Source organism: Amblyomma maculatum, chromosome 3 (assembly GCF_055883805.1).
Source record: "Amblyomma maculatum isolate TAMU_Amacu chromosome 3, ASM5588380v1, whole genome shotgun sequence".
In the NCBI taxonomy this organism is placed as follows: domain Eukaryota; kingdom Metazoa; phylum Arthropoda; class Arachnida; order Ixodida; family Ixodidae; genus Amblyomma; species Amblyomma maculatum.
In genome coordinates, this window is record NC_139346.1 from 134,799,835 (window position 1) to 134,871,923 (window position 72,089).

At 47.0% G+C, this 72,089-nt stretch overlaps 1 protein-coding gene and 1 long non-coding RNA gene across 3 annotated transcripts; one reads left to right on the top strand and one right to left on the bottom strand.

Annotated features, from left to right (window-relative positions):
- The first annotated feature begins 16,703 nt into the window (after positions 1–16,703).
- On the top strand, positions 16,704–57,312 carry LOC146196122 (neprilysin-1-like). The gene is made up of 18 exons (XM_084596327.1): positions 16,704–16,877; positions 18,435–18,524; positions 19,633–19,847; positions 21,385–21,552; positions 22,639–22,722; positions 27,598–27,725; positions 28,419–28,650; positions 28,968–29,066; positions 32,491–32,568; positions 33,716–33,819; positions 35,361–35,419; positions 50,115–50,166; positions 50,748–50,815; positions 53,041–53,177; positions 54,035–54,100; positions 54,623–54,721; positions 55,103–55,179; positions 56,849–57,312. The coding sequence occupies exons 1-18, from the start codon at positions 16,712–16,714 to the stop codon at positions 56,958–56,960; spliced, it is 2,034 nt and encodes a 677-aa protein (XP_084452453.1). The 5' UTR covers positions 16,704–16,711; the 3' UTR covers positions 56,961–57,312.
- LOC146196123 (uncharacterized) lies at positions 37,646–46,200 on the bottom strand. 2 transcript variants are annotated; one of them, XR_014706081.1, is made up of 5 exons: positions 46,081–46,200; positions 44,083–44,216; positions 39,548–39,705; positions 38,494–38,634; positions 37,646–37,761 (listed from the first exon to the last, which is right to left on the bottom strand). It is a non-coding gene; the product is annotated as an uncharacterized LOC146196123 (long non-coding RNA). The 2 variants fall into 2 exon arrangements; XR_014706080.1 differs by having other exon boundaries at positions 44,083–44,219; positions 46,081–46,195.
- Positions 57,313–72,089: the final 14,777 nt, after the last annotated feature.

Sequence of the window (72,089 nt, forward strand, 5' to 3'; positions counted from 1 at the left end):
GACGCCGCAGCAAACAGCGTAGCGTACTGCAGGCGCGTCTCTCTTTTTTGCGGCAGGGTTTGAGCACAAGTGTTGAGCGGAACGTCGAAAAAGGTCCCACCTTAGCTGCATCATTAAAGTAGGCAAACTCGCGATGCCTACATCACCTTTTGACGCGAACTTGTCAAAGCAGTGTTGCCCGCTAGCCCAGCGGACGACAGTGCTCTGGCCGTACGCTGCTCCCTAGTTGTCGCTAGGCTTTGTTTCGCATCGATGACACATGAAACGGCGCTATGAAATTCCTTCGTGCTATAGTAAATGATCTACGCGTCCAACTCAATAACTCTCAATCCCACTCTCTAATAATAAAAGCGGAATAGGATTAATTTCGGCTGCACTTTTTAGCGAAGGTGCCGTGCAAGTGGACAGGAGCAGCGCACTGCAACAGCGGCAGCTGACTGTGAGCAGAAACTAGCTTGTATCCAGGGCTTAAATTCTTGGGGTGTCCGAGACCCCGCAGTAATATTTCAGAGGGGTCTGAGACTGTCCGAGCTTGAAAGTATAAGGACTGTATGAATACAAAGCAGGCAACCATTTTTGTTCTTGTCAGTGGTGTAATCGGAATATTTATTTATTTATTTGAAAATCCTGCAGGCCGTTTCTTGGCCCAAGCAGGCGATTTCTCCTCTATATCGTTTCGACACTTTTGCAGTGAGTATATTGATAAAAGCGAGTAACACGTTTTCGAAAACCAGAGATGAAGAAAAATAATGATTTCCCCATTTGCATAACATGGTTTGAAAAGCAGGCAACCAGCCGTTTTCTTTCTTTCCTTCTTTATTTTCCTTTCCACCAATGGTCGAATCACTACAGACCCCCCTTCGATGCAGCCAGACTTGAGCACTGCTTTTGTCGCAGCTGCCGCTTCTAGAAGCGACCCGGTATGGCTCAGCGATCCTCAAGGATTCAGTTTTGACATTCGGCTTATTATTAAAGATAACAAAAAATTAGCGCCCTTTTCTGAAGTTCTTCCTATCGTCGACGTGCGACTCGGAGCTGCAGCCGGCCCGGAGCGGCGGTCGACCGTGGTGCAGCAAGTGCTGCCACTGCGCGGTGGTGGCGAAATATAGGAGTGGCCGATCGCCCGGATCTGGCCCGGCTTGATCGGCGGCGAACTGCCGCTTGCGGCCGGCGACACGACGCTGGGCTAGCTGGGCGGCTGTTCACAAGGTTTGCCGCGGCGAAATCTCTCCATGTGGGCGGGCACCTCAACGGCAGTTTGGGAAACTTTTGAATTTGATATTTGCTTTCTTTCCTTAATTTTTCAGGCTTCTTTCCGTATAACTCCTGCTCGTCTCAATAATTAAAGACCAGACTGCAGGAATTTGGCAAACTACTATACTTCGTCTAACAAGATATCTGCAGCACCGCGAAAGGCAGAGGAACCCTTATAATTGTGTTCCTAAGTGCCTCTCGTCCCTGCGCTCCTACTGTCACCCCCGTCGATTTCGGGGGCGAGAGGCGCATAGGAGCGCAATTGACTATTGTAGTGCGCGTGATCCTGATTGGACCGGGGTGCCTCCACCCTTCGCAGTGCTGTAAACATCTTGTGAGGCGAAAGGGTTGCTGAGTGTGTCTGTCTTTTACAGAGAAAACCTTTAATGGCTCATGCTCGCGGCCACGATCGTGTCCTTCCGCCCGTAACGCGTTTGATGGCGTCGTCAGTGGTGTATTATGTGGTACCTTGAAATTAATGATGACATAATCAGTATATGTAGTATGTCGTAACATAAAATAAATGATGATGCCATCAGTGATGTAGTATGTCGAGCCTTGAAATTAATGATAACGTCATCAGTGGTGTACTATGTCAAAACTTGAAATTCATGACGTCAACAGTGCCGTAGTATGTCGTACTTCGAAATAAACGGTGTCATCAGCTGTGCACGTCGTACCTTAAAATTAATGACGTTATCAGGGGTGCAGTGTGCCGTGCCTTTAAAGTTTTGACGTCATCAGTGATGTAGTATATCGTGCCTTAAAATTAATGATGGCGTCATCAGTGGTTTAGTATGTCGTACCTTGAAATTAATGACGTAATCAGTGGTGTACAATGTCGTAGCTTTAATTAAATGATGACGACATAGCCGAAACTGACGTCATGATGACATCACGACTGGTCGTGACGTCACAAGGCGATTCATGAATATACGAAGCTGACCACGAGTGCAGTAAAACGTGTTCACCAGACTGGATCTGGTAAGCGGAGACTCATTAAACGGACTTAAATGGACTCATTAAACTTAAATGGACATAGACAGACTCATTAAAACGGAATCATGGCAAACGGAGACTCACGGGAACCCATAAACGGATACGCTCGGTAGTTAAAGAAACTTTAAAAGCTGACATAAGCTCGCTTGTATTAATAAAATAAAGCAATATAAAGGCAAACATGTTGCCTTCACTAAAACTCGACTTAGAAAAACAAACAATAATACATGATGTACCGCTACCAGCACCGTACTTAACAGCAGGCTCCAGCAACGCCAAAGCACCTTTTAAAACGTGGGTGAATAACATTCACTTCAAAACTCTGATCACAAACTCATTCTTTGTCTGGTCGTCCATAGTGGGAATTGGGTCGCAGGAGAAAGTGTTACAGCTTTAAAATGCAATTTTCCCAGCAATAAATCAATCCCTTTTGTACACACGTAAAAAAAAAAAATATTTTATTTTAGTTCGAAGCAACAACTGGATGAGTAGTTCTCAGTGTCCCTTCGAAATTGCTAAACGACGTAGATGCTCCGGAACTGTTCAAGCTGGTGTGAGTACTCGAGTCACCGAAACGTATTTCTTTACTGGCTGTTATGTGCTCTTGAATCAGAATTACGTATTGAGGTTTTTGTGGTTTGTGGTTTGTGATGTTTAACGTCCCAAAGCGACTCAGGCTATGAGAGATGTTGTAGTGGAGGACTCCAGAAATTTGGACCACCTGGGGTTCTTTCACGTGCACTGACATCGTACAGCACACGGGCGCCTTGCTTTTCGCCTTCACCGAAAAGCGGCCGCCGAGGCCGGCATTCGATCCCGCATCCTTGGAAACAGTAGTCGAGCGCCGTAACCACTGCGCCACCCCGGCGGGGTGTATTGAGGTTTTTAGTTCTTTTCTTGAGCCCTCATTTGTGCTGTTTTCTGCAGGCTAAACTGAGACGAAAATAAATTATTCTGTGATGCTTTAAAAAAGGACACAATTGAAAAAGAAATGGAGGTTGTGATCCAACTAGTGTGAATTTCGCTAGAGTTACTCTTAGAAATTCTAGGGAGCACAATGTATCACGAAAGTGCGATGAGGTGATAGCGTCTGTTACGAGGTGGTCCGAAGCTCTCCACTACCGGTACCTCTTTCTCTCTTTTTTTTTTCACTCCCACCTTCCTCTTCTTTACGCTTAGTCACGCGGAGAATTGTGACAGATAGTGCGCCTTTTCTTTCCTGTAAACTAATTTGAAACGCCGCTGATGCCTGCTGTACTGCGTCTGCTTCTATATGCTGTGTGGTGCGGCGTTCGACGAAGCTCCTCGGCCTGCTTCTGCACAGCCCCGAATACCTCCGGCATTTGAAAATTCATGTGGTTCGTGAATTATTTCATCTTTGACTCAAATTTCATGAGGTTCTCTACCTTCTTTTCTAGTGCTTCGATGGGATCTACGTTATTAATTTTGCGTTTAACCAGGGGCTGTAGGGACGCCTCAGTGGCTTTAGCTTGCGCTGGAACAAAAGCGAAATTCATCATTAAGCGACGGTAAGACTGCCATTTAAAATTTTGGAAAAGCCAGGATGTCGCCGGAGGCGGCAAAGATCCTTAGGCAACAACCACTGAACAGGAAAATTCAGATAATCTGGATACCCGCGCACGCTGCCGTCCCTGGAAACGAGGCGGCCCAGGAGCTAGCTCGAGCACTCTACTTCCGGGCAGACATGGGACCCCCACGACGACTAGGGTAACGAGGAGCGGTTGCTAAATTATGGGGAAATAAGCAACCAAGGACCTTAAAGATTACAGACCAATCAGCTTACTGTCTGTTACGTATAAGGTATTTGCTAAGATAATCGCTAATAGAATCAGGACAACCTTAGACTGCAATCAAGCGAAGGATCAAGCAAGATTTCGGAAACGGTACTCTACTATCGATCATATCCATACCATCAACCAGGTGATAGAAAAATGTTCGGAGTATAACCAGCCCTTATAATAGCATTCCTTAAATATGAAAAAGCATTTGACTCAGTAGAAACCTCGGCGGTGATGTAGGTATTGCGAAATCTGGAGGTAGACGAGCCGTACGTGAAAGTGCTGGAAGATATTTATTGCCAAGCCCAATACTTGCGTCTCATCAAGACCTCCACCGGTCGCCATATCCTGGAACTGGACCCTCTTTCATATACCTCGCCCCCTCCACCGAGACCTTCTCATCAAGCCCCTCCCTCGCAACATGCACCCCCAGTATAACGAGCAACGCCGCCGAGCCCGAGCTAAGTTCAGTTCAGTTCAGTTTAGTCGTTCAGTCGTGTCCGAGTCTTCGTGACCCTATAGACCATGACACGCCCCCGAGCTAAGGCGCTCCACAAATACTACGGCTCCGAAACTGACGCCGTATGGGTGGACGCCTCATGCACGAATGAGGGAGCGGTACTGGCCATATCACCAATTCCTTCCTGCAACCTCTTGCTACTGTCCTCCCCTCGGCCACCTTCTCAGAGGCAGCCGAGGCTGAGGCAGATAAAACTTTATTCACAATAAGTGGGAGGAATAGGGGAAGTCAGCTAGCGTGCCGCAGGCCGTGGAGACTTTTGGCAACGCCGGCCCGTTCGACGGCCTTGAACTGAATGTCAGGGTCATCGCTGGACCTTAACTTGTCCCAAGCTTCTTTAGAGGGATCAGGCAAGAGTTCTGAGGGAGGCTTATGGGCTTTGCACGCCCAGATCATATGCTCGAAGTTGTCTTTCTCCCCGCAAAACGGCAGAAGGGATTCATATCCTCATTTATGCATTTTGATAAGCATTTTGGATTGGGGAGGGTCCCCGTCTGTAGCTGTCTCCATATTACTTGTTGTTGTCTGGTCAGTGTTTTATGGGGTGGTGGGAGTGTTCTTCTCATTGCTTTGTAATGTGCAGTGAGTTCGTGGTATGATACGGCTGGCTCACCGAAGAGGCAGCCGAGGAAGCAGCCATCGCCTACGTGCTTGCACACACGGAAGCACGCTACATAATTTCTGACTCTAAGACTGCGATACTAAATTTGCGCGTGGTACAGTTCACGTTTCTGCGTGCAGCATACTGAGCTCGTCCGCCGCCGACCCGCCCCGCTATGTGGAGCTGATATAGGTGCCTGCGCACTCCGGGAATCCCGGTAACGAGGCCGCCAATGCGTTAGCCCGAGGTTCTTTAAACCGGGAGCCGGAATTCACGCGTGATCGCACGCACTCCTTCAGTGAGCTAACTCAGGCCTATCGAGCCGAGCGACTTCTCTATCCCCCCCCTCACCCATCTCCAGATAACTATACCACCAGACGCACTGGCGACGACTCAAGACGCGCACCCTCCCGTCCCCTTATAGTATGTCTCGCTACCACCACACCCTCACCGATCCCTCCTGCACCCTTTGCAACAATCCCATCGCCACCCTCGCCCCCATCCTGTTCCAATGCCCTGCAGATCCTCCCCCGCGGGGTCTGAGCACCTTACCATCTGGAAGGATTGGGAGACCCTCCTGCACTCTGAGGACCCGGTTCGGCAGAAGATCGCCACAGACTGGGCTGCTCACGTCATGAGCCATAGGAATTGAAACGTTTGAGTGTAGTGGGGCATGCATGCCCTAAACTCCTCTTTTTATTAATTAAGTTATTACTACTACTATATATATATTGTAAAACAGGTATTGGGCTCTGATATGTTCAGCGCCTATTGCTGAAGAGAACGACGACAAGAATGTTCAACGCGCGTGACGGGCAGGAAAGAAAACGACAACGAAGCTCGCTTCGACGCTCATACGTGTGCTGACACGTCTCACGACTGATCGCAGAACGTTCTATTGACTGTTGACGACGTATCGCCCTGCTCAAGGTCTTCTACAACAAGTGGTGGAGGTGCCAGCAATCCCCTCAACCTGGAGCTTCGCAGCCGAGCTTTGCCTACCACTTCCGCGATGCCTGAGACCGCCAGCCAACCGCCAACCCCATCGCCTGTCATCTGTCCCGGTGCAGCGCGTCAGCGCGACCCAGCCATCTTCAGCGGCACCGATGACACAGATGTAGAAGACTGGTTGGCGTCGTATGAACGCGTAAGTGCGTACAAGTGGGACGACACCGTGAAGCTCACAAACGTCATTTTCTATTTGAGCGACGTTGCCAATCTATGGCTTCACAACCATGAGAGTGACATTTCTACCTGGACGGCTCTCAAGACAAGCCTGACCGAAGTTTTTGGCCGTCCCGCCATACGTAAGCTTCGCGCCAAGCAACGCTTGCAAAGTCGGGCACAACAAACCGGCGAAAACTTCACCAGTTTCATAGAAGATGTCGTAGACCTCTGCAAGCGCGTAAACCCTACCATGAGCGAAGCCGAGAAGATCGGACACATTATGCAAGGCATTGACGATGACGCCTTCCATATGCTCGTCGCCAAAAACCCCCAAACTGTGTCCGACGTTATCAACTTCTGCCAAAGCTTCGATGAGCTGCGCAAGAGGCGGCTTTCCACACGACGTGCTGGCCTTCAGCAGGCCACTCTTTCCAGCTTGGCTCTCTCCGGGGACGGTGCCCAGGACCAGCAGTCGATAATTCAGCAAATTCAACAGTTTGTTCGTGAGGAAGTCGCACGCCAGCTTTTCTTGTCCACCTTCACTTGCCCGCCAGCACCTGCGCCTGCGCCGCCGCTCACTCCCACTCTTCAGCGTGTCATACAAGAGCAGGTCGCTGAGGTTCTGCCTTCACCTCCTCAGCAGCCGTTGGTGGCGGCTCCTCTCACGTACGCTGATGTTTTGGTGCGGCCACCACCCCCTGTGTACAGCCGGCCTCCCCTCCTATACGAGCCTCAGGGACGCCAGCAAAATGAGCAACCTACAATCCCCCTTATCGTCCGGTTCTCCGCCGTCGACCACAGCCACACCCTTCCAACCCCTGGCGCACACAAGACAACCGACCTATCTGCTACGCCTGTGGAGTCGCCGGCCATGTGGCTCGTTTGTGCCGCAATCGTGGCCCTCGTCCCTACGACTATACACGTGAGCCGATGTACAATCTTCCTCCGTCCCCCTCGCCTGTGTTCCCTGAGCCTCCTCCGCAGTCCTCTTCAAGTTACGATCGCCGCTCCCCCGCTCGCCTTCTACTGGCCGTCGTTCCCGATCTCCGATGCTCCGCCGCCAATCAGCCGTTAACACGGAAAACTAACAGCCGAAGTTCCGGAGGCAAGAACGCCGCTTCCTGCAATTTCTCTTCGCACAGCCAGCGCTCAGGACATTCGACCATTAGCCGCCTGCACCGCCCGCCTCGTCATCGACGACGTTCAATACACAATAGAATTCCTCGTCCTCGCCCGCTCATCACACGACGTTATCCTTGGTTGAGACTTCCTCTCCAATCATAACGCCATAATAGACTGCGCCCGTGCTCAACTTGAGTTATCACCCCTCAGTGACACTTTTTTCGACACACTCGCTGCTGCTGCCGCTACCGTGCACGTCGCAGAGGACACCGACGTTCCGCCTTTCTCCTTAGTGCTTGTGCCTCTTTATTGTGCTGCTCTTTCCGACGCCACTGTTATCTACACACCTTCGTTACGATGCGCTGACCAAAAATCTGTGTTGTTGCCCCATACTGTGCTGACAATTTTTCGCAACTCAAGTGCTATTTTTGTTTGTAACCCGTGCCCCTGCCCTACCACTTTACTTCGTGGCCAGTCACTGGGTAGTGTTGCTTTGCTCGATTCCACGCCCACCTATCCCTTACCTAGCCCACCTAGGGCGCTGATGTGAAGGCCGGCGATATCATCGTCGGCCTTCATATCAGCGCCATAACACCTATTCCTGTCGCCACTCCTCATCCCTCAAAGTTTTCCACCGGTCCATCGACGCTGGCTTGACGCCCTTACAACGAGCCCAGCATGTCGCCATCCTACAACGTTTCGCGGCTTCGTTCGACTCCCAGCAACATTCGTTGGGACGCACAACTACCGTTGCTCACCGTATTGATACCGGCACCCATTCTCCTTTGCGCCAGCGTCCGTACCGTGTTTCAGCCGCCGAGCGCCGCATTATTGACGAACAGGTGACCGACATGCTCCAGCGCAACGTGATCCAACCGTCGCACAGCCCTTGGGCGTCTCCGTCGTCCTGGTCAAGAAAAAAGACTGTTCCATCCGATTCTGTATAGATTACCGCCGACTGAACAAGATCACACGCAAGGACGTTTATCCTCTCCCTCGTATCGACGACGCCCTTGACTGCCTGCAGGGAGCTGAGGTCTTTTAGTCAATAGACCTGCGTTCCGGCTACTGGCAGGTGCCGAATGCAGAGGCCGATCGCCCAAAAACCGCTTTCGTCACACCCGATGGGCTCTATGAGTTTAATGTCATGCCATTAGGACTGTGCAATGTCCCTGCCACATTCGAACGCATGATGGCCGACAACCTACTCAGAGGGCTCAAATGGCACACTTGCCTTTGTTACCTTGACGACGTTGCCATCCTTTCCCCAGAATTTCCGTCTCACCTCCAGCGCCTTGAGACAGTTCTGCAATGCCTGACCGACGCTGGCCTCCAATTAAATTTAAAGAATTGCCGTTTCGGAGCACGGCAGCTAACCATACTCGGACATGTCGTCTCCAAGGATGGCGTTCTTCCCGATCCGGCAAAATTACGCACTGTGGCAGAATTTCCCAAGCCAACTAATGTGAAAGAACTCCGCAGCTTCGTCGGCCTCTGCTCGTACTTCCGCCGCTTCGTTCGCAATTTCGCCACAATCATCAACCCTCTCACCAAGCTTCTGTCCAGCCACGATCTTTCAGCCTGGTCTCCGCACTGTGATGATGCCTTCGCGACACTCCGCCACCTTCTGACGACTCCGCCAATCCTGCGTCATTTCGACCATTTTCCCCCATGGAAATCCACATTGATGCCAGCGGCGTCGGCCTAGGCGCAGTACTCGCTCAGCGGAAGTCTGGCTTTGATGAGTACGTTGTCGTTTACGCAAGTCGGACCCTAACAAAAGCTGAAGCAAACTATTCCGTCACCGAGAAAGAGTGTCTCGCTATTCTCTGGGCAATAGCAAAATTTCGCCCCTACTTGTATGGCCGTTCTTTTGATGTCGTCACCGATCATCACTCCCTCTGCTGGCTGTCTTCTTTGAAAGATCCTTCTGGTCGACTGGCCCGCGGGCTCTGAGGCTCCAAGTATACGACATTAACGTCACCTATCGCTCTGGCCGTAAACATGCCGATGCTGATGCTCTCTCACGTTCTCCCTTGCCGTCTGAAGACACTCCTGCTATATCCGCTCTACATCCCACCGACATGCCCACCGATATGACTTCCGAGCAACGCAAAGACGCATGGATCGCTTCACTCCTGGATTTTTTATCTGGCCGCGCTTCACGACCTCCTTGTCGCGCTCTCCGTCGCCAGTCTCACCATTTCGCCATCAGAGATGAGCTCCTCTACCGTAGGAATTACCTTCCGGATGGTAGAAAGTGGCTGCTTGTAATTCCGACCCATCTACGCTCCGTGATTTGCTCCCATTACCACGACGATCCCCAGTATGCCCACGCCGGCTTATTGAAAACCTTCACATCGCCTGCGACAGCGGTACTACTGGCGTGGGATGTACCGTTATGTTCGTCGGTTCGTCCGGTCCTGCCAAGAGTGTAAGCGCCGAAAACACCCACCTCGTCAACCCGCCGCTCCTCTGCAGCCGCTGACCTGCCCAGCTCAGCCCTTTGAGCGTGTTGGAATAGACCTATACGGCCCGCTTCCTAGCACATCAACAGGCAATCGCTGGATCATCGTTGCAATCGATCATCTCACACGCTACGCCGAAACGGCGCCTTTGACATCTGCTACAGCCCAAGACATTGTCTTCTTCATCTTCCATCACATAATTCTTCGCCACGGGGCTCCCAAAGAATTGCTGAGTGACAGAGGTCCCACTTTCCTTTCTGAAGTTGTCGAAGATGTTCTTAGAGAATGCAAAATTGTTCACCGCGCCAGCTCCGCGTACCATCCGCGAACAAATGGAATGGTTGAGCGTTTTAACCTCACCATGGGCGACATGCTAGCAATGTATGTCGCTTCCGACCACTCCAACTGGGACCGCGTTCTTCCATTCGTCACATTCGCTTATAACTCTGCCATATAAGCAACCACCGGTTTCTCGCCATGCTTCCTCCTGCACGGTCGTGAGCCCTCTTGTACCATGGACACTATTCTCCCTTAACGACCGGATTCTTCCGAATTCACGACTGTTTCACAAGCTGCAACTTATGCCGAAGAATGCCGCCAGCTTGCCCGGTCCCTCACTTCTCACGCCCAGCAACAGCAGAAAACCACCCGAGATCAATCTGCACTTCTTCCTACTTACCGTACAGACTCTTTGGTCTGGCTATGGGTGTCTTCCTCCAGTCCCGGCCTTTCATCCAAACTTCTGAGCAAGTATCAGGGCCCCTACCGTATTGTCAAGCAAACATCCCCCGTCAACTACCTCATCGAACCCCTTACGCCATCCGCTGACCACCATCGCCGAAATCGTGAAATAGTACACAGTAACCGCCTGAAACCTTACTACGATCCGGCCATCGTCACATCGCCATGAGCCGCCAGGATGGCGTCTTTTCGCCCGGGGGAAGTTGTAAAACAGGTATTGGGCTCTGATATAATCTACGCCTATTGCTGAAGAGAACGACGACAAGCATATTCAACGCGGTTGACGGGCAGGAAAGAAAACGACAACAAAGCTCGCTTCGACGCTCGTACGTGTGCTGACACGTCTCACGACTGATCGCAGAACGTTCTATTGACTGTTGACGACGTACCGCCCTGCTCAAGGTCTTCTACAACAATATATATATATATATATATATATATATATATATATATATATATATAATGGCTACACAGCAACCATAGTTCTGCATAAAGAAAGTAACAAAATTCCCATAAAGAAAGGTGTTAGGCAAGGAGACATGATCTCCCCAGTACTATTCACAGCTTGCTTAGACGAAGTATTCAGAGACTTGGAATGGGAGCAGTTAGGGATAAGGGTAGATGGAGTATACGCTAATAATCTGCGATTTGCTGATGACATTGCCTTGCTAAGTAACTCAAAAGATGAACTGCAAAGAATGATTGGTCACCTAGAGAGGAAAAGTGGGAAGGTAGGGTTGAAAATCAATATGCAGAAGACTAACGTAATGTTCAACAGCCTCAGGAAGGAACAGCAGTTTACGAGGTGGTCGAAATTTCCGGAGTCCTCCTCTACGGCGTCTCCCATAGCCTGAGTCGCTTTGGGACGTTAAACCCCACAAGCCAAACCAACCAACGTTTGGTAGCGAAGCACTGGTAGTAGCAGGCGAATACGTCTGCTAAGGACGGGTAGTAATCTCAGATTCGGACCATGAAAAAGAAATAACAATAAGAATAAGATTGAGATGGAGCGCATTTGGCAAGTACTTACAGATTATGACTAGCAGCTTACCGGCATCGCTCAAGAGGAAAGTATACAACAGTTGTATCTTACCTGTACTCATCTATGGGGCTGAAACGTGGAGGCTAACCAAGATGGTTCTACTTAAGTTGAGGACAACGCAGAGGGCTATATGGAACGAAAAATGGTAGGGGTAACCATTGTTTGGGGTAACATTAAGAGATAGGAAGCGTGCAGAGTGGGTAAGAGAAATAATTATAGTTACTGACATTCTAGTGAAAATCAAGAAGAAATGGGCAGGGCAGGACATGCGCGAAGAGAGGATAACTGATGGTCGCTTAGGGTAACAAACTGGAATCCAAGGGAAGGAAAGCGTAGCGTAGCAGGGGGCGGCAGAAAGTTAGATGGGCGGAGGTTAAGAAGTTCGCAGGGTCCAGCGGATGCAGCTAGCACATAACCGTGTTAATTGGAAAATATGGGAGAGACCTTCGCCCTGCAGTGGGTATAATCAGGCTTATGATGATGATGAATCAACCATTATCGATTGGCACGTAGGAGGTAACCCATCTGACCCAAAACTGAATAACAAAGAAGCTGCTGCATGGAGGCGCTTGCAAACTAATACATTCATGAATCCAGTCTTGGAGTACCATGTGTACCCCGAGACGAGAGACCATGATAGACGTATTGATTGTGGGGCGAGAGGGACCCTTGAATACATGATATGGGAATGCCCGCACTCTCCCAGGGTGAGACAAAATATAGTTAGAAGAGAGAACTGGGAGACCCTGCTGCAAAGCTTGGACCCTGAGCTCCAAAGGAACATTGTCCACCTGGCGGAGAAGGCTGCCATGGGCCAAAGCCTGCCAGCCAGCCTTTAACGCGGCAACTCCCGTATCCCAAGCCTACGTGCCTGTGGCAGGGGTGATCGGCTTCTTCTGGTGGAAAATAGTTTTTCAGTCAATCAAAATCGAGGAAGCTACAAATGAAAGGCGCCGCAATGGGCGCCTGGATGAAACAGCCAGCCGGGGTCAGCTTCGTATATGCGTGAATCGCCTGGTGACGTCATCGGCAGTATTGATGGCATGGCCAGATATGACGTCATGATGATGTTACGGCCGATGACGTCACAATATGATTACGCCATAGTTACAGTCGTCTCTCATTACTCATGCCTTATTAGGCATTACTCAGACTAACCTGTACCCGTTAGTGACTAGTTAGCAATTAGTACTGGTTAGTGACTAGTCAAGATACGACGTATAGCGCTACTGATGACCTCATCGTAATTTCTGCACCACTGATGACGTCATCAAACTAAAGCGTTATGGGCGGACGGACGGACATGATCTTGGCCGCGAGCTTGAGCCATTAAAGGCTTTAGCCTATAAATCATAATGAATTACTGACACTACGGACTGCGATCGCAGACGCTCGCGTCCAGTACCTGAGCCTTCAGAAGCAGAACTCCTGGAGCAGCAGCAGCCGGAAAGACGACGCCACCGCGGAGCCCACCAAAGGTGAGCGCGGCCTATGTGCCAAGGCAAAAACCAGCTACAGGGAAATGGGGGCAAGGTGGGGCATAATAGGAACCCGCGGATCCCACACAAGCAGCTCACGGAGCCCAGTTTGAAAACGCTTGTGGACGTAATTTATTTATTTTCAAAAAACAAACGATGCCCGTCGGCAGAAGTTAGTGACTGGCATTCGGCGCAAAAACTGCAAGTGCAGCGTGCATACTCACGCATACTCTTAGTATTCGGTATCTTTTGCATCGAAAATACGAGCTTTTTTTCTAAAGTGACACACGCCTACCGGGCTTGATAGTTTAGACATATCGTTTCTAAACTATTGCGGCCTGAACGCCACGCATGGCATGCGGGACAAGAATAGAGACGCACAAACTGACGCCTGTACTCGCATCTGCACTAGTCTGCCAAGAAGGCAAAGGTACTTACAGCTATGTATTTCCAGCCTGAGCCACGGAGCTCTGCGTTTTCGTCACAGGGCGGGTGTCTCGCCTGGGGGACTCGGCGTCGCCGCCCCGACTCGAGGGAATCGGACTGCCGGCTGCAGCCACTCCGGACGCGGGTCACCGTTCAGCGCTGCGGCGCTCCCAGCGCCTCCGCCAGCAGCCGGCCCCGACGGAGCCGTCGTTCGGCGACGGCCATGGAGGACAAGCGCCCGCCGGCCTTCACGCCATGCAGTGCGCCGACGAGTCTTGCGAGAGCGAGAGTAAGCTGCACCCAGCTCTCTGCAATTGAGCAAACTTTGGCGAGAGTATACTGTTCAGTAGATACGGGCCATTATTATGCGTGTTCGGTGTTGGTGGTAGTGGCTTATTATAAAATAATCAAAAAGAAGGAAAAGTGTTGCCTGCCGCGGCAACTGGTATCTCAAATCTGAAACACCTGAGCGGCGGCAGGCGGGAAAGAAAAGGTAAAAGGGAGAGGATAGCCAGGTGAAGTACAGAGGGGAGCGATAGGAATAAAGGACAGTGGGAGCTTTGTACCTTATTTACAAAATACAAAAAGGACAATGAGTACGCGTCACTCACGCGCAAGTGTCCGAGCACTGTCCAAATATACCTGCGCGCGAGCGGCCACTGTAATCGTTTATAATATAGTAGACATGAGTGTATAAACATAGCCGCGCGCAAGTAATGTCCTATCGCAAACAGATCGCTCTCGCGACGCAATGCAAAAGCTGCCGGTAGCACAAGGTAGAACAAGGTAGCACGCGTGGAGCGTTCGGGTCACGCATGTACTATCTGGCGAAGAGCAAGCGGGACTTCAAGCCCGCCTGCTCGATGAACGCACAGAGGCTCACCATGCATTGTCTTGTCACGGGTTCGCGCACTACCTCGCGGCCATATAGGAGCGTCTCGGTGCTGTCCGGGATGACTCCAAGCGCCTTAACGCCGCGGGCATCTCGCGACGTGGCTCTGCTGATGCGGTACAGCGAAGCAGCATGTGCTCCAATGTTTCCACTGCACTGCAATCATCACACACGTCGTTTGACGAAAGTCCTGAGTGCTACCTCTATTTTCACTGCGAAGGCAGCCTCTGACGAAAAATACCAGCGGCGTCGTCGACAAGACAGTGAAAGCGCTAAGCAAAATACTACTGCCATTCGATTACATGAACGCCTCTCAATTTAATAATAATAATAATAATAATAATAATAATAATAATAATAATAATAATAATAATAATAATAATAATAATAATAATTGGTTCACAGGAAGGGAAAGGCGCAGTATCTGTCACACGTTCTCTGTGGACACCTAAACCGCGCCGTAAGGGAAGGGATGAGGGTGGGAGTGAAAGTGGAAAGAGAGAAAGGGGAGCCGTAGTGGAGGGCTACGGAGTAATTTCGACCACCTGGGGATATTTAACGTGCTCAGTTTTTTTATGGTGATCTTTTCGTTACATAATCATAAAAATAAAGCATAATACCCTAACAGTAAATTACCTCTGTTTACTTGAACAAATGATGCCTGTCTCCATCTCAGGCTTTGGGGATGCGCTCCATTTTGAGAATTCGGTGAATATCTTAGCCAATCGCTGATTTTGCCAACAATATCCTCTGAAACTGTGTCGAATTTCATCATTGAGGTGCCTATATTTCTGCTCTGCTTTTGAAGCGCGATGCTCTTGGTTTCTTTGGTCCTTTTTATCTTCACAACTATTATTTTGCTTCTAACACAACGTGCTGTATTCCTTACGGATGCTAAAAATGGCAAAAGAAGAGCATTGTTTGCACAAAATAGGGGAAACAAAAGCGCATCGCGTGTGTGTCCTGCAGTTCAAGGCACGAGAGGATGGGACCTCGCCTCAGCACTATAGCTCGCTGCCGGCCAGCGGCCGAGTTTGGGTATCGCTCTCTGCCCAGGAATCGGAGGAGCAATTGGGAATGGCAGGGGGGGGGGGGGGGGGGGGGTGATTAGTGTGCCATTTTAAGACTATATGGAGGAGAACAAAGACGTCACTCCGACAGTCATTAAAATGTGCCTGTCTGGCTTGGCTTGTGGGGTTTAACGTCCCAAAGCGACTCAGGCTATGAGAAACGCCGCAGTGGAAGACTCCGGAAATTTCGACCACCTGGGGTTCTTTAACGTGCACTGACATTGCACAGCACACGGGCGTCTTGCTTTTCGCCTCCATCGAAAAGCGGCTGCCGAGGCCTGGACTCGATCCCGCATCTTTCGGCAGATCGAAAAGCGGCTGCCGAGGCCTGGACTCGATCCCGCATCTTTCGGCAGTGGTCAAACGCCGTAACCACTGCGCCATCTCGGCGGGGTTGAAATGTGTCAGTTTTGATAGAACTGAAATAGCAAACCTGGGATGCGGTTAGCGCCCGCAGTCGTAGCTGCTAGAACTATAATGATGGTCTAAAAGAAAATTATAATCTGGTGAACTTGTGTGGAACAGCCAGTTGTTTGAAATGCTATAAGCAGTATATATATGCAGCGTTTTCTCTTTGCAAAGATAATAAATTGGAAAATGCATTGATTTACGCCCCTTGAACTGTACCCAGATAACCTTTCAAGTTAACAGGATGCACACTCGACGAGCACTGATGAGCGCAGCAGGTGAATACGCTGAAATGAAATGCAGCCGCCTCAACATCGAAATAGAATGACAGTAGTGCAGTCCGATATTAGATGTGTGCTTTAAATAGTAATACAGATGCAATAGTTGCTCAATGTATGGGCTTGATTTTCGTCCTATAATACACTGTCATCGCGTCATAGCTAGGTTATTTTGAGATGCCTGGTCTTAGAAATGCTTCCAACTCGCTTCTTTCTGGAATGCAATAACCCAAAAGGATCGTGACGGGCCTTGTCTTTGACTTCTGTTACTCCATATATTAGCGACATTTAGACAGGCCTTTGTATCGCAGAATCCTTAAAAAGTAACAGGAGTGTGCGTTTCCCATATGTCTTGCCATCTATCTGAAGAAAAAGCAAAATGCCCTGTCATGCCTTTCCATTGCTATGTTCATGCTCTCGCTCTCTGCGCCTATGCAGCGTCGTACATGAAGCACCTGTTCAGCTCGGCGCGGGACCCGTGCAGCGACTTCTACGAGTTCGTGTGCAGCAGTTGGCAGGCACAGAACGCGCTGCCGCCCAACCGACGGCGCTGGGCGGTGCAGGACCTGCTCGTGCAGAAGGTCGAGGGCGCTGTCTACTGGTTCCTCGAAGGTGCGGTCGCCACGGGGGCACAGCGTATCGCTTTGCGGTCTCGCCCCTCAAGTCATAGGAGGGAGATGGATTTGATGTGGCATGTGTAGCGTACATCGAAGATCAGGTCGCATAAACGCTTTTGCCAAGACTAGCCTCCTGGTCTTTGCTACATGTTCGATTCCGGGCAGCATGTATAATGTAGGCCTTCCTGTCAAAACTGGAAGCCCTTCAATTCGCTTTGCAGACTTGGCTTCCTTTTAGCAGCCTTGTACATGCATGTCATGTGCATGAGTATCTTACCGAATGAGATATCCCAATCATTCCAATCTTCCTCATCGCCGGAGGAGAGGGAGGGTGATGAAATATTTGGTCAAACTGGCAAATGCTGTGTATGACCCGGGGCACTATATGACTGGAAGCTCATCGCGATATTTTTACTGACCACAGACTCACCAGCACTCCACCTTATGAGAAACCAATCTGCAAACTTATTTGCAGCGATGCTCAAGGGCGTAGATTTCATTATTTATTCTCATTGCACCTCACACTGCCGCCCGTATACAGCCACACATGATATTGATGGTGCCCCTTCTCTCTTGCATTTGTCGGCGTCAGACCTCTACCTGATAGCGGTTTCCTGCTCCTATAACCCACCCCAACAAGTACAAGAATGTGGATCGCAGATAGTGCGTTTTCCGCTTCCCGCGCTAAGAAGCCGTTAGCATGAGCCATGACGCAATTCATTAAAGCTATGCGGTGCTTCTTCTGTAGGAGGTGTACATCGTGATCATTTCAAGTGACGTTTTTAGACAAATAACCCCCCCCCCCACACCGATGTAGTTACCCATTTATACAATTAACGTAAATAACACCCACTCAAAACGAAATTTTGGATAATGCGATAAATGCACACCTTTAACTGACATGAATAGGAGCTTTCGCCAACTTCAGTAAAATCGTATTCCTAATACTGTCGCATCGCGGACCGGAAGTAATAAACCAAGAGGATTCGCGCCACTTAGCACCATTTTCAAACGTGTCCACACATTTTCAGGCCGAATTTTGACCGACAGACCCATGTGAGCATTATTATCCTCCTCGTCATATTCTCATTTTTCTTCACAAGAACAATGTCCACATTGACAACACGAGGACATGGCGCCGACGTCGATGGAAGAAAATTTCTTATTTCGTTTTGATTTTGGAAAAAACATTTCTGCGTAAAAGGATGGTGCGCAGCAAATTACTGCAGTTATTTTACTCAAAATTAATCGCACCAAACAGCTTCGTGGGAAAGAGAAGCAGCAAGGAAACTCGGGTTCTCGCCGCTCCTCTAAAATACGCGTTACCGGGTCCCGCACAACCAGTTCGTTCAGTCTGAGCACTGCGTTTCTTTCTTTGTTTAAACTTAAGTCAGAATGAAAAAACTCCGCTTAAGTTAATGAGGCCACACTTTTTGTTTTCTTTCCCTCACTTTTTTTTGCGAGGCTGGAGGTTACCAGATGGTAACCTGCTCTGCTCGCTGTGCAACAGTGACATCTGGTAACTGAAATGGGCTTATTGTTTCTGCTGCAGATTTCGCCCGAATATACAAGGACCTAATGGCGAATAAAAGCCTGCCCACGACAAAAATATTCGCTCTATTGAAGGCCTGCGAGGACACGGGTAAGGCTCTTCCGTTCTCGCTGTTTACCGTTCAACATTGACCGGTGACGATCGGGTTGAAGGCCCCTTTCGTCTTATAATACAGCGTCGGCGTTAACGGCGTTGGCTTTGTGAGCGAAAAATCCCGCGCAGGTCTCTGGAACGTGGCTCTTGGCAGATGACGTGGCTGCGCACTGACCGGTCGTCGGTTTGACGTCACCAGATTACGTGACATGACTGATATGGCAACTTGGGCTTTGCCTTTTAAGACGGAAAGATGACGTCAGAGTTAATACCACCAGGACCACTCAATCTCGAGTCATATACGCTTCTCTTACAGACCACGCACGCACTTTCGTGCAGCTTGGCTAAAGGGGCTTTATGACTGTGGAGGTGGTCCCTCATATATTTGCGGTAGCCTATTACTGTATCTCAGTATGTGTGGGTTAATAAATACACAGATTACAAGATAAGCGAATAATTTAAGAGGAAAGTGCACTTAAGTGAACGACGATCTGAAAGTGCAGCCAGAAGACGAAATCCATTAGCGTTGTCGTGTTATACTCTTTACTCTTAACCTTCGCGGTAGTGCCTCCATGGCGTGTCATAAAGAAGACCGAATCAATAAGGGAGGAATTCTTAAGCGGTGGGAATTACCACGTTCGTGCAATTCTCGCCGGTAAACACACACACACACACACACACACACACACACACACACACACACACACACACACACACACACACACACACACACACACACACACACACACACACACACACACACACGCACACGCACACGCACACGCACACGCACACGCACGCACACGCACACAAAAAGCGTGATTTCTGACGATTTACACTTCGATATAGCCCAGAATATGCTTTTCGGCTGGGATAATGGGAATTTGTAAAGTCGGCTTCTCAAAGCTAGAGAGCACTATCCGCGTGTCGAAAACGAATCATGTGATTGACGGTTGTCATAAAAGAAAGAGAATATAGCAATGAGCTATAGCGCCCATCAGCCTCCGCGTCTGTCTGTTGGAGTATTAACGACTGAGCTATTTTTAAGAGCCTGATCAACCACATTTTTGAGCCTTTAATAGACATTGTCGCCCCTTGGGCGCAGATTCCATCGACATGAAGGGCTTCGGCCCGTTACGCAACGTATTCCGTCACCTCTACCTGGACCTGTGGCCGTTGGCTGCCGGCAGTGAGCCGCCAGAGTCTGGACCAGAGCCGGACCTGGAGGAGATCACTGGCATGCTGGTTAGAGACCTGGCCATACACCCGTTCGCCTATGTCAGCGCGAGCTCCGACGCTACGGGCGCAATCACTCTGCAGGCGAGTGATTTTGTCACTCACTCACTCACTCAACCGTATCTTACCAACAGAAGGTAGTGGACACCAGGAGAAAATTCTCCGCTGCGCCTTATAATTTCCTGGACCCTACATAATGATGTAGCAGCTTAAATTTATTCAAACTAAAAAAAAAGGACGAAGTTTCGTAGCCCAGTAAAACACACTGACGGTTGTTGAGATTTCCTTAGTTTAGTCTGCAGACATATTTTCGTTCGCCGAAGTTAAATTATTACGAAATGCTAATAAGCTAACTTCTTAATTGCCGGCTTGAAGGATATATTGTCGATTCAGAAATAGGCAACGCCACTTTCATGTGCATGCTTAATTATTTTACGAGTTTTATCTTAAAACAAATGATAAAAAAACGTGGCTGACGGTATTTTGGAAGAAATAGGCGTTGTAGTAATAGGCGTTGTCAAAAAACGGCACAACCTTTAAGATGGCATCGGCGTGTAGCATCAATACACAAACCCAATATAAGGCCAGATTTCCGTCGTTTGCATCAGAATTTTGTCTCAACCGTCCTCCTTTAAGCGAATGCGTTGATTTCATGCCAGTTCGCTTCCCACTAAGCATGCATCTGCCACTTAAGCTGGAGTCTTCTTTTCGATAGGGATTTGAAATATATGCATCTCTAATTGTGAACCTAAATAGCACACCACGTAGCCTAATAGCGGGCGTTGTCGGAGGAGTACTGGAGAGAGTGGCACCAGAGAAGCAGAAACAGTACAAAGGGAATTGTGCAACCGATCACGTGGTGGCGTGTGCCACAATAAAGTTAACCGCAGGAGGATGCGTGGGGAGCGGCCTTCACGGTAGCGCATGACGGGCGGAAGTGCCCATGTCGCGAACGCCACCTAGCGGAAGCTGTCCAGGCAACACCCTCTAGCAGTCTTCAAGGTGGTGTTGGTCGAGGTCGATTCCTGCTCCTGTTTAGGCAGTAAATAATCTGCCTCGATGGTTTGAAATGGTGGAAACAGCTCCTGGCAGCAATGCGCTGGCTTCATCGCTCGTTTTCCTTGAACGCATTCAGGTGACGAGTGTTAGAAAGTGCTACAGTTTTTCTTGCGGTGTCGTGGCTCTTTTACCTTTTGTAATGGCCCGTGATATGAGAAACGAGAGAGAGGGAATAATGTTCTGAGACGTAATTATTCTGGAAAGCATAGAGTGTGTGCATCGGGATGTTGGAGCAAGATTATTGCTTCTTTCACTACTTAGTTTTTGTAAGCACGGAAAGTGGCGACTGATTTGAGAGTAACGGCATTAATTGTCGGAAGTAACTTTAATGTAACTTTACGGGAATAGTAATAGGTAATGTAATCTAATTACTTTCACGTGATTTTTGGAAAGTATTTAGTAATGCAGCTCAATTTCTCTTTAATTCCAATATTGTGATGCATTGCCGCGTATATATTGTGCAGCGTGCCGATCCTGCACGCTGCACAATCCTGCTGTGCATATTTCTGAAATTTTCAAACTTTAGTCACTTCCCTCTCGCCTCCTCTTTATTTTTGTGCAGATCGATGAGCCTGAGCTGTCTTTGACACGCCATCGATACTTCGACGTGTCTTTCGACCTGGCCGGTTATCGGCAGCTGGTCACAGACGCACTCAACTTCGTTAACGAGAGGAACGACTCGGTATCGCTGGCCGCGGAAATTGTTGACCTGGAGCAGCAGTTGGCCGAGGTGAGGGCTGATGCTGCACAGTGTACGAAGAGTATAGGTGGATAAGCGCCTTTTATGTTAGTGTAAAACAAGGCAGTTCGCTGGTATGAACAAATGCAGAATTCATGCTACCGATTTAGGAGTTACCTCAAGCCTGCGCAAAATTCCAACAATGGCTACCAGAAATCTCAGTATGCATCCACGGTGACACGTTGGCATAAAAAATAACAAGAATAACGAGCACGCAACGCTAGGCGTCTTGAACGCTTTCTGAAATGAAATAGCACTATGTACTATTTCATTTCAGAAAGCGTTCAAGACGCCTAGCGTTGCGTGCTGGTTATTCTTGTTATTTTTTATGCCAACGTGTCATCGTGGATGCATACCATGTAGTGTATAACTGCTATTTTCCAGGATTTTAAATAAGGCACACCAGAAGAGCTCTGATATTTTCGCGCTAGTACACTCAGTCATTCTGCCATCTATAAAGCGAACTACGTTTTAGTAGCTACCAAGCCGAAATTGGTAAATATCGCTTAGAGGTCGCTAAAAGTCACGAGAGTGCATAATTCATAGTAGAATGACGTTTATCATAGACACTCCGGATCAGCTACATAAAACAGGCAGCCGGTCAGTATTCAGGAGGCACAACGCATTATACGAACCATTAAAGGCCACATAAGCAAAACCAAGCACAAATGGAACATAAAGGCTCGAACCTTTGCCGAGGAAGCGGGGGGCATTTGTGATAAGAAAATTTACGCAAGCCTAGACGATCCGTGCTTGCACAGGAACCCCCACCAACACAACCACTGACCGGCACGCTGCTGATATGAACGCGTTTGAGGTGTCCACATCTTAATAGAGCCTGTTATGCACTATAGGTAGTTGGATTACTTACGCACTCAGTCAACTGATCAACATTTTTCTTTGACAGAGGCCGATGAAGATCGGCCGCTTCTTAACTAGCATTGAACGAAACAGATTCAGACGTTTGTGTGATGTCTGGAGTGAGAAAGCTATAGGGTGCTTACCCTCTGAAGTGTGCGAAAAGCAGATCATTTGCCGTGGATATGTGCCAAGCGCATATGCTCTTCCGAAATGCAGGGCATGGACGGTACTTCGGGTTGGCTGCCGGAATCGGCGCAGTTCGAAGTGGTCCCCCTGGACGAACTGCAAACTGCCGAAAACGTGAGTTCCTTCTAAGCGAGGTGGCGGAGACATATGAGGCTGCTGGCTTTTACTCCTGCAAGAGGCTACAAAGACGGCATTAGCGTCGATTTGATCCTTCATTTCATCCTTCATTTCAACTTCGCTTCGCTCCTCAATGTCTCCCACTTCCTACTTATTTTTTTCTGCATGTTTCCCACATCCAATTTATATAAATGGCCTAGCTTACAGCGATTCTAAATAGAAACATAAGAGTACTTAGAAAAGAGGCATCAAAATACGGAAACACGGAGCTGCGCGTTATTTCTTTTTACGGTGATCGTAAGTCAGTTGCCCTAGTAGCATTCAGTGTCTCTACGAACTGTCCGTTTGATGTTGAAGTCTTGAGACACTTGTGGTATCTTTCGTGTTATCTGGGCTCGAACTTTGCGCGGTGTTTCATTGTTATTCTACAACTAGCCCATGCGTTTGCTCTGGTATAGTTAATTTCTTGCCCAGTGTGCTCTTTTCTTGTGACAACTTAGCGCTTGTGCTGTATTTCTTAGTCTTCTTGTTCTGTAAATGTTTGAGCTAAAATCGATGACGAATATACACAAATTTGCTCAAACATCAGCGTGGTTCTTTCCGTAAAGCAGACGTCCGGAGAACAACGTTGACTCTGGCGCACGTGCGATTGGTAATGACCTGACATTCGGGCTTTAAGCGCTTCCCACAAGCGTTCCAAATACGAACTAGCCCGGTTTCCTTCTCCTGCAGTTGATAACCACAAGTGTAGCAATGTGTAATGGCAGTGTAATGACACTGCTCATAATTTTTCACTGGAAGATGCTGGGTGCCATACTTTCGCGCTTTGAACAAGCAGTTGACTTTTAAATGCCCAAAGGTTCAGCTGTTCTCACTTTGATCATGCTGATACTTCCGAGTAATTGCCGGGAAAGTTTTGTGCTTGATACGTTTTCGGTCTCCTAAGCTGCTGTCCTTCACGAGGCGAAACCTATTACTTTGTTTTCTGCTCGGGGTTACATCTGACTCAAAGCCATAGCCTACGTTATACCACACTCCTCTCGCAGATGGCTCTGGCTAAAGAGCCATACATTCGCCATTTCTAACTATTTTTGTTAGTTAAGTTAGAAAAACCGAGAAAGATATGCTTTCGTAGACTACGAGAAAGCATTCTATCTGTTCGATCAGTCGAAACAGCAGCATTAATACAAGCATCATTGCTTAAGTAGGACGAGGAGGAGGCACATGTAAAGGCGGTAGGAAATATCACATGGGCTGCACAAAGAATGTTATCCGGAGCCGCAAATTACTAAAACAACAGTCAGGAAAGCCAGTGCCCCTGACTAGTGTTGTGTGTATTCAGTATTGGATTGAGAAGGAGTGGGGATAAAAATAATGGGGAAAACCTGAGAAACCTGTGATGTTCACATTGCTCAATTGCGATCGTGACTGAGTGAAAAAATTGCAAAGCTTGGTTGAGGACGCAAGCTTTCAAAACAGAAAGGGGGCGTTGAGAATAACGAAGAAAACTAATTTATTGTTTAGCATTCTGAGAAATGATTAAAGTTCATTACAAGCTACAAGTTTTTGGAAGCATCAAGGGAATGTGTCTAGCTGGGAAATGTGGTGACGGCAGATAGCGGTCATGAGAGATCGATAGCTAGACGAGCAAAAAAAAAAAGTGACGAAGTGAAATGCATTAGATACCATCATCAAGAGCAGCAGCGTGCCCCGCTTCCGTAAGAAAAGAGCGCACGGTAGTTAAACCTTTCCAGTAGTCTAATATCGGCAGAGACTGGAGGTTATCAGGTAGGCTTGGGTTTATTTTGAGCAACGCGCGGCGATCTTCGGAATAAAGATTGGACACTGTGCAAGCTTGCCTTGCAGAGAAAATGCTAGCCACATGACTTTCTTGGAGGCTTGAACATCATGGTTTTTATCACCCCGCTCAAGTTGGATTTCGTCCATACATAGGTACTGAGGACGGGTTGAGGGTCTTGGAATCAGCAGTTCTGTCATCTAATCGCAGTCACAACGTGCCTATAATATTAGCAATGGACGTTGAAAAAGCATACAACATTAATCATGCTGCAATCCTGAACGCCATTGACATGCTTCATCTCCCTCCGAGAGTACGCAGTTTTGTCGCATCATTTTTGGACGAAAAAAAATTTGCAATACGCCTCAGTGGTGCACAGTTGATTGATTCGTTTCACTACGTGGCGTGCCCCAGGGATCAGTATTGTCTCCGACGTTGTTTATTATTGCTTTCATCTCACTGCCATGGTGCTTACATGTCACCGCTGAGATGAGGCTCCTGCTATACGATGATATTACGGTATGAAGCATTCCCCAAGATCTGCTCACTCATAAGGCTGCCCTTCAGTCAGCTTTAGATATTACCTCTGATCACGTTTCTTCCATTGGCCTTCAGCTTTCCGTGTGTAAAACTACATACACGTCTCTTGCTAACCGCTGGGGACACCGTAAACCTAGCTACTGCGAGTCCAATTCGTCTCTCTCTATCAGGCACCCCGCTACAAGGAAGTCCAAGCGTAAAAATTCTGGGGTTAAGAATCCACCAAACAGGATCAGCGACTGCTTGGTTTTCTCAGGCGAAAAAGCAAGCCATTCAGACTGTGGGTTTGATTAGAAGAATAGCTCCTAAAGCGGGGGGCGCTGGCTTGTCTGTTGCACGCCAGCTGGTGAGGGCGGTTTCGAAGCCCCGTATTGCTTATCAAGCCCAGTTCCAGCATCTTACAAGAGCACAATGGGAACGCCCTGAAGTCGTGAATCGAGAAGCTGTGGGAACCATTACATACCTTCCACGAATCACTCCGGTCGTAGCGTTACAAGAGAATGTGCAGCTCAACACCATCGATGAGCTAGTGCAGCAGCGCCATGATGCTCGCAGACTTAAGGCTACTCTATCACATTCCACGCAAGCACTAGAGGGCGTATGCAACTTCATACATTATTTTTCAGACACCTGCGCCAGTTCTCCCTCCCTGGAAGTATGTACAGTTAGGCGAAAACAAGCCAACTTATAACCTCACACCAACGTCTGGCAACTCGGCATCCTTGCTTCGCCAGATATTTGAAGAAAAAGATGCTCACCTGCCTGAAGGGCCCGTTGTAGTCTACGTGAATGCAAGCATACAAGGCTGTGAGGCAAAAACAGCAATGTACTGTCCGTGGAGACCTAGCTTGAATCAGACCTCTACGTTTCAAATTTCGGAACCTGCATCTTTCTGCGCTGAGCTCGTGGCAGCTCAGAAGGCACTATGTTCCGTGGCCGCCATTACCATGCTCCCTACGGCCCCCGTTGTCACGTTGACGCACTTCAAGCATTTCGTTTGCTCCGACGTCAGCCGTTGCTTAAAATGTCAAGACATCCACCAGCTTGCGGTGCACATCCCGCAATCAGTACGCATTGAGTGGGTCCCACGAGACCTTCTGCTTTCCCAATGTAACGCAGATTTAACGACCCCCCTTGTGACCTAAGACTCACCATTTCCACGACTCCTTGATGTGGACAACGCTTCCCTCCTTTTATCAAGAAAGGAACACCTCCAGCCCCGCACATGTGCTTTTATCCTTCCGTGTGCGGTAACCCTCCCCCGCGGCCTCGTGCAGAGGAGGTTGCGCTTAGGAGGATCCAGGTCGGTGCTGCCCTCACACCAGCTGTTACTCGGACGTGGTCTCACTTCTGACACTTCTATCCCCGCCCAGGTTGTCCGATATGTAAAAACGAAAATGTAGAAGCCGACATTCACTACTTGCTGTGGGACTGCCCGGCACTGAAACCGACACGAATCCGGCACTTGACGATAGCTGGCCTTTCAGCAAGCAACCCTGCCTCGTATATTGTTTGGATGCACCGACCACATCATCGCTCACTCCTGGACTTCATAAAATCAGAAAACCTTTTTCCATATATTTAAGCACTTCCTCATTCTTCATATCATATCCTACTGATGCCCTGAGGCAATAAATATCGTTACAAAAATGATAGAGGAAACGTTAAGTGAGAGGAAGAGAGCGCAGCTTATTGAGAGAGAAATGGCTCTTTACTTCCCGACTAAAATTTAATAAAGTCACAGCCACGTTCAAAAGGAAGGAGATAGCGTTGAATCGCAGATTCTTGTTAATAGTAGTGCACTAAATAAAATCTGAAAATCACAAATGCTTTAAAATAGAGGATAGAAGGGAAAGCGAAAATGATTGGCATTCCTTACCTGAAATGTTGTAAATCACTGTGTGACGTATACCTATGCTATCACGTACAATGCTTTTCGACATGTGATACTATATTACATATTGCTATGTGCAACCTAACCCACGCAACAAAGCAATAAAGAAAGGATACTTGCTCCGTGGCCGTGTGGGACGAGTAAACTAAATCTCAGGGGTTGCTTAACCACTACCGTAAAGAATATTTTCACGCAACAAACTATGTCTGCGCAGCCGCCGAGTCAAGAATAATTGAAACAGGCTTCAGAAATATCGAACGTACTTGATTGCTCTAGTCGCTACACCATTGGTAAGGCCTTCGGCAGTTAAGCTCAGCGCCGTGATCCGAAATGCTACCGCCGTCTACTTGCGCGAGGAGCTTGCATGCGCCTGCAAATGTCTTCTAAAACTTCACGTCAACTACTGACGCAATGCGAACATAAAAGTTTAAGACGAGGACATACCTGTATTATCGTATCTGACGCGTCCCAATGCGGTCTTTGGTTTTGTAAATCGACGAAAGTTCCCGTCAAGCATGAGATTGGGCAGAGAATATTCGGTTCCATCGGCATTCCTCGCGTTTAGACTTGTTCCAGTTGAAGAAAGCATAAGGCCCACGACCTTTGCGGCTAATGCTGTCCTCCTTGTTCGTTTGCACAGTGGAGCTGGGCTGCCTTCCTATCGGCGCTGTTCGACGACGACCACGCCGTGACGAGCAACGCGACAGTAATTGTCAAGTCACCCAAGTTCTTGGAAAAGCTCATGAAGATACTCGAGACTACCACAAGGTATGGGATCCTCTTCTTGTATAAGATAGGTGATGAGCGGGAAATCTGTGCTCGGCAAGAGTGCGCCAAGGCCTGATAAATCAATACGAAAACATATCTAGTGCAATAGAGGGCTCTGTGCAAGCGAAAATGACCCTCTGTTAGACAGGGCTAATGGTCTCAGGTGGCATGGCTGAGCTCTGACTGGTCACGAGGTGAGGAAGAGGGGGGGGGGGGGGGGGGGGATTTGCAGATCGCATGCCAGGGCTGTGGCGCTTCGTTCCGTCTTTTTCACTGCTTTGTATCGTCTTATTCGCGCCTTTAAATATCGAGAATGCAAGCAAAACGCGCTGCACTGTAGTTTTAAGATAAACCCACGGCTTGTTTTGAAAGCGCGTTGCGGGCAGAATAAAGGTTGACACATTAAATAAAATTCTCGGAAGTGCTATTCATGCATCGTTAGAAACCTTGGATCTAGTACCTAGACAACAGCGTCCATTTAGCCCCATGCGATGTCACAATGAACTAAATGCGATTTTGACGCCGGCCAGCTTCGTAATTTCGCGCCGGAGTGATTGCGTGGCCTACCTAGGCAACGCGTAGAAGAACACGGGTCGTTTCGGCATGGGCCACGTTTCCATTCGGATTTCTTTTTCTTTTCCACTTGGATATCGCATCGCTGTTAAAAAAGAGACTCTGAACCTTATCTCGCAGGCACACGCTGCTCAACTACCTGGGCTACCGGGTGATGTGCACGCTGGCCTCCTTCCTTCCGACGCGGGCCCAGTCGTTGGCCAAGCTGCAGTGGGAGCGCCAGTTGGGCTACAGCGAGCTGCCCGAGCGCTGGCGTGTCTGCCTGCGTAGTGTGGACGCCGTCATGTCACTCACTATGCACGCGCTTCACTTCGAGCACTACGCCAAGAAGAACTCCCTCAACTTCAAGAACGTACGTCGCCATTTTCGCTTAACTGCGGCCAACCATAGATCTGTATGCTATCCTCTTTTGAAGACTATCCCAACATTAAAGTAGATATTGAGTCTATTTGGTGCGGCAATAATGAAGGGAGCAGCGCGGAAACTAGCGCGTACTCTCCCAAAAAAAATATTTATTTGAAAAGCAATCAATATATACCCCGCCTTCGTTATGATAAAATAGGACAAAAACGGCTCAGAATATCGTGCATTAATCTTTCGAGCCTTAATTTGTTTGCTTAAGGTGCTGTCCGTTTGCTGTAGGGTTCACTGCCTTATTTGTTGCCGCAGCACTTTGCCAAGTTCACCGGTGTCGTGTCCGCCTTCAGTAGCTTCTTCAGCGACTACGCCAAGTCGCGAATCGACGACTATGCCGTATGCAACTACAAGGTATGATGCGCGAGCGCCGTCTTACCCTGCAGCCAGCGCCTGAACGTTACCGATGCCCGCCCAAGTGTGTTTGAATAAAACATGGAAAAAGTATTTTTGATTTTTGAGAACCTAAGAAAGACGGATGGACAGGGTATTTAAGGGGGACGCGAAAGTGACAAGAAATATTGACGGCTGGGACAAAAAAAAAAAAAAAAAAATCAAGTTTTATTGGAAGGAACCAGGAGATATCAGCACGAAAGAAATGAATTTTCATTCTAATCACGTAGCCTAATCGCACTCGCTTTTTTTAAGAAATCATTATTTGTTCGTTGATTTGATCCCACTACTTAATAGTGGGTGGTTGTAAAACTGATTCATTGAAACCACGCTTATTCCACATAAGAAGGCACCGAAGGCTCTATGGTGGAAGGGATGGTTGTTAGATGATTTGCTACAGGCGACACATTTTACTCTCGTTTTTCGATTGGTTCGTGGTTCGGCACTTCGCACTTCAACATTGTGCAACTTGTCAACGTATTCAGTTCAGTGAACCCCTTAAGCAATCTCTTAACCTTCTGTGCTTTTGGCGTCATTATGAAAGCGGGTGTGCCTATAGAAGAGAGGTATGACGCCTAGTTTGAAGCTCTTTTTTTTCTGTGCCAGCATACAGCCGCCAATGCTTGTAGAAGATTTAACTATGGAAACTTCCCTGGTGAAAAAAGCCATCACAATAACCTCATACAAAGTCCTCATACTAAACTCATACAAGTGTCATACAATTTCATATATTTTTCATACATTGAACGAGAGTTGTACGAGTTTAATATGAGAATTTGTATGAGGTTATTGTCACTCATATAGATTTTTTCACTAGGGTTCGACACCGTGAAATGCGCCTATGTCCAACGAAGTGCAAATTTCCGCCTGATTTAACTCCCTATTCCGTCCATTACTATACTGCCTCAGCTTTCTATAATCAGTCCGTATATGATGCACCATATCTCCCGGCCGAACACCTGCACCCTATCATTTCTGAGGGAATTCGCCAGCAGCTGCCTCGTATGGCGCGAATTCACGAGATGTTCTTTGCCACTACATACTCCTCAGCACCAAGCACAACGGCCCGGCTTTTTGATAGTGTTGGAAGCTGCATTGATATGACGTTCAGAGAATAACTGCTTTATGCATTCAAACTTGTGGCCAAAGACAGAATATTACTTACTACTGAAGTACTAGAAAGTTACACTACAGAAAGTACGAGCATTTCGCGCAATCAGTTCCAATTATGGCCTGACTCGCTTTCGGACGTCGCGCCCCAAAAAGTAAGCAACCCAACCATCTTTTGTATCGGCATGTCATCTCGAAAATCACTCTCAAATCCGTTAATCCGGTGTACATCGTCGCAACAATACTATTTAATGTTCGTTTGTTTCATTTTTTTTTTCAACTTCAGAAGAAACCTTACGTTTTCGCACAATCCCCACGCATCTTGTTTCACACCGGTCACCAGCAGCAAGTGTGCTGCCCTCCCGCCCGAACTACTCCATATTCCCGGTCATTGTCCTCCGTACTTCTGACCTTTCCAGAGAAGTCGGAGCTATCGTGTGCTTTCGAAGTCAGAATCGTTATGTGTATTGAGGCGCTTCGAAATAGTTCTGTAGTACTGTGCTTTTTCGTTTATGTTTGCCCCACTTCTTGTGTAAAGGCCTCCGTCGAGGTTATCAAGGCACAAATACGATATAAAGTGAATGCTCTGAAAAGAGCACCTTGAAATTTATACACTGGCTTGTGCTGCTCTATTCTAGCTAGCTGAACGTTTTCAAAAATTATGCCTCAATCAGAGGTTCGTTTGAAGTGCAACCGTGCAGAAAGCTTGCATGCGGTTGACTATTTTGTTGCGTACTAAGCTTGAAAACAGTGCTTATTTGGTTTTGCCGCGCATGATGAGAAATCAGAACCGTCTGCGACGAGACTGAGGAGGCAAAAGACACCAGTGTGGAACTTTCGGTGAAGGAAGTTGGGGCGCCATCTAGCAACGTTACGAAAATGCCTCGAGCATACCTCGGAGCATTCATTCATTCATTCATTCATTCATTCATTCATTCATTCATTCATAAACCTTTATTCACAAGGAAGACCTGAGGCCTAGAGGGGAAGGGGGTATGTTAGGTGAGGTTGAGGGCGCCAGACTCCGACATGAAGTCGAGCAGGGCACTAAGCTTGCGCTTAGCGTTGGTATTGGGGGCTGTCCAGTCTTCGTAAGTCTGAATGTGGTGAGCAGATGTGTAGCGTGCGCGGTGGCCAGCCGTGCCAGAACAGGTCCAGATCAAGTGCTGCAGGTCAACGGAGTCAGCAGGGCAGTTGGGGCAGCTGATCTTGGTTCGGCGTCATTGACCCAGGATGTCCGGTGCATACGCTGCACCGGCTCGCGCCTTGCGAGTTAGAACTTGGGCAGGACTAGAGAGGCCAGAAGGGATTGTAGGAGTAATATCGGGGACAAGGTTCCGCAACAAACCCCTCCGCTCATGTTTAGCCGCGTGATGACAGAGTCCGGTATGATGGAGACGGGAGAAGAGTAACGGTGGTCCGAGTTGTGCAGGTCCACATCAAGGCTATGCCGGTGGTCTTCCTCTAGCTGCGCGCTAGCGGCCTCGTGGGCCATTCTGTTCCCAGTTCCTTGTGCGTGATGTCCAGGTGTCCAGTGAATTCGTACCGATACTTGTGAAGTCTCTCGCAGGTAGCGACAGCGCTGTTTGATGCGGTGTTGTATTGAGGTCTTATAAGAACGGGCTTGCAGGGTTTCTATATCGGTGTAGATGTGAATGAAACAATCTGTTCCTTTGGTGCAGTGTTGAAGTGCCTCGTCGGTGGCGAGTTCAGTTGCGGACCAGTACCAGCGACCACTGTGGCTAGTAGCGTGCAGCTGTGAACCCTCCCTGTAGTAAACGGTGGCTGCAAACGTGATGCCGGTGACATCGTCGTGATATAGGGCGGCACAGCTCCGCATAATAAAACAAAAAATGCCTCGGAGTTTTTTAAAGTGGCGGCGCTTTCCTCCTTCGACGCCAGATGCCGCCACAAATAAAAATTTTCCGGAAGCTTGGCGTTGTCTTCTTTTTCTCCTTCAGTATCGTCGCGCACAGTTTTGATTTATCACCATGCGCGTTAAAACAGTTCAGCATCATTGTAAAACGAACTAAACAACAAAAGGGTCAACCGCGCGCATTCTTTGTGCACGCTATCACCCCAAACGAGCCTGGTTGAGGCGCGGCAGTTCTTCAGAATGGTTCCGGTGAAGTTGCATAACCCTGCACATTGGCGTCTATTGACGACTAGAAACCAGAACAGAGTGCAATATACCAGGTGGAATTTCTGCTCCTGCTTATAGGAACTTCTTAATAGGACTGCCCTTTTACTGTTGTTCGTGTTTTCTCTTGTGCAGCTGGAGAAGCTCCATCTCGAGAGCTTTGCGCCGAACATATCCAAGGCGCTGAACATGGAGATGGCTTTCTACGACGGGGTGAGTGAAGCGAACAGGGCGACAGATTGCCGCAGTCAGCTGTATCTCAAAGTATTGGAAAACCATTGGATATATGGCAGACGAGATAAGCGTGCTTTTGAAAGAGGAAGTAAACACGCATCAATAACAATTCTCAATCCTATACGATGTTCCCAGAGCAGCGCGAGGCGGCGTGTTACGCTATTGCACTGCATTCCACCAAGCACTTGTGGCTTGCACTCCGCTGTCAACAAGCTGTACGACGGAGGATAGCGATAACATGCAGCAGAGGCTTTCTGTTCACGCTACGCAGACATCTTTGTGCGAGGTGTAGCGAATTCAGGCAGCCTCACGGTGACTGACTGCTATTCAGGTATATACGACATCCTCGATACCTACATCCGATACCCTTCTCCAACATCTTCTCGATGCTGGACGCTGCTGGCACAGCTTGGGATACCTCGTTTTTGCTGCGTTACTCTTTTTCGGAAGCGTGCCTACAACTTAAGGTGTCAGAAACGCATCTAGTTTTCAGCTGAGACCCGTAAAACCGCAACCCACCGTCGTGGCACCGACTTTTCAAACAGGTTATTTGAAGCTGCTTTAAAGTGGTGGCTACTTTTTTGCTGGTTTTGTGGTACAATATAGCTAACTGGAAGGGGGAATGTGCATCGACCGAGCAGATGAAGCGTAGGGTCATGGAAGGTAAAATACTGAGTGGAGAAATGATTCACTGCCTGCAACACATTATCTCATTCTTGAGCTCACATTTGTTTTTGCGTTTATTTTGATGCAGACAGAATAAATAACACTTAGTCACATCACAAAATACTGTGTGAGGTTATTCCGGAACCTATGACGCTTTCCTCTTCTGATAACGTCTTCCTCCTGGCAATGAAAAGCGCAAATGAGCAGTTGCTACAGCGCCGTTTTCTTTGAATCATGAACTCTTTATGGGGAACGAGCCCCGTACACGAGCGCTGATATCCGCGAGTGTAGTTATTCATAGCCCACTCTTGCTCTGAAAAAACAAAAAACAAGAATGGAAGACTTCATTCCACTGAAAGTGAAGCCTTGCTTTCCTCTATGATATGTGGAGTGGCCGAACAGCGGCACTGTGTGCTACACCGCACTGATGCTCTGATGATGCGTGTTTATTCGGGTGCAGGTTCCCTTTGTGGAGGAAGGCAACGCCCTGGAGGGCTACTACGTGGCTCGCTCGTACGTGAGCCGCGCCCTGTGGGATGCCGCGCTCAACGGAACCGACTTCGGGTGAGACTTCAAGCCTTTAATGCGATAGCGTTAATTAGGGGCCAACATAACGCCGTCATCTACCACGAAATTTTTTTATTGGTCGAGGTAGGTCACGTGTCCTTGTACGCTCGTCAATTTTTTGAACAATCAACGAACAGGTTCCATGGTCACGTGTTCTTATCACTGGTTGGTCGGACATAAAGTCAGTGACTTTAGTCAGACACACACACCTGTCGTCCAATCACAGAATTTCATGAGCGAGTTCGATGTAGTCTGCAGGTGGCAGTTGGCTGTGGCATGGTCGAGTGCTGATTTGTCGGCGTAGCTTATGACGTCAGAGACCATGTTACATGACCGAATCGATCGTTGACAGGTAACACAGCTGAACCCTGAATGGTCGGCGCGTGCTATGTGACGTCACATGATCTGACATGACCAAGCTGTCAGGAGCTCTTGCACGTGACATGCCAGAGCTCTGATTGGTCACCGGAGTATGTGGCGTTATAAGACAACGTAACACAGCTAAGCTTGCAGGCGCGCTACCAGTTAGAAGTTACGAGATGCGCTGGTTAAGTGGTATTGCTTGAGAGTGGCGGTGGTGTGTGGGACCAACCTCCTATACATGCTAAAAATAGAACAAAGAGCGCCACCATAATTTTTGTGGGTGCGTGCATCAACTGATTTTGAAAAGTGAACGAAAGTACGTGCGCAAAAAAGGCATTGCGGTCATTTTTTAGCATAGGTGCCGACGATGCTGCTTTTCTGTTCAGAAAAGAATGCCGACGAATCAGTTATGCGTTGGTAGGCGGACACTGTTCATTGACTGATTCTGTGGGCAAGTCACTTTAAAACAGGTGCTTTTAGTTAGATATCAGGGTACTGTTTAGCAATGAGTTCGCTGCGACGCATTCAAACTCCAGTGCCAGAAGTGCGACAGCCTCAACACACGGAGTAACTTGCTGTCCTCGCCCCCCCCCCCCACACACACACACACTCAGCCCCCAATTTAGCAGCTTGCCTATATTAGTGCTATTAAAGAAAGGGGGACATGCTAGAAATTCCTTTTCAGTACAGTGCAACGAATTATTGAGTATGATGACCGTATCGCTTAGCCGACCATTTAACATTCATAGTAATAGTTAAAATACACAGAACTTTTTATTTGTTTGAAGATGGCGCGACTTCAGGATTCCACCGATATAACGCCCGTCTTTAACTTCCTGGATCTCGATAACTGTCAGGGCTAGCCAATGTAGGCCATGTGGGGTATTCAGCAGGTTTTAAGGAGTATTCAGCAGGTTGATGTTCCTCGTTTAAAAAAGAAGCGCCAAATTATTGTAATATTTTAGATATAATTTTATTGTTTATTGCGCCATTGTGTTTGTGCTAACATAAGGTGAAAATGGAGCCATGCGCTGCTTCGCACTTGAGTGGTTTCCGAAAGCACAAGGCTTGCAGGCGCCAAAAAGAATGACACTTTCCAGGGTCTGTTAGCGCACTTTGTTATGCATGCCACCATATAGGCGCTGGCCTGAAATTTTCGGCTTCTTTCTTTTCAGCTGGAAGCGCTCGGTTTTCGACCTGTCCTGTTCCTACGACGCGCTGAGGAACGTTTTTGGTGAGGAATATAGGTTAAGAAGCTTTGCCAGATGTTAAAATATTTCTGAGCCCTCCACGGGTGGTGATAAGAAAGAACAACTCTGAAACACGAGGGCAATTTCTCTTCATATCATGTCTCCATTCAATAAAAAGGCGCGATAGCTGAACCACCTTCGCTATGCATGCACCCTTACAGCGAATGCACACATCATCTGTCAACATACACCTTCTCGGTGGGCAAAAGGCAGTCTCCCTACATCGTGAGGACTTTGTGCCTAACCATGCCTTCACATGGCCAGCATTGTATGAGTGCGCTGGTTTTAAGGCGAAAGCCTTTAATGGCTCATGTTGTCGTTGACAAAATGTGTACCGCTTTTGCAGCGGCTCTGATTGGCCGAGGCGAGATGACGTCATAGAGGTCTCGACCAATCACAGAGCACCACCACAGCATGCGTGAATGCATGCCATATATGGCCATATGCCAATCAGTGATCAATTACTAATGAATGACTAATCATGTGTCAAATTGTTACCGATTCATGACTAATTAGGTAATTCGTTAACTTATGAATGATTGATGAATTAAGTAATTAATAAATTACCTACTTACTAACTAAATAATTTATCAGTAATTTATTTTTTATTAACTCATTACTAATTATTGCCACTTGCGTAGCAGAATGCAGCACTCAGGCTTTCGCCTTTCACTACTTTAGTCACTAAAGTCCCTTGTAATTTTTTTTTGAGTCATTGCCAAGTAGGCGCTCCCATTCCACCGTAAATGATTACGCGTATCGAGAACTTTCCTGATGCAGCGTGTTTCGTAAATGAACCAAAATGTGATGCGCTTTTACTTGCGCTCGTTGGGTGACATATGTACATTTTACGTTTGTTTGTACTTAAGCTGTCTGTTCTTTGCCTATAGTACTGCATTTTCCGCTCGCGTCGAAAGAAAGCGTTGGTGGCACAATCAGCGCCAACGGTGTACCAGGATTTTACACGCATTGGAAGCAACTGGAGGGAGCATTCCTCTTGCAGTGCCAATTGTTTTCTACTAGCAGATGATACCAGCACCAAATCACAACGCTCCCTTACAAAAATGGTCGTGAACAGTCTTTAGAATCTGTATTAACACCTTATTGACTCTATCAATATTGTACGTACTTTTAATCTGTATGAACATGTGTAAATACGAAGTTCATACACTGTTACTTTTGTGTATTTAAATCAGTTCATATAAAGTTTGTACATAGCAAGTTGTTAGGTGAATATACTTCTCTGTATATACTCCTATCAATATACAGCAGGGGCGTAGCCAGGGCTCTGTTTCGATGTCAGAAACCCTTCCGAAAGTTTTTGAACTCCTTCTTTCGGCCTTTTTTGCAATTTTTTTTATCGATGCTGTATAACGCCCTCGAAAATTATTTCTGGTTATACCACTCATACACAGCTATTAAAATATACTGAAGCAATTTAGCATGTCAGAAAAAATGTTCAGATCGAAAGTAAATAGTATTAACTGACCGAGTGAATGCTATTCATTGCAACTCATATTTGAATTACATTTTTTATTAAGAATAGCATCTGTTAAAAAGAAATGGAAATGAAAATTGATACGATCAATTTGCATGAATTATAGATAAAACGTATAAGGTTATAATTTGAAAATTTAACTGGTTACAATTTCGCTCTTTCTTCATCGCGCATTTCTTAGTCAAGCGTCCGCTCTTGTTGAGGACGCACTGAGTCCTTTTGTCAAGCTCGCTCGCACAATTAAATACAAAAACATCACAAATGGAAGGTAAACGCACCGCGCCGCCGACTTTACAGTGGATAATGCGCGCTGTGGGTGCCCTTACAAAAATGTCTATGATCACTTTATGCAATGTCTTTAGACAATATGATCATAGAAGCTATCGACTATCAAAAGAAAGTCTTTAGAACACGTATGATCTATGTATGATCTCCCTTCCGACAATTGGCCACCGTGATTGAATAGAATGTATTTACATAGAACGTATTTATACCTCCTATGATTAGCCTATTGATAGCGTACATGGACACTGTAACGACTGTGTTCCGATAATTGGCCACCGTTATTTTAAAGAATCGTGTTCATACAAAGTATTAATACCTTGTGTTATGCTAACTATATTTCAAGTGTCCAATAATAACGTATATTTTACTCACTATTCACATGCATGTAATATTTCGTGAAAAGTGAGAGTGGCGAAAGAAACAGATGCAAATTCATACCTTCTTTTATTGCACAAACCCTTGATACAGAAACACTTCGTTTCCGACGGCAACGACATTGTGTGTTTGATGTACCAGCCATATCAAAATTTATCATGGTGTCACCTAGAAAAGAAATATACATGCTCAAAATTTTTCTGCCAATTTCGCACGCTTTGTGCTAGCATCACACACATCTCTCTTCACTCAGATGCCTGTTTTTCCTCAAAATATGCTAACTGGTTTCCAACCACTTTCTGTACAAAGTAGTACCTGCAAAACACCCTCAGGAGATAGAGACTATTGCTGTGTTTAGTTGTATTCCTTTTGATCCTCTATATCGTTCGACATTAGTTTATCACAATAGGGGCCCAGGAAACAAAGGAGTGAAATTTACACGCCAGTATGCTTGGTCATCAGATACTCTCTCCTCTGCCATTTGCTGCATCAAGCAAATACACATGTTGAGCGGCAACGTATCAGTATGTATACATACATTTTGGTGCATGCTACCAGCAAGTGATGCCACTATGCCTGTTTGCTCCCATTTTTCCTGAGTGATGGCTATGTTTGCCATAGCAGATGACACACACACATAAGTAATTACTGAAGGAGACCAGCTACACCAAGCACCTAGGGGATACAAGAGCGATAATAGGGAATGATGAAGTATATTATAGTTAGCCTACAATATGCAGTCACACATACTTTTTGCTACATATGCAGGTAACAAGTCTCAATAGTGTATTCCCAGAGAGTAAGAAAATAAGAAAGTGCCAATCATGCCCATCTTTTCCTTTCAAGAGCTTGTCACCAAGGTAAAATCTTTATCACATATGAAAGCAAAATTTAGAATACCTTTCTTTTATAAGAAGTCCACATGGATGCTGCTACGTCCCACTGCTACTTGTCCAGGAAGTCAGGTTGCCTTGTTACTTGTTGGCACAGACCACGGCAACAGGGTGTCTCCAGATATGGTCGAATGAAGCAACAAGAGGACTGCATGTACATATGAGAACACTAGTCAGAACAGCAGGAAGAAAGATTTTTTGAATAATAAAGGAAAAGTCAAATGCACAAGTAAAAGAAACATAGGAGGAGTATTTCATATGGTTGCTGAGTAGCAGCATGAAAAGCCCAGAATTGAAAACGCAATGCTCCACTGAGGAAAATTACATAATCATAAAATACATAAATACATAATAATCTAGGTAATCTCAGGAATAGTGGCAAGTCTTATGTAGGTACTATCTTTTGGAGATACGTGGAAAGACAAGTCATATGGGGTGGTAAAAAATGACTGGTTTGGTTTATGTGGTTTAACATCCCAAAGCAACCCAGGCTATGAGAGATGCTGTAGGGGAGGACTTCAGAGCGTTTGACGAGCTGGGGCTCTTTAACGTGCACTGACATCGCACAGGACATGAATGCCTTTTTGCTTCAATTTTGAGCTTACTGCTGAACTGGTCGTACTCAAAATAGGTTGGCGCTACTTTTATTTAAATTTAGACAAGGTCCTTTTGAGGATACAAGACGCATGTGTCCCAGACACATTCAGGGAGACACGTTGGCCCTGTACAAAGGCTTAAAACGTGGAGAGCTTGTCTCATTAAAACCCACACGGCCCCGCATAATCACTTTTTGGTACCTAATATTGCCTGCTTTGGCTCGTCAATAGTAGGCTACCGACAATAGGAGCAAAATTATTTCATCCTTAAAAAATCATGCAGCTTACTGCTGGAATATGCAGTCACACATAATTTTTGCTACATATGCAGTTAACAAGTCGTAATAGTGTATTCCCGAGAGTAAGAAATTAAGAAAGTGCCATAAATGTCCATCCTTTCCTTCAAGAGCTTGTCACCAAGGTAAAATCTTGATCACATATGAAAGTCAAATATAGGAGAAATACCTGTCTTTTATAAGAAATCCACATGGATGCTGAAGAAACCATGCAGCTACATCCCACTGCTACTTGTCCCGGAAGTCAGGTTGCCTAGTTTTTACTTGTCGGCACAGACCACGGCAACAGGGAGTCTCCAGATATGGCTCAATGAAGCATCAAGAGGACTGCATATGCATACGAAAACACTAGTCAGAACAGCAGGAAGAAAGTTATTTCGAATAATAAAAGGAAAAGTCAAATGCACAAGTAACAGAAACAAACAAGGAATACTTCATATGTTGCTGAGTAACAGCATAAAAAGAGAAGCACAGAATTAGAAATACAATGCTCCACAGAGGCAAACTACAGTAAAATGCTCGCGCACAACCCAACCGGTGGAATGGCAGGAAATTGGGAAGAAGATGAAGAAGAAAATTCAAAGCCAATTCCAAGTCAAGGCCTAACTAACGACTTTTCTAATAGATGAAGTTCCTTACAATGAAGGCTAACAGACGCCTTAGCCACACACTTGTCCTCGGCTTTAGCAATGTAAAATGCTTCAATTAACTCTCTGCAGAGTTGATTACCATTGCTGTAAACTACACCCGTATTATTGAAGTCAGGCACACAAAGGGACAGGTCATGCTCCGACTTACACTCTCGGGATTGCACATGTAGCGCAAGATTAGAACTCTCCTTCCCTCCCAGAGAATTGGAGTGCTCCGTCAGGCGCACATTTAGACATCTGCCTGTCTGCCCGTAGTAGCACCGGCCACAATTCAGCGGAACGTGGTAGACCACATTCTTTCTGCAGGTGGTGAACTTTTTCTTATGTGACACTGCACAACGAAAACTATCACGAGGTACACTGTCGAGCCCCTTTCTAACTCTAGCGCACAAGGCTCCTATCTTGTTTCTCGCTGTAAATACAACGGGCAGACAGGCAGATGTCTAAATGTGCACCTGACGGAGCACTCCAATTCTCTGGGAGGGAAGGCGAGTTCTAATCTTGCGCTACATGTGCAATCCCGAGAGTGTAAGTCGGAGCATGACCCGTCCCTTTGTGCACCTGACTTCAATAATACGGGTGTAGTTTACAGCAATGGTAATCAACTCTGCAGAGTTGGTTGAAGCATTTTACATTGCTAAAGCCGAGGACAAGTGTGTGGCTAAGGCGTCGGTTAGCCTTCATTGTAAGGAATTTTATCTATTAGAAAAGTCGTTAGTTAGGCCTTGACTTGGAATTGGCTTTGAATTTTCTTCTTCATCATCTTCTTCCCAATTTCCTGCCATTCCACCGGTTAGGTTGTGCGTGAGCTTTTTGGAAGGAGTCTTCGTTGTTTTCTTCTTATCAATAATATTCAGTTGATAGTCCAGCCTTGTCCTGTCCTCCTCTTTGCTGTGTCTCATCTTTTGGCTGGTGCAGTATGAACTATAGGAATACATTACTGTCTAGGAAGTCAACCTCCACATCACCAGGTATCAAACTATCTCAGAGGTTTCTGAAAGATTTCTATGCAATGACAGGAAGATATTTCACTATCAAACACAGTTGCAAATAACACTAAAATCTAATGAGCCCATGTATGTTTCTCTTAAAAATGTGCGGACGAAGGAAATGTAGTTGCTGCTCCTTTTATTTATTTACTTGTAACTAATACTGCATCATTTCCAGCTATAGCATGTGTGAACACAATGCAAACAATAGAGGTGAGCAAGCTTATCTAAAGATTTAGAATGACTTTTTGTAATAAAATGAACAGAAATCATTTAACTAGCCATGTACAGGAGACAATGCATGTACTAAAGCAGAGCTGCACAGATTTAAGAGCCTTAAAAGCTCTAGCAAAACACCCTTCTTGTCACATTTGCCTTTTCACAAACACTACAGGCTGGCCGAGAGCTAGCTTAGGTACAATACCTCTAATTATCGCATTCAAACTGATCACTTTTTCAAATACATTGACACAGGTACACCAGGTACACATGGCTGAGCTTTCAAAGCATCTGTTGGACAAAACCCTCATTGTACTCTTGGATAGGTCTGATAATAAAGATCAGCATGGCGAACAGCCATTCGGCGCTTCCATGCGCTATGCAAGCTTAATAGCCTTATATCTTACAGAACACTGTTGTAATTTTCAACACCTGAGAACCAAATTCCATGGGGGTTTAAAGGGACACCTTTGAGCAAAGTTCACTGTAGGATATTGCCCCCCAAAAACCCAATCAACAATAACACATGTTCGACAGCCTCTGGCTTTCTGCACAAAATACAGTTCACACCCCATGGCAGAAAGATCTCTCTCTGCCATCTATGTTTATCCAGGCAGAACCCAAACATGCAATTTAAAAAGATTTTTAGCAGGTTGTAAAGGCATTCGTTTTACATGTTAGAATGCATTATTATTTGATAATCACAAAAGGGCCGCCACACTGATACTTCCCTTCGTCTTGCAGCCCACCCCTTCTGTAACAAGCCCCCTCATGTTTGCAGAACTCAAAAACACACAAAACAAACAGAAAATGTTCTCCAACAGATAAATATCAACATATTACTTTTGTTATTGCTAGTAACTATTTGGCTCTAGGGTTAACAATGCATTTATTTAGGTTGTGAATAAAATGAGTTCGGAAGTTAATTGCAAATCTTGGTGACTAGCAAGAAAGTAAATATTTGTGTATATGTTGCTTTGAGCAAAGTAAATGTTCTCATTTAGTCACAGAAAAACAGAATACCACTTGAACGAACGTCACTTCGACGATGTATTCAGTTGTACGAACTTTATTAAATCCCCCCCCCCCCTGAAGCTCTATTGAACACTATGCAAACGCACTTCATTTTAACAAACTTCAGTTATTGCTCATTTCAGTTCAACGAACATTTTCCGCGGTGCTATCCTGTGTCTTCAAAGTCATACTGAGCGCTTATAAAAGCACAGTCTGCACTCTTTGTAGCATATTTTTATGTTAAGAACCACTCTTCATTATCGCGTGAAGAAAAGTGGCCGTTATTTAGCTTTAAAGTGAATTGGCTGCCTAAACTAGCTTGTAACCAGATGAATCCATAGCTGTCTGCACGCTTAATTAGCTGTACAGTCATAGCCAGTCAAAGCCAGATCTTCAGCCCTACCAGGCCCTTTAGCTCCAAGAATTGCAAATGTGTGCATTTTGGTTATCCATGATCTCCTTGGAGAAAATGAAAGCCTTGTCTCCTCAGCAGGCCGTTGTGATAGGCAAGATTCTCAGGAGCTTGCACAGTAATCGAGTTCAAAACCACTGTAGTCCTTTCAAAAGTGCTGCAAAAGTTTACGCATTCTTCACTTGCAAATTAGCGCAGTGACAAATAAATGGGCTCAGATAAGATTTGAACAACCTAAAAATCTGTGACAGATTTTCTCTTCTTGGGCTCCAAGATTACCTCGGAAGGAGACTGTAGCCATGAAATTAGGAGACGCCTGCTTCTGGGAAAGAGAGCAATGGTTAGCCTTGACCGCCTAGTAAAGAGCAGAGACATTAGTCTGCCAACCAAGATCCGTATAACTCGTGCTATGGTCTTTCCAGTTGTGATGTATGGATGCGAGAGTTGGACTGTGAAAAAGGCTGACCGCCGAAGAATTGACGCATTTGAATTGTGGTGCTGGCGAAGACTCTTGAGAGTTCCTTGGACTGCCAGAAGATCAAATCAGTCGATATTGTCGACCATAAACCCTGACTGCTCATTGGAGGGTCAAATTCTAAAGTTAAAGCTCAGCTACTTTGGTCATCTGATGAGAAGAGAGGAGTTGCTGGAGAAAGATTTGATGTTGGGAAAGGTTGAGGGTCGCTGGAGAAGGGGTAGGCAGCGAACGCGATGGTTAGATGGTATCCTCGAGGCACTGCAGATGAAGTTATGTGATGTTAGGAAGATAGTGAGAGACCGGAAAGCGTGGCGTGACATGGTCCATAGGGTCACGAAGAATCGGACACGACTGAACTGAATATTTCTTGAAGCTAATGGAAACAATCTTCCACGCATTTATTTCAGTCCAATGAAATTTCATTTCAACAAACTTTTTCCTAAGGTCCCTTGAACTTTGTTCAAGTGAAACATCACTGTATGTGTACATATGCTGAGGCAGTCTAAATAAACAGTAACTGAATGTCAGCATGAACATGCACACATATGCACAGTGCAGTCAGCTATATTATGACACCATGTTTGTCACTGAGCTATTAAAACACAGGTTTACTCAATTTTGCCTGAACTAGAAATAGTAGGTACTACTTCAATAAAACAGCTAAGTATATCTCCTGTTTTAAAGCTCTGAAGAGGCCATGAAAACTTTTCTTTAGTGCAGACTATGAGCAAGATTCACCAACATGTCAGTCCCGCTAAAAACACAGCAAGAATGATTTAACAACACCGAGCTGGTTTCAAGCTTTGCTTTAATGAAGCCTGTTACACATCCACCCTTTATACTCTCAAAAGAAAACAATAAATGCAAAGCATGAACCAGTAAAAATTATACAGTTATAAAGCAAACACATGAATGCAAAAAACATGAGCATGTGATACCTACCAATTCAATGTCTCCTTTACAGGAAGGATGCTTTAGGGCAGGGCACCCATGGCTGATAGAATAAACTGCCTCAACAGATTCATGACGATGTCTGCTTCATATTCAGGCAGCACTCCCTCGATGGCAGATGAAATCTGCTGCAAAAGCAGTGTGACAATACAATTGCATCAGCTGGACTGCAAGCATTATTGCCAAACAAGCCGAAAATGCAGTAAAAGAAAGACTTCATTAAATCCATGCTTCTCAAAACCCATAACATACCATTACTTTCCCTACACTCCTAAAGAAAAGCTGTCTCAGAAAATGAATTCCTAGCAGCTCTAGGTCACATGCCATAAGTTACCAAAAAACTCGATCCTATCATCTGTTTCAATTCTGACCCTTGTCAGCAATGTCAAACATTAATAAACGAAGAACTTCTATAGTTGAAATTCACTTTTCAAAATATGCTGTTTCTCTGTGAAGCTTAAAGGTTCTTAGAAATTAAACAAAACAGAAGACTAAGTTTGAAAGCTCTAATCGCTTAATTCACAGCCAATTGTTAGCTTGACCCACATAACTTGCCACGCCTCCGTTAAAAAAAAAAGAAAAAGAACACTGGGCCTGTACTAAAATAATACGTACTGACCTACTAAGGATATAAATATAACTATTACTGCGTTGAAGTCTGCGAATTGTTATAAATAAAATTATATATCACCCCCCCCCCCCCCCCCCCCAATCTGTGCTTACTCTAAAGGAAAGCTTAAAAACCTAATTTTACGCGGAAAGTCGTTGCTTATGGACTGTTCCAATAAAGCGGTAACCGCATGAGGCGACAACCCCTAGCGATCCGTCGCAACGCCTGTCGTTGTCGCTGGTGCATACCGCACGGAGCGACGGCGCTCAGCGACAGAAGCGCGTTTTCAGCGTTGCTCTGTTACCGCCGCCTCGTCATTCGGTCAAGGGGAATGCAATCACGCTATATCCCATTTTCAACACTAAACAGCATTACGTACGATAAAACACTGATGAAATTTCTTGTAACGCATCGTATTTTAAAGGGTCACAGGGTAGCGGTGCGTTACTATACACTGCGATGCCGACTTGCATTGCAAGCAGCGACTTTCTCCTGCTCCTTTCGGAAATTAACAATATCAAGCCACGCTAACCTTTTTCTTTCTTTTATTACCCTTCCAAGCTTTTACTGAATTATCTCGATGCACTCATATATATACACGGATCAGACGAAGTGAGCGCGTGAAGGCACTAGGTTCTTCGCCCAAACCGGACTAGGAAAACTAACTTTACACGCAATAAAAAGAAAGCCAGAACGGAAGTTGAGCACCCTAAAGCCCTCTGCGATTGGCTGCCTCGCGAGCTGCTTCCGGGCGACACGCGAAATTTTCTAAAAACCCAGAAACCGAGCGACGGCGACGAGCGGCAATGCTTTGGCGGCCCTCAGCCCGTCGCGCGACGGCGTCGCGCGGCATGTCGCCGCGTCATGCGGTTAGCGCTTTAACCTCGAATTACCGGCTCCATGTGCAAATAGCTCAACGAAGAAACGCTATAAATAAAACAGATAGGTAGCGAGCGATCGCACACATCTGATGGAATTTAAAAATGACAGGTTTTATACGTCTACATAGCTTTTACGCAGTACAAGGCCTCTCTCAATATTTGAAATTTGACGGTTATGGCTGCGAGGCCAAGCGGTTGTTTACCTTTGAAGAATTAGTAATAACTCCGCATAAAAACGCCTTAAAGATCTGAACTATGTTGCAAAATGATCGGAAAGAGGCCGCGGACAATCGAGGATCACTTTTTAAAACCTAACTAGGTGATAAAAACGCTAAACAATGAAAAATATTCCTAGAGCATTGGGCGTGCAGTATGCAGCAAAGTAAAAAATGGGTAAACGCTTGTAATGTAAAAACTGCTCACTTCTGAAACACAAAATTTTCAGCGAGTATGCGCAAAGCGTTTATAAGAAAGGAATGAAAAAGTTTGTCAACTTACATTGAAGATTTCTGGCAGAAAGAACTATTTTCCACGCTCGACGTCGCCACACAGCCAAACGCCGCCTCTCAGTCGTGCGCAATCACGTGACACATGAAGCTGCATCACGTGTTTTGTGGAGTTCGCTTTCTTTCTTTCTTTCTTTCTTTTTCCAGTCGCGCTGCCACGCCGCGCTGCTCCATCACGTGTCTTGTGGAGTTCGCTTTCTTTTTTTTTTTTGTTCCAGTCGCGCTGTCGCGCCGCGCTGCTCAGACGAAAGGCGGGATTAGTGGAACGCCGAGCGAGCGTCAGTTCTGTGCGTTCGCTATCTTGTGCGTTCGTTCTTTTTCTTCCGGTGGTTTTGTGGGGTAGCTGGTATTCGAGGCGACGCAGAGACTCGGAGTGGCGAGCCCACTTCAGCGATCGTGTGTTTGCTTCCTTCATTGTAATGAAAACTTGAGTTTTTACCGTATGCGGAGCCGCACATATTGAGTGCCTGCGCATGAGTTATTTGCACGCACGCGCGCTCACACACATGCAGCTTTGCAGAGGCGAAAAAGAAATAGCTCTCAAGACTGAGAGCATCATACATTTGTGCTAAATAAACACTAAAAACTGATTTCTGATTTCGTTACTATTACTCGGAGACAACTTTGCTCTGTGAATATTTTGTGAAACTTTAAACCCATCTTTTTTGCTGTATTGATGACATCACTGCGGTAATACCGTGAAATTGCGCTGTTATTCGGTGAACACATATCTGTTTTCCTTTTCTTTCCTTTTTTTGCTTTTGCTGTTGTTCATCTCTGTAATGTCTGCAATGTTTATGCCTGTGTTTATGCCTGTAATGTGTTCCATGTAAACTAGCTTCCTGTTGAGCTGTCACCTGCTGATGTTTGCGAGGGTCCTCGGCACTCTTAAGCAGTGTGCAACTGCTTTCTCGCTGAGGTGCCCCCTCCCCCCCCCCCCCCGTCTTCTGGATTTGAAAACAAAAAATTGATTGATTGATTGATTGATTGATTGATTGATTGATTGATTGATTGATTGATTGATTGAAGGGCGCGTAAGTGAAGCCGTCACAGGTTTGATACCGCGCGCTGTCTACGTTGGCTAGCCTGCCCGCTTCTCCTTTCATACCTCCCGCACTTCTAGGGAAAAAAAAAGAATGCATGCGTGCGTGCGCACTGCTGTGTGCTTTGCTCGCAGGGCGGCTAGACGCCCCCCCTCCTCCAGCTCGAAGCCGCGCTCTGATGGCCAAGCGCCTCCTTGCATCCTTCCCGCGCATTGGATTTGAAGGACAGCTTCCAGCCAACCTCTCGAGAGGGTGGTTGCAACTAGAACTAGCATAACGTTCCCAATGGATCACAACGGAAGAATGAATATGTACAGCTACAGCTGGTCGATATTCCGTGGTTCGGGTCAAGTGCGTGTTAATTGTGCCGTAAGGGCGCTTAATTGATTTACAGAGGTCGGTGCCGCGGACCGCAGGTTGCGCGCTGATATAGTTCACGAGGCTGCATGAACGCTATGCGAAGGCTGCGAGCGAATATGCGTGTTTCTGCTGGCGCATTCTGTGCCGTTGTGTGTGTTAGTTCGCCGCCCCCCCCCCCTCCCCAGCCGCCGCGCCTTCTCTTCCCCCCCCCCCCCCTCTTCCCTTACCATTAGCGCGCTTCCTTACCCTACCCTTGCCCTAAGCTCGCACCTCACCCAGACACCACCTCCAGCAAAAACATAAACAAAAGCAGAACCTGTAGAGCGCTCGCTCGATTGACGCACATGTCCAAAGGCTGCTGGGTGGTGTCGGATAACCTCCGCGAGCGAAACATACGATGCGCGCGGTCAGGAACAGATGGGCTAAGATATGGCCGCTGCCTTGATGGGAGCGGCGGCGCAGAAGTGAATAAGAGAATAAGACAATCGCTAACATACTGAGCGCGGCGAGAGAAAATGGCGGCGGGCGCCGATTTGTTTTCATAAGTGGTGGACAGGAGCGTATGCTATGCACAGCGGGGTGGCTCGAATGCGTCTGGGAGCACACTTCTAAACACGATCGGGTCGATAAAGAAAAAAAAAATACAAATTCATTTTTTTTTTCGGATGAAAATTTTGTTCTTGCCAGGGAAATGCACCCTCCATTTTTCAGTAATTTCGGCGCGTGAGAAGGAAAGCGGAGAAGAGGGGGGGGGGGGGGGGGGCTCGTTCGGTAGCTTACTGTACATGTGCATATACCCAATCATTGTGTGTATGCCAATATATAATTCTAAAGTTTCGCCCATATAGCTTCTGAGGGATGAGCTACGTGGATCCGAGAGTCCAGGGCGTGCGTCTCAGCATCGCGTGATGTAACCCGACAAGCTACCCATGTTATGCGTGCGCGAAACATCCTGTAATTAATTGCGCTGAAAAGGCTTCAGCCATTGCTCGGCCAGCGCAAAGTAACGTAGTATTTTCACATATAGCACACTCAGGAATGTAAGCCTAAGTAATTCCTGCTTAGGTGCACATCCTTGTAAAATACTGGTTTACGTTGCTTCTGTGCACCGTACATATTTTCCTAACAAAGAACTCATTTTATATCTGAACAGTCGCTCTCCATACCAGCATTTGAGATATTGCCTAGCACGAAGTGCAAAGCCGGCGGCAAGACTGGAACTTCAAAAAAGAATTCTGTGGTTTAACTATGCCTAAGCCTATTGATGTAGCGAAAGCTACGCCTCCCTGGCTACGCTAAGATTCAGCTTATAGTGGAGTACACAGGTTAGGCAACAGCTTAAACTTATTTATTCCAATAAAGACGATCCGATGATCAGTAAAGTAGTGAGACTTAGTTTCAACTCGTTCAATTACATGATTTGAATCTGTAGTGCTTCGCTGTTGTACCAAGTCCACGCTGCTTCCCAACTGCGTTGTAGTGGCTGGTTGCTAATTGCTCAACTCCAGTTGAAACCGCTGTTGAGCACTCTAGATGAATGCGGGATCACTCGCGGGGTCTTTATTAAGGACCCCTGTAAGGAGAACCAGTTCCCCCGGTCGGCACGGCTATGCAACGCTCTAGCCACTATATGGCTTAGGCAGTCTCGGCACTCGCCTGTGGAGACATATACACACCGGTTACAAAGACACCACTTTCACATTTTCACCGTGTTCACAGAGTGCAGCGGGGATGCATCGAACGACATGAAGATTATTGTGGAGTAGCTTCGGCCTGCGCAGCAGTACTCGAGCCTCGTCTCCTGTCATAGAAACTAGTCGGGCCTATTTTTCTGTGTCTTGCCGTCTCACCGCTTTTCCCAATCTCGGCACGCTGTTCTTCTGTCTCCTTCTTTTTGTTCTTCTGTGGCACCACACCGCTGGCACGAGCTCCTGGCCCAGCTCTCGGTCTATACCACGTGACAGTTGCTAGGCAGCGGCGCGATACGCCGCGCAGCATAAGGCACACAGTGCCACGCCGATGGCTTGAAAACCTAGCTTAGTGTAGCTTCCGCTACAAAAAAAAAAAAAAAAAAAAAAAAAGAAAACCTTGAAAAAAGACAACAAAAGTAGCCAGACGGGGCAATGTTAAGATAGTGTTCGGATGAGTATGAGCTGACTGAACCACGATTTAAATGCCCTCATGACATGTGTCTCACTTTGTCGTTGCACTTTTCATAAGTTCCTTGTAGCATGACGCTCTGAAATTCTCAGCCTTACCCAGCCATATGTCATTCAGGTTGTCTAAATTCTCGACAGACTCCCATAATGAAAGTCTCTCGCTATCAAGAATAACTGTGGGCATGTGATGTGTGTTTAGACTATAGATGAGAGGGCCTGGGGAGTGACCAGCATTGCCGAAGTAATGTGCCGTGTGTCCCTTGCTCATTGTCTCGAAAACATTTGCGGTGAGCTTCTGGGGCCATTTGTTTTTTGCTCTGTTTATGTGTGTATACAGCATATGCTTAATGCAGTCGATCTTCACGGTGAAAACAATCGCTAGTGAGGGTAGCATGGGCACGATAATGCGATGTTTTTATGATGATCCCTTTGTGCCAATCACGTTTCTTTGTCCTTTAATCCAGAACTGCCCCTGAGCCTCTTCCACGAGCCGTTCTTCTACAACGACGACACGCTGTGAGTGGAAGCCGACAGCTGTCGAAACTTTACCGTGCGGGCTGCGAAAAAAGAAAGAAGGCCACCGTGTGGTCTTTGCGTGCTTCCCGGATGTTCTGTGATGTTTTGACGTCGGAGAGAACGTCAGCCAATTTAACGTAGCTCCGCCTTAATTAGTAACTTGGACCAAACTTAAGCTGAGGTCCTATTGTATAGGAGCCTAACGATAGCCGAGGTATTTATGCGAGCTTGCGAGGAATAATTTCGCTAATGATGACTGAGATCTCACGCCAATCCGCATGTCTTAACCTCTGCTTCATGAATTATTTCTACATTTCTTTTCGGAGCCATATGAAACACTATATACCTTTTGGATTTAAATTATACAATATTACTGAATGAGGAGGTTTCATACGGCTGCTGTACATGCGTTTTGAATTCCGGTATTATTGGGCAATTGGAAGAAATTAGGATTTAATAATTTTGCGTAAGTGTACGTTGCAATTGAGCTGGTCAGTGCATAAAGTCTAGGCTTCCTTCTTGGTCAGGGGCTTTCGTATGTTCTTTGACCAATTTTATCCTCACGATTTTTCGTTGTTCAGGCCATTTGACGACCCCCGAGTGACATTCAGGATTGGAAGAGAACTTGCCAAAGTCTGCCCTCAAAATGGTGAGTATAGTACATTGTGGAGACGCTCACAAAAGCCTCGCTTGTACATAAAGCGCTAAACGCTTCCTAAGGTACTAATATAAAGCAAAAAAAAAAAAAAGAGAAAAACTAAGGGACGAGCGCATTACCTTATTTTGGGAACAAGAAAAAGCATCTCAAGTCTGCACCGTAACGTCTGTGGTCTGTCGTTTGAATGCAAACCGTCGGACCGACCTTGGTCGCTGAGACCGCGCGCGCTTCGCTGTAAGCGAGCCTGAGTCACTGGACTAACTCAGAACCTTAGTCGCTTGTGTACGTGAAACTCCATATTTCATGCCGTTCGTTCTGAGACCTATTATCTTTGTGAACGCAGCTCATGTGTTTAGCGGGCTCTCTTATTTTTAAACGTAGCTCTTGATCCGCAAAGGGTATGAAGCCCAACCTGAACGATATTTTTCAATGGAAGTTAACCAATAACTTTTTGTCATTGCAAGAACAAGAAATAAGACTGGGTTGTTACAGGCTTTAATGAACAACTTAGCATAATATGCGCACACACACTGGACTGAGGAAACACATACTCGTAACTAATTTATTGCGCAGGAATTGATTAGTTTTACTTGTTACAGGTGAGAAAGTTTAGTTTTTGGATAGTTGCTGGAGAATAGGTGATGTGATGAAAATAGAACGCATCCCAAATAACACAATCCTTATAGACAGACGACAATTCTGTCCGTTGACATTTAAATTCGCCACTTCAAGCGCAGTAAATAGGTATTTAATGCACCTATTTATCGAACAATGATGTTACTTTCGAGAAATTAGAAGAGAATAAACGTGTTGGTTTTAACACGGGTGTGACATCTCATAATCTCATTGAGGTACGGAAAGTGTCAGTGTCCAAATTGAACGCTGTCTAAAAAGAGGCTGTAGGAAGGGCGCACGTCAGTCGAAGTAATTGAGTGCTAGGTCCACCGAGCCTTCTAGCCAATAATTATGTGCAATATAAGGATTGTTTTACTGCATTTGAGCAAACAGATCATTGGCAGATGTAGGACCACGAACGGGACAGACATCTTAATCTTCTTTTTCCACGAATGCGGGATCGAATCCCGGCCGCGACGGTTGCTTTTCGATGGAGGCGAAAAGCAAGACACTCGTGTGCTCTACGAGGCCAGTGCACGTTAAAAAACACTAGGTGGTCGACATTTTCCGGAATCTTCTTACTAAGGCGACTCTCATAGCCTTAGTCGCTTTGGGACGTTAAACCCCAAAACCAAACCAAAACAATATTTCTTTATTGGCAAGGCAGGAAGTGACTGCACTGCTAAGCCGACATATTCTTTAACGGGCGTATACTGGTAGCCTTTCTAAAACCTCACGTAGGTCACATGGGCTCTAAAAATGGTCTTTCACTAGCATCGCTTCATAGGATATTGAGTGTTTTTACATCTTCTAGACATGGTTTCGTTCATTCAATTATTTTTTTCATAAACTACAGAGCACGTTGTGTCTTTTTTTTTTTTCGTCTTTGTTATGCTTCTGATGTCCAAAGAAAACGCATTCAGAGACCGGTGACCTTCTAGATTATTTAATGTATCACCACTGCCTTGGAGGATTTTTTTTCGAAACAACGAAGTATAGAATGACTTTATTAGTCATCTGCGCTGTGCTAGGCATACAATTTTCTGTATTTTGTTATTATAAAAATACATTTGACGCGCGCCTCTGCTGCAAACTGTGCTGGGCCTTGAACGCACCTTTGACTCAAAACAACCTCCAACTACATGCTAGAGGTCTCAGTTTCGGCTTGATATGTGTAGTGGGCTTTTAATAATAATTGCAGTGTATTTTGTGCTCGCGTTCATCTTCGCTCGCCTTGTTGCTTAAAGAAGTGTTATCTTTTACGTCTGAACAAACGTTTTTCGTCTTTCATATGCCCTCTGCTCAGACATTCAAAGCTGTGTCTTTTCTTAAAAAAAAGTCAAATGTACCTAAAGCTTGGTATCCTCGATTTCCACGCTTAATCCTTTTTCTTTCTCATTTTTCTTTTTCTCCTTTTGTCCTTGTTCGTAAAGGAACTGTGGCGTCAGTCTCGAGCATGGCCCAGAAGCAACCTTGGAGTTTGAAGCTGTCGTTTTTCAATCGTTCGCCTACTGTCTTGTTTTTATTTAATGCATTACAGAATTGGCATTCGAGATTTTCCCTCAATAACTATTAGTGCGTACTCTCTCCGGCCGCTGCAGGCATCATCTATGACTCAGAGCGCGACCGCGCCGTGTGGCAGGAGCCTCCGGGTGGCAGTAACGGCACCATGGCCGACGACATGCGCTGCCTCGTCGAGCAGTACGCAAACTTCACCGTGCGAGAACTCAACCTGACGGTAAGTTCTTCGCACGTCCTTCTCATGTCGCCTGGACCTCTCATAATTTATTCATTTCCACCGTGCTTTACCCAAAGCGCGCTGAAGGCATTCCATGTTCAGTTCCTTTCTGATCAGTGATCACGATGACATCGACGACGTTACCTCCGGTGGTCCTCACTTGCGATGCGGCTAGTTAAAAGCTATTCCTCCTCTGGATTGTTATAGCCAGCATATAATCTGCACCCAGTCTTGTCTTGGAGGGCATTTTTTCTGAATATGCGTGAATGATATGTATTTTGCTGTTCCTTGGCTTTCTCCTCCGATGCTTGCGTTCTGCGAATAGCGGATGGTGATCAGTGATATGTGTGTTGGTGGCAGGCAGTAAGTAAAACAAGGCGATACTGGTTCCGTGCGCACAGTAACGTCGCCATACTAAATACGATGCACGACAAATTTACGTATTCTGATAAAATCTAATTAATACTGTGGAAGCATTTGAAGTTTGAATGAACTTTTCAAACGCCATCCATGCGAGAACCAAAAACCAGAAAACCGCCTCCCCACAGGATCTGCATGTAGGCAAACGGTGCCGAAACCTGAAAGGGGTACAGGCGATAAGAATACAACGCGAGCAATGTTGTAATGGTGGCTAGTTGCTTTTCATATTCAGGTATGCGCACTATACTTTGACACAAGGACGAATTAGAAAAAAAAAAAAAAAGACTGGTACGTGCTCGTCTTCTCTTGCTTTTTTTTTTTTTTTTGGGGGGGGGGGGGGGAAGAGGGAATTCGTCCTCGTGGCCAAGTATAGCGCGCATACCTGAAGAATACAACGCGGACATTTCATCAGCTTTTTTTTTTTTTTTTTTCCACAGCTCGACGGCATGTCCACGCTGCCGGAGAACATCCTGGACAACATGGTTCTTCCTCCAATATACGAGGTAACGCTATCTCATGTGACGTATACGAATACGGTGACCTAGCTCTGAAAGGCGCTGTCGCTCAGTAGTATTTGCGAGCGGGCTAGTTGGCTATACGACTGCGACGACCTCTGGCGCTGCATAGTTATACGCAGACACAACACACACACAAGAGAATAATTAAACCAAGACGTTAACACAGATGATGCGCTGCTGTTCCAATCATATTTCTAACTAAGGTACATCTGGGGTATTTCTAACTGGGGCAAACCAAAAACAGAGTAAAAGGAATCACAACCTCTCTCCTGATCCGACGCACACATGCAAATACTGATAATTTACGTGACTAAAGTTAATTCCGCGTGGTGATCGCTCAAAAGGCGAAAGCAAGAAACCAAAATTTTAGCGCCAATATTCCCTGGAAGTATGCCTTATCTAAATACCCGCGAAAACAGATTTACATTTGTTCTCTTTTAGACATTCGCCTGTGCGAAGATCTCGCACACACGATCAACTGAGCGCCAAATTTATTCCTTTCCGCAGGCGTACCGTGAGGCCCACGCCAGTTCGCTCAAAGAGCATACCATCCACCACATTGATGGCACGGCCTTCAACCAGGTCTTCTTCCTCTCCTTCGCACTGGTATGCTGTCCCGTCGCCCCACTGATCCTCTGTCTACACGGAGCAGCATATGCCTCCCTAGACGCGCCACGCCCAAGCTGCTCAGACTAGCACTATTTGTTCTGGCTTAGCACATTCGGCAAGGTAGACCCTGACGGCGACAGAGATCATTGTACTTAATGAAACGTTTTCTCAATATCAAGATTTTTACTCTCTCTCGTTCACCCCTCTCCAGTTGACGCTCGAAAAAGCCTCCAATTATAGACCACGAAAAATAAAATCGGCTTAACTGTATGGTCAGAGTGCCTTAAAGTCCCGCAAGTGCCCGATAATTTTGATGGCTCCGAAGCGCTTTCGGGCTTCTGGCTATTTTACAGCACCTGCCTCTGCTTTTTTATGTAGGGTCTTTGCGAAAACCTGGACAAGACAGCACTCCGCGACATGGTTCTCGAGGGAAGGGTCAGCCCCGGGAGGTTTCGGTAAGCCCTCTTCTGGGAACTGTATTTAGAATCAGTGCATACGGCGTATTTAGGAGGCAGTATAAACGAGTTCGATGCATACCCGTAATTATAGTATTAGTAATTCTTGTAATATGCCAAAATATCAGACCTCTTCTGACCTCCACGAGCACGAAACACATTCAAATGAAATTGAATTAATCGCGTTTAGGAGACAATTAACGCCGATACTTAGATATAAATTGTCTGAAATGCTTCGGTCGCGTAGAACCAGACAACTGTACGTAGTAACTGTACGTTGTGGCTGTACGTTGTGGCTAAGTAGTTATATAGTTATATCCGCTCAGACTAGGCGGCATACGTTTCACGCCGGTGTACGCTTCCAGTAACAACGTGAAGCGAAAAACCATGTTTTTCATAGCCTGCCTTTGTGGCCTCATGCTCTTGACTGGCGCTTATGTAAGCTGCTAGCGTATTGCTTTGAAAATGTACAAGAAATGTGCTTATGGACAGTTGAATTGTTCTAGTTTAAACACGAGTCTGAGGGAGCTCGGTTTGATCTTGGTTGAACACCGAGTTGTTTACAAATGTAGAACTGGAAACAGAACACCGGTTTAGACGGTTTACATAGGTCCAGGGTTCTGGTGCACCTGGTAATTGCATATCAGCTATGACATAGTATGAAATACTGTTTTGCATACATGTCGATGGCACTGGTCTAAGCTTCCTGTGCGAAGGAAGAATTTGTTTTTCAATCTTTTCCTTCACTAGCAGCGAGTAATTCAAAATATGATAGAAAACCAGTAGGCTGCGATTTTTAGTATATTTGCAAGTCAACTGCAGAGTACTGTATTGTATCTTTAGAGTGTTAGTATTTCAGAGCTTATTGATATAAATGGCCTGAGCTTCCGATATATAGCAACAGTTTGCTTCTTAAATTTGTCTTGCGCTCACAATGAATAAATGAGGCTTTCCATAGAAAAGCAGTGCTATTCGTTTTTAAATAATCGTGAGGTAACTATGAACCTTGCAGTCACCTACTTAACTTCCAATGGCAGCCACTGCTGCCAACTCTAACTAACATTGCGAAAACAATCAAAATATCAGCGGATCTTCCCACAGCAGGCTTTCTATTTTAAAAAAACGCGCCCCAGTGGTGTTTAATATGTCCATGATGTATATTTTTAATAGTTGATTAGTTTACAGGAGTAACTATCTCTCAGAGACCCAACCTATGATTGACGTCGTTGTGGAGGGCTCCGGAATTATCTACCACCTGGGGTTAACATGTACTGATATCGCACAGTACACGGGAGACTTGTTTTTCGTCTCTATCGACTAGAAGCGTGAGGGAGATGCTCTATCAGACAGTATTATTTCATCCACGAGGGAGAGTTCCCTGCCTTTGCTAATCATCTTAATACGCCTCCTCCAAATTTCAAGCCTTTAAGAATTTTTAGACATTTTCACCGTTAACAGACCGGGATAAGGCCAACATGAAGACAGAGCTGATAGTTGTGAGGGGTACAAAAGGACGTATAAAGGTAATACAGGGCAACGATTGTTTAAGGTACAGTGGACATAAATTCCCGCTTGTCATTCAGGCAGCAGATCGGGCGAAGTGCCTGAAAATGTCGACTGTTGGAGACATTTCATTTGCTTCCTGGTGTGCTTGATTGTTGGTGCGCAGGGTGAACGCGGCTTTGATGAACTTCAACAAGTTCGGCAAGATCTTCGGTTGCGCCCCCGGCACGCCCATGAACCCTCTGCGAAAGTGCACCGTCTGGATGAGGCACGAGTGAATCGTGTCCCTGAATTAAAACACAATGAAGCAAAACCACAGGGGCGCCTATCCTCCGATGCTCTTTACTAACACCCGTGGCAACAGCTTTGCAGAACGAAAGCTCGCCACTGACCTCAGTTGGAACTAGTTAAACGCATAGAACGGCTGTTCGATTCAAGCCAGCATTACGTAGGTTGAGGCTTTCTTCATGAGAGTGAAAAAAAGCAACTGCCGTATACCATGCAGCACAGTTAACAGGACATGCAAGGAAAGAGACCTCGAACTGACTTAATCATGGACTAAATGTGGAAGATGTCCAAAAGAGGGCAGTTGCTCTTCGTACATCAAAAGCTTAAAATATAGTTCTACGGTGGTGGCACAATCATACTGTGGGTAGCGAGCCCGGCTACATTACTTTTGATCTGCCCTGGAAGCAGATGTGTAGGGTGGGACGCGGGGCAAGGAAACTAGGTTGTCGGGAGCAGGTGATCGGTGTTTGGATGGGTGAGGGGCAGCGCTAGGATTTAGAAACACATGCTTCCCTGGAGGGTGTGCACTCGTTCTTTGCAATACCGCAGAATGTCTTCCACGTTCTCATATCTTTCGAGACAGCAAATTGTAGACTGGAAATGAACCGGGGAGTAGCACTCAGCCAAGCGAGGTTGCCTGCCCAGTTTCCCCGGCTGCTTCAATGCACCCGAAAGGCTGCTTCGACGGCAATTTCAAGGTGCCAACGAAAAGGGGGATTAGATGTCCGCATCTGACAAAGGAGAGGTTTAACTGGAGAATCATGTGAAGTTGCTATAGTCAGGCTAATGAATAACATTATGTCGGTATGAACAAAAAGAATAAAAAATAAAATAGCCTGCTCGTGCCACCAGTTACAGCCAGTTGTCTTAGGACAGCAATCACAATATGATACAAACGGAAAGTCACACCCTAAATCGAAACTATGAAAATATAACCCTCGTTTACGTATGTTTTCTGTACCCTGTGTTCGATAATAAACTCTAAGTGATTTTTTCATTTCGTTGTCAAAAGTATCCAGACCGGGAACCGAAATGTCGGTACGCAATAGCACTAACAGCCCTGGTCATCGAATTCGCCGATTTTTGTCCAAAGCCTCGAGGCGCGAGCAACGAACCCGCGTTGAAGAAGCAGAAGTTTCGTACGAAAAGATACACAAGACTCCCAAATGAGCTAGCACAGAAGTGTGTTGTAGTTGCTGTAAAAGCATTCTCAGAATATGTCGTGGATAGTGAGGCGCAGCCATTGGCGATCCTGGCCTATCCATATCGCATGAGCGGGAACCAGGCTGGACGAAAGTAACTGCGAAGATTTAACCGCTACGATAGCCGTACAGACCGTGCAGAATGTGGAAGGAAACGGCTCAAAAAAGCCAATACCATTCTTACGGTTCCCTTCATACCTTCTTTTTCACATTCCGCCACACATTAGTGCCTAATGTGATAAAGCATCGAAACACTTACGGTTAACATTTCGGGAAAATTCAGGCATCACCTCTGGAATGTATATATGCGACTTGCGTTTACAAACCGCCACTTTCGCTAAAAAAATTAAGCTTGCTTTCGCCCTTTATTATTTCACAAAGGTGATATAAAGGCTGGTGTAATTATTATTATTAATAAGACAGTTTGTACCTTCACGGGTTCAGAGGACCATTTCAAGACTTTATGAGAAAATATTTAGAAGATCGCTCACAAGTTGTAGCCCTTGCACCACAGCCGTTAACAACCGTGAGATGTTGAGGGCTGGGGTTCCTCAGGGGCCCATACTATCACTATTACTTTTCAATTTATTTATAAATGACTTCGCATTAGCAGTAACAAAGGCCTTGGTCTTTCAGTATGCCGACGATACGGTTTTACTTACGGAGCATATTTCCTACAAACGTGCGGTTCTTTTACTATAAGAAAATATCTGTATTGCAATGGACTTATTTTCCATGAATGGTCTTTTGGCAAACCAACAAGAAACAAAACTGGTATGTTTTAGAAACCCCTTGAAGACAACTTTACTGAGTTGATGTTATCCCGTCGGAGAAGCACGCAGAAGGCATCGCAGCGGACGCCTATCCACTGTGGCCATCCGCATACTCAAGGCGAGAAAAATCACCTTTTCGGGATGCTTCATAACGGGAACACCAGACCATGAGACTGTCAAAGGTAACCAACATGCCGACGTCAATGCCCCAGCCTACGCCAACCGGGAGATGCACAACGACTGGGAACTGGACACAGTCACTAGACGCTATGGAGCAATCCTTGAACATCAGAGCCTTAAGGAGGATCTACCACCTCCCAATGAAGACCTTAACAGAGAACAGTCGGTTGCCTAGAGACAGCTACAGACTAATACATACCCCAACCTGAGCCTGCTGAGTAAAATTTATCCCACAACATATGAGAATAAATGCCCACGATGCGGAGAACCTCCTATGCTCTACCAGGTTACATGGGCGTGTCAAAAACACAGGTAGCGCCAATAAACACCATACCAACATCGGAGCTTTGGGAGGCTGCGCTGCCCTGCTCGACGCCTGATGACCAGCTCAAACTGATCGACAGAGCGTGCAAGACGGCAAAGGCCACTGGGGCCCTGGACTGAGGGCCCCACCCACGCCGGGAGAATTCCCTTTGGATAGCTAAAGGTTTTCATACAATCATTCACTATCATCCAGCGCCGTTCTAGTAGTCATTCGACCGCAAGGTAAACTGCGATTTTGAGATATCCCAACACCTCGACTCTGGAAGGCAGTGCAGGCCGAGCTCGAAAATTCTAGTGGGCACTTTGGACCACTAACATGTGATGAGGTGAAAGCCATTATAGCGCGGTGGATTGTAGCCCTCCACTACGGCACCTCTATCTCCCTCTCTTATTTTACTCCCGCCTTCCTGCTTTCTTTTACTGTTTGGTACATGTGACCCCGGAGAATTGTGACAGATACTGCGCTTTTTCTATCCTGTAAATCAAATTCAGACGTCGCTGATGCCCTTATTTTTTAATTTTGTCTTTATTTGTGCTAAATACAGTACACAAACAGCTGGTTGGACCCTATAGCCTTTACAGCTAGTAATGGGTCCAAATGAAAAACAAGTACGGTGTCTACTGGCACCTTCTAGACATCTTGGTCTGTTTCTGTTTGCTGTGTGGTGCGCCATTCGAAGAAGCGGCAAATGAAAGGCGCCGCACGGGCGCCTGGATTGGACGTCCGGCGGGGTCAGCTTCGTCTATGCAGGAATCGCCTGGTGACGTCATGACCAGTCGTGACGGTACATGGCGCGCCCCTTGTCGAACACTGGGGGCTGAGTTGGTGAAGGGTGGCTGTCTCTGGCCCTAAAGGGCTGGGGACCTAGTAGTCATATAAAGGGAGCTTGCATGAAGCGATGCATTCTGGGTAATCCGCCATGATGATGTCGCAGGCAGCAGAGGACGTAGCACGGCACTACCCGTCTACGTCGTCACGTAGTGCATGCAGATGATGCTGGCGCGATCGGACAGGCCGACTGCGGGTTGTTCACGATTCCAAAAATACGTCTACACGAGGGCGAGAAGGGGATTCCTCTAGCGACGCCGTCGCGAATGGCTCGCACAAGCCAACACACGCGAGATAGATGACAATACGGGCAAGTATATTTGCCAGAACTAGAAATCATGAATGTCGGCAATGTCGACGGGTGGCCAGATCCAGACGCATAGTGCAGTCAGTCGTTCTCACGTAGCTTGAACAGGCTCGCGTCGCATTGCTCTGCATTTCTTCATAGCGCGGCAGATATTTCGGGCAGAGCGTTGACACGTTCCTCAGGAATCTGCCGACAATTGCAAGCACGTAAGGGAAACGCACGAAAAGCCGCGTATTTGCTCGGTGGACCAACGAAAACGACAAGACACTTGCTCAATTCATCCTGGCTGCGCTGCCTGTCGTCTGCAGCCAGCATGGATAGCATGGAGGAAGGCAGCCAGCGACATCATGGCGTATTACCCAGCATGCATCGCTTCATGCAAGCTCCCTATAGGAAGTATATATCGGATGTATACGCATGTGTGTGTGATAACTTTATTCTTCCACCAGATAAGGAGGCCCCCTAGGCTCCGCCCCCGGGCACGCAGGCCTAAGGGACGGGACCCGGGAACTCCGCGATCAGCAGGCAAAGACCTCTTGGTTCTTCGCGGCTTTTTCCGCCAGGCGGATGGCTTGTTGCTTTGAAGCAGGGACCTCGCTCCGCAGCAGGGCTTCCCAGGCTTCTCTATTTCCTTTAGCCCCTGGGGAGCTAAAACATTCCCAGAATATGTGGTTGACGGTCCCTCTCTCCCCACAGTGTTTGCACTTAGCATTTTTTCTATCGTCCATCTGGACATATTATGCCTAGACCGGGTTTGCGAAGTTCCCAGCTTGCAGGCGCTGCCATGCGACTGCCTATTGTTTAGGCTTTTATCCGGTGGTGACACCAGTCTCCTGCTTAACCTGTAATTTTCGAGAATCTCCGTATAATTTTGCAGACGCTCGTCCATGTTCCGGTAGTCGGGCGGCTCCACAGTTACCCGGAAGTAGAGAGCTCGTGCTAGCTCGTGGGCTGCTTCGTTGCCAGAAACGGACACGTGTAGAGGGGTACAAATTAGGATATTTTTCCTGTTTAATTGTCTACTGGCCAGAATCCTTGCCGCTTCTGGCGAGACCCTACCCTTTCCAAAATTCCAGATGGCCGTTTTGCTATCGCTAATTATGAAATTCGCTTCCATTCCGACGCAAGCTAGCGCTATTGCTATTTCTTCAGCCACTTCCGTGTTGCGGCTTCTAATGGTGGCCGACGTCAACCATCGATAGCTGGGCACCTCAGCCGTGGACCACCGAGGCGACCGCCGCCCCCGTTTTGCCACGTACGCAACCGACTTGCTGTCCATCGAATCGAAGCATCTGAATCAAGCTTGCGCTCCCTCCTTCCTCTTTGCGTTGAATATGGGATGCATGTTACGAGGGAGAGGGAGAAATGATTAGATTTTCTAAAAAAAATCAAGCATCCCGTCCCCTGTCTGTTTGCAGGCCCACCATTTCGAGTATTGTTCTGCCCGTGATCGTTCGACTTAATCTTTCCAGCTGCGAAATTCTGACAGCCTCCGCTATTTCTTTCCAGCTATTGTGCACTCCCATAGAAAGGAGCTTCTCTGTGGATGTGGTAACTGGTAAGCCCAGGGCGCTCTTTATCCACCATCGAATGCGAGTCTAGTCTCCTCTTCTCCTCAGACCCAATATTTAGGAACAGCGTGGCATAGCTCACGCGGTTTATTACGTAAATCCCTGGTATAGGCATGAATCGCCTGGTGACGTCCTGACCTGTCTTGACGGTACATCGCGCACCCCTTGTTGAACACAACTAGCATTTCATTGAATGCATCAAAGTTCACCGGCGCTCTATAATTTGTTTACGGGTGTTCGACTCGGGACGCGTAAGTGTACATAGCTCTTACACCATAGCAGCAGAGCAGACTGTCCTCGAAGAAATTTTGACTTGTGCATGAGCGCGTTTTAATCCACTATTTTCCCCAATGTCGTCCTACAAGTATCTTTTTGAGAGCCGCAGATTGTGTCAGTTGAGTTTTACTGTGTCAGTTTCAGCAGTAGATCAGGTGCCATAAGTACACGCGTGATAACAGTTGAGCCATATTAATTCCGAAGATGCAAGCTGGATGAAGCTAAGGGAAACTGAAGCCGATGCTTATCGCCGACCTCAATGGTCATACGCTGATTGCGGAGGGCACTGATATTGCGCTTTTCTGCCTCGAAGTGAACGACTTGCCTAACAGATTCATATTTTAGGTAGAGACAGGCTGTCCACACTAGTGTAATGCATTACATACTGAAGGCTTGTCATCAACGACTACCTTATATATATATATATATATATATATATATATATATATATATATATATATATATATATATATATATATATATATATATATATATATATATAAATATATATATATATATATATATTGCCACACCGCTGACCATCTTCTGGCGCCACCAAGTGGCCGAATGTCTTGGCACGTGGCTAAGCGTCATCCTCGTCTCTCTCTCGAGTTTTTCGCTTAATTAAAAAGGGCCAGCTCGGTTGTTGTGCTGCTTGCTACGTGTGTTGGTGACATTTGGTGGAGGTGCTGGGTAAGATCCCATGTACGTTGCCCCCGAAGACGTCAGTGACGCTGCTCATCAACGCGTGGACGCGACTCCTGTCCATAAAGCCAGCCGTCGCCTGCGAGGCCTACAACCTGAGTTTGAACCGCTGTCCACACCGCTACGAACCATGACATCCACGACGAGCAGCCAGACAAGCCAGCCTTCCAGCAACGCCCCACCGTTCGTCCTTCTCGCACCGCGATCACCGCCATCATTTCATGGTGACCGGTTAGAGGATGTGGAAGACTGGTTGGCCAGTTTTGACCGTGTGGCTGCATTTAACCAATGGGACGACGAGCGGAAGCTAATGAATGTGTACTTCGCGCTGCAAGACTCGGCCAAGACGTGGTTCGAGAACCACGAGGCGTCCTTTGTCAACTGGGCAGCCTTTCGCCGTGAGTTACTTACAACATTCAGCTCAAGTGCACGCAAAGAAAATGCAGAGATTGCAATCCGTTCAAGGTCTCAACAGTCAAATGAGAGTGTGGCCATGTTTGTCGAGGACATGATGCGGCTTTTCAATCGGGCCGACCCTACCATGCCTGAGGCAACGAAGGTACGGCACCTCATGCGCGGGGTGAAGGAGCAGTTGTTCGCTGGCCTCATTCGCGACCCCCCAAGAACCGTCGCAGATTTCGCGAGAGAAGCTACCAGCATGGAACGTTCCCTGCAGGAACGGAGTACCCAATACGGCCGCCAGGCAAGCGTAGCGGCCACACCCTGCTGCTCGTCCGTGCCAGCAGCCAGCGGCGAGGCATTGCGGGAGCTTGTGAGGAGCATTGTCCGCGAAGAGCTGCAAAACCTCCACTTGAATGCTCCCTCTGCAAATAATTATTCTACCGTGGACGTCATCCGTGATGAAATTCGGCGAGCGGTGCAGCCACCACCACCACCAGCACCACAACCGGAGCCATGCATCATGACTTATAGTGATGTCTTACGTCGACCTGCTCCCGAGCCAAATCCATTCCGTCCCGTTGTCGGACCACCGCCTCGCTACATGCGCCCCGTCGAGCAGCAACAAGATCTGCGCCCCGTCGAGCCACAGCAATACCAGCGTCCTGCTATCAGCAAGGCGCACTTGTGGCGCACGCCCAACAGACGGCCGCTCTGTTATCACTGCGGCGAACCTGGTCACATTCTTCGCAATTGCCCATACCGGAGAATAGGCCTGAAAGGATTTCCACCAAACGCGCCTCGACCCCGCTATGGCGAAAGACCACAGGAGATTGAGGAGTACCTGGCTGCTAACGAGATGCAGCCAACGTCACCACAACGGCGGTCGCGATCGACATCTCCGAAGCGTTTTGCTTCGCCCACTCGGTACTCTTCCTCTGGGCAATTCAGAGGCACGTCCCCTCACCGGGAAAACTAAACACGGCGACCTCCGGGGGTGGGGCCGCCGCTACGTTTCAGATTAAACAGCCTCCACCCGACGATTTGACGCGACGGCCCGAGCGGCGACGACCCGATCCGATAAACTTACCGACGTGCTGCGAACGCATTGTTTCCGGGGAAATTTTTGTAACCGCCGACAGTTGTGATGTGACCGCACTTGTGGATACCGGCGCCGATTTCTCCGTCATGAGCAGCCAGCTAGCCACGGCACTGCGTAAGGTTCTGACGCCTTGGTCTGGGCCAATGATGCGTACCGCCGGTGGTCATGTAATGACGCCGATTGGCATGTGCACTTGCCGCATAGAGATCTGCGGTTTTACTTTCACTGGCACATTTGCCGTATTACAAGAGTGCTGCAAAGATCTGATTCTCGGCATGGATTTTCTTCAAGAGTATGGTGCGGTTATAGACCTTCGGGAGCAGCTCATGGTATCGTTTTCAACCAAGCGAGCCGTTGATAGCAACACGGACTTCCGGAAAACGATGTTGCGCGTCTGTGACGACCACATAACGATCCCTCCGCGTGCGAGCAAGTTCGTCACAGTCGAATGTGATCATAGCACCGGCACGAGTGGCATTGCTGAAGCTAACATGTCACTGCTTCTAACTCGACAAGTTTGTGTAGCTCGGGGCCTTGTCGAACTTGTCCGTGGCCAAGCCAACGTGCTAGTGACAAACTTCACATGTGAACCCCAACATTTGACGGCGAACACGGCGGTCGCTTATTTTGAAGAACTTGGAGAATGTACAGGCCAGTACGCTTTAACCAACACGTCAGACCCCGACAATGCGACGCCTACAGCCATTCAGACTGATGTGAACCCGCACCTCTCGCCCAGTGAGAAACGCTGCATAGATAATCTTGTCAATTCGTTCCGAGATTGTTTTGCATCAACCTCCAAGGTCCGACAGACGCCACTAACGAAGCACCGAATTATAGTTGCCGATGACCAACGTCCACTATGTCAGCGTCCTTACCGGGTGTCTTCAAAAGAACGTGATGCCATCCGCCGCCAAGTAACAGAAATGCTCCAGGACGACGTTATCCAACCGTCGACGAGCCCCTGGTCTTCGCCTGTTGTCCTCGTCGCAAAGAAGGATGGAACCTTGAGGTTTTGCGTGGATTACAGACGCCTCAACAACGTCACGAAAAAGGATGTGTACCCCCTGCCACGCATAGACGATTCCCTCGATCGCCTTCGCCATGCCACTTACTTTTCGTCCCTTGACCTCCGCAGTGGATATTGGCAAATAGAAGTTGACGAGCGAGACCGTGAGAAGACCGCTTTTATTACGCCAGACGGTTTGTATGAATTTAAAGTGCTCCCGTTTGGCCTGTGTTCGGCCCCTGCCACATTTCAGCGAATGATGGACACTGTACTCTCTGGTCTGAAGTGGCAGTGATGCCTCGTATATCTCGACGACGTTGTGATTTTCTCGGACACGTTCGACGAGCACCTGAAACGTTTGCGCGCTGTCTTCGAGGCCATCCGATCTGCCGGTCTCTCTCTAAAACCTGAAAAATGCCACTTTGCTTTTAACGAGCAGAAATTTCTCGGCCACATTGTCAGCGCTCGTGGTGTTAGCCCAGACCCAGAGAAGACGGCCGCTGTCTCTTCATTCCCCAAACCAGCGAATAAACGAAGCTTGCGTCGATTTCTCGGCCTCTGCGCGTATTATCGTCGCTTTGTTAACAATTTCTCCAAGATCGCTGAGCCTCTGACCCGCCTGACAAAAGACGCCGAGCCGTTCTTTTGGGGCCCCGACCAGGAAAACGCTTTCACGGAACTCAAGTCCCGTCTCCAAAGTACGCCAATACTTGGCCACTTCGACGAAGAGGCCGACACGGAACTGCACACGGATGCCAGTAACGTTGGCCTCGGTGCGGTCCTTGTTCAGTGGCAGGACGGTGCAGAACGTGTCATTGCTTACGCCAGTCGCACTTTGTCCCGTTCCGAAGTTAATTATTCAACTACCGAAAAGGAGTGTCTCGCTGTTGTGTGGGCAGTCATGAAATTTCGTCCGTATTTGTACGGTCGTCCGTTTCGTGTCGTGAGCGACCATCACTCTCTGTGTTGGCTGGCAAACCTGAAAGATCCATCGGGTCGGCTTGCTCGATGGAGCCTTCGGTTGCAAGAATTTGACGTTACAATCGTGCACAAGTCCGGCAAGAAACACAGTGATGCTGACTGTCTGTCCCGCGCCCCTACTCCCTGCCACGCGGACGGCTCCGACGACGATTCCGTTTTCCTTGGCGTTATCGCGACGTCCACCTTATCCCAAAAGCAGCGGGCTGACTCTGAACTTTTGCCCCTCATTGAATACCTCGAAGGAACCGTGTCATCTCCTCCTCAGCTCTTCAGGCGCGGAGTGTCGTCATTTTGCCTGCGTGATGGTGTGCTCTACAAGAAGAACTACGGTCCAACAGAAACTGCTTATCTGCTTGTAGTACCCACAACGCTACATGACGAAGTTCTTCGTGCGTGCCACGATGACCTTTCTTCCGGTCATCTCGGGTTTTCTCGCACATTGGCACGGATACGCCGAAAGTACTACTGGCCCAGGCTAGCTGCCATTGTGCACCGCTACGTCCGTACCTGCCGTGAGTGCCAGCGGCGGAAAACACCACCCATTAAACCAGCTGGGCTCTTACAGCCTATCGATCCCCCGAAATTCCCATTTCAACAGGTCGGCATGGACTTACTGGGCCCATTTCCGAAGTCCTCCATGGGTAACAGGTATATAGCGGTTGCCACTGACTACCTTAGCCGCTACTGTGAGACCAAGGCCATTCCACGTGGTACCGCAGATGAAGTTGCGCATTTCTTCATTCACAGCATTGTACTCCGTCATGGTGCGCCAACAGTCGTCTTAACTGACAGAGGAACCTCGTTTACGTCGGCACTCACTAGTGAGGTACTTCGACTCAGTGGCACCACCCACCGCAAGACAACAGCCTATCATCCTCAAACTAATGGACTGACTGTGCGGCTTAACAAGACAATTGCCGATATGATTTCTATGTATGTAGACGATGATCATGGGAACTGGGACCGAATTCTGCCGTACATCACGTTCGCATACAACACTGCACTCCAGGAAACAACACGCTTCACTCCATTTCATTTGGTTCATGGACGCGAACCCTTGACTATGCTGGATGCCATGCTTCTTCCAGATTCTGCTCCCTCCACTGCCGTGGGGGCTGACCAATTTATTCGTGACGCAGAAGCTGCACGCCAGCTTGCCCGACAGCGAATTCGGCACCAACAAGTACACGACGCCCAGCGCTACAACCTGCGACACCGAGAGGTGACTTACACGCCCGGCGACCAAGTCTGGGTATGGAGCCCAATACGGTTGCGAGGGCGCTCTGAAAAGCTTCTGCGGCGATACTTTGGACCTTACGAGGTGCTCCGCCGCCTCAGCGCGGTGAACTACGAGGTGCTACCACAAGGCACTGTACGCTCCTCTCGGCAGCCGAAATCTGAAATAGTTCACGTTGCCCGAATGAAGCCCTATTACAATCGGTAAACCAATTCAGGATCCAAACCAGCGCCAGAGACTTTCCCGTATAACTTGCCCCGCTTTTCGACTATTCCCCTACGCTTGCGGCATCGGGTCGATGCCCCTTGGAAGGGGGGCAATGCCACACCGCTGACCATCTTCTGGCGCCACCAAGTGGCCGAATGTCTTGGCACGTGGCTAAGCGTCATCCTCGTCTCTCTCTCGAGTTTTTCGCTTAATTAAAAAGGGCCAGCTCGGTTGTTGTGCTGCTTGCTACGTGTGTTGGTGACAATATATATATATATATATATATATATATATATATATATATATATATATATATATATATATATATATATATATATATATATATATATATATATATATATATATATATATATATATATATATATATATATATATATATGTATATATATATATATATATATATATATATATATATATATATATATATATATATATATATATATATATATATATATATATATATAATTTGCTTTACAAAATGATCCTGTGCTCATGAGATACTTCCTTTCAGTTTACTTCCTGGTCATGACTCTGTCACTACAGGACGAGTACTGAGTTTGCAGGTGACAAATAAACTGTTCACGAGATTTGTGCACCTGCATGGCTTACAATATTTTGTCATGTAATGTTACCTGTGCCTACACTGGGAATACCCCTGTCTGATACTGCAACCTTTCTGCAGATTTTTCAAGTTCCACTGTTACGCAAAAGGTATAAGCCACCGCTACCTATCGATGACGATTTTATATTGCATTATACAACAGCATGCTACTACAGTAGGAAGAATTATTTTGGATTGGAATCGTAACAGTACCCAAAGCCGCAGTTTACATTTGCTGGCTTGTGGCCGAGGTAGTGTGAGACAGTTATATTCCTTTTGCAAAGTTTTGCAAAAGTACATGAAGGTGAATTACTTTTCTGAAAGCATAGTTGCAGCAGTGAATCAAATATCATTGAATTTTGTATGCTTTTGGCTTTACCCGAGGCACTGAAGAAAAATAAAAATTACTGACTGCTGCATTGTGTAATGCCCTCGAGTGTGCATATCCACATTCCAGTTCCCATGCTTGTTTTTTATTTGTGTCTAATGAGGTGTTTTACCAAAGTATTATAGTTCCTAGTGTTTTAGAAATTGCATAACTATCATATACTGAATGATGACAACTCTGGCTTGAAAAACTACAGGACAGCCTAAGAGTTTTGCTCACAGGTGCACTATTGAGCAAAGCGCACAATTTGACTGCAGTCATTTTTTTTTAATCTTTAGACGTTCCACTAGTATTCTCTTGAATGAGGTCTTTTGCCAAACTGTTGTCCCTGCATTAACTCTGCATGCTTGGAATGTATAAAAACTAGTTATACTAAATTCAGACACAGCTTTTAGCTCACTATTAAGCCACTGCAAAATTCACTAGCTTAAGATAATGTCGAATTAAAACATGCTTTTTCAATAATAAACTTGCCTAGTAGTAGTGCGTCACACTCTGCCATGTGTAACACTATCAGAATGGCTATAAAGTGTGGTAGTTACGCAAGAATGACATTCAAAATCCTTCACAGTGAGAAGCCTTCAGCAGAAATTAAAGACTGCTTTGTCACCCCACAGGCTCATTGACACACTACTCTAGCTTCAATACCTTTCAGTGTTTTTACAATTCAGTGTAAAAGGACAAATGTTGCATGGAAATTAGGGGGAGCCCGGCGGGGGAGCCCACCAGGGAGAAGCAGTGGTTACGGCACTCAACTGTCCCAAGGATGCAGGATCGCATCCCGGCAGCTTTTTGATGAAGACAAAAAGCTGGACACCCGTGTGCTGTGCGATGTCAGTGCACGTTAAAGAACCCCAGGTGGTCGAAATTTCCGGTGTTCTCCATTATGGTCTCTCAGCCTGAGTCGCTTTGGGACGATAAACCCCACAAACCAACCAAATTAGGGTGCAGAAAGGTAGCCGAATGACAAGCTTGCCGACTTCTTTTGCTCAGCAGACTTGAATTTTTGTTCTGCATGCAAAACGCTGCATTAATTGAATGTGAAAGGTCAGTAGCACTAAATGAAGAGGATCAACAGTAAAAAAATGCTTTATTGCTTGAGCCTCACATTTAGCTCACAATATACACTTGGTAGTCTATGAAAGCTAGCTTACCGTTAAATGATTTAACTGCCTTGTCTGCCTCGTTTCTTCAAGGGGAAACTCTAGAGATCAGTTCAGAGCTCACTTTTGCCTTGTAAATTTCAACATTATCTTTGAAGTTTTCAAAAATATTGTCACGGGTTCTATCGCTACCCGGACGGCAGTCCAGAAGGACAGGGTCAAAGGACGGGGTTGAGGCACAGGAGGCAGAGAGCAGGCGCTTTACCAGGCAAAAGCAGCGGCGTCCCAGAACCACGCGCACTCCGCAGAACTTCGTCTTCTTCTCCCTCCAGAACTGACACGGTTAGCGCGGGTTACACTACTCCTCCCCCTGAAAGGCGCATCGTCCCGATGCGCGCTCCAGCGTAACTGAAACGTTAAATCAAGCAGAGCTCAGAGTCAGAATACGTGGTTCTAGCGTTCACAGTAAGTTTTGAGGCGAACCACATGCACCACTTCAGGATGAGGGGGCCGACGAGATGTGCTCGGAACAATTGGAATCACCTCGTAATTCACGTCGCTTATACGGCGAACGACCTCGTATGGGCCAAAGTAACGTTTTAGCAGCTTCTCGCTGAGACCGCGACGGCGAACGGGAGTCCACACACACACTTTATCACCAGGTGCAAAATGAACTTCACGATGCCGGAGGTTGTACCTGCGTGCATCGACGTGCTGGCGGTCTTGGATGCGTAGTCGTGCCAACTGTCGGGCTTCTTCTGCGTGCTGGGATACCAGTTGGACATCGTCGTAAGAGTAGGCCTCCGGCTCATGGGGAAGCATGGCGTCAAGCATGGTAGTCACCTCTCGGCCATGCACCAGGCGGAACGGCGAAAACCCGGTTGTTTCCTGAGTTGCGGTGTTATAAGCGAAAGTTACGTAGGGAAGAATATCGTCCCATGTACGGTGCTCGACGTCCACATACATAGATATCATGTCGGCCATAGTCTTATTAAGGCGCTCTGTGAGCCCATTCGTTTGGGGGTGGTATGCGGTAGTTTTCCGGTGGTGCGTGTTGCTTAAACGCAAGATCTCTGCCATTAGCTGGGACACGAACGCGGCACTGCGATCTGTGATCAAGACTTCGGGAGCACCGTGATGGAGGACGATGGACTCGACGAAAAACTTCGCTACATCAGCCGCTGTTGCAGAAGGTAAAGCTCGCGATTCAGCATACCGTGTGAGGTAATCAGTAGCAACAGCAATCCAGCGGCGTCCCGAGTTGGACGTAGGAAAAGGTCCGAGCAGGTCCATTCCTACCTGCTGGAACGGAGTCATAGGCGGCGGAATGGGGTGAAGATGTCCTGCGGGTTGTACGGGCGGAGTCTTACGTCTTTGACATTCGCGGCAGGTCCTGGTGTAGTGACGAACAGTCTTAGCAAGTTGAGGCCAGTAATCAGTTCAGTTCAGTCGTTCAGTCGTGTCCAACTCTTCGTGACCCTATTGACCATGTCACGCCACGCTTTCCGGTCTCTCACTATCTTCCTAACATCACATAACTTCATCTGCAGTGCCTCGAGGATGCCACCTAACCATCGCGTTCGCTGCCTACCCCTTCTCCGGCGACCCTCAACCTTTCCCAACATCAAATCTTTCTCCAGCGACTCCTCTCTTCTCATCAGATGACCAAAGTAGCTGAGCTTTAACTTTAGAATTTGACCCTCCAATGAGCAGTCAGGGTTTATGGTCGACAATATTGACTGATTTGATCTTCTGGCAGTCCAAGGAACTCTCAAGAGCCTTCGCCAGCACCACAATTCAAACGCGTCAATTCTTCGGCGGTCAGCCTTTTTCACAGTCCAACTCTCGCATCCATACATCACAACTGGAAAGACCATAGCACGAGTTATACGGATCTTGGTTGG

Coding starts and splice junctions, on each gene's coding strand:
- LOC146196122 (XM_084596327.1), top strand. CDS start 16,712: ATGAAGCACCTGTTCAGCTCGGCGCGGGACCCGTGCAGCGACTTCTAC. Junction 28,651..28,967: donor ACTCCCTCAACTTCAAGAAC/GTACGTCGCCAT, acceptor TTGTTGCCGCAG/CACTTTGCCAAGTTCACCGG. Junction 35,420..50,114: donor CGCGCTGAGGAACGTTTTTG/GTGAGGAATATA, acceptor CCTTTAATCCAG/AACTGCCCCTGAGCCTCTTC.